This window comes from Cupressus sempervirens, chromosome 10 (assembly GCF_028749045.1).
Source record: "Cupressus sempervirens isolate cs-2001-9-10 chromosome 10, ASM2874904v1, whole genome shotgun sequence".
Taxonomy (NCBI): Eukaryota; Viridiplantae; Streptophyta; class Pinopsida; order Cupressales; family Cupressaceae; genus Cupressus; species Cupressus sempervirens.
In genome coordinates, this window is record NC_143127.1 from 458,501,483 (window position 1) to 458,573,571 (window position 72,089).

General features: G+C 34.6%; 1 protein-coding gene across 17 annotated transcripts; it reads right to left on the bottom strand.

The window, feature by feature from the left end:
• Positions 1–13,959: 13,959 nt before the first annotated feature.
• LOC149534678 (serine/arginine-rich-splicing factor SR34-like) lies at positions 13,960–52,388 on the bottom strand. Of its 17 annotated transcripts, none has more exons than XM_089806679.1 (16): positions 52,286–52,388; positions 50,497–50,593; positions 50,290–50,355; positions 42,383–42,457; positions 42,148–42,283; positions 41,993–42,039; positions 41,834–41,891; positions 39,209–39,258; positions 38,972–39,028; positions 38,797–38,858; positions 38,713–38,760; positions 38,545–38,625; positions 38,235–38,315; positions 37,564–37,644; positions 14,443–14,476; positions 13,960–14,323 (listed from the first exon to the last, which is right to left on the bottom strand). In XM_089806679.1, exons 2-16 carry the CDS (start codon positions 50,581–50,583, stop codon positions 14,261–14,263), a joined length of 1,026 nt encoding a protein of 341 aa, XP_089662805.1. In that variant the 5' UTR covers positions 50,584–50,593; positions 52,286–52,388; the 3' UTR covers positions 13,960–14,260. The 17 variants fall into 17 exon arrangements, with proteins under 17 accessions (XP_089662805.1, XP_089662802.1, XP_089662798.1 ...); XM_089806676.1 differs by having other exon boundaries at positions 13,960–14,138; positions 14,242–14,323; positions 38,713–38,858; XM_089806672.1 differs by having other exon boundaries at positions 13,960–14,138; positions 14,224–14,323; positions 38,713–38,858.
• Positions 52,389–72,089: the final 19,701 nt, after the last annotated feature.

Here is a 72,089-nt window from a genome sequence, read left to right on the forward strand (position 1 = left end):
GGCGTGGAATTCTCAATTCCTCAAGAAGAGTAGTTATAAACTTTGGCACCAAAGGTCACTCCTTGACTTCTCTATTCCACCACCTTTTGTTGTAGGTTCCCTCTCAGACAATTTCTTGGTGCGTGAGCATCATTACATGGAAAGCAACTTGCCTTTAGATCTTCATCAAAATTATTTTGTGTACCAAATCATGGTTGGGATTGTGGGGGAATGAATTGCATTAGGGAAGGAATGGGGACTAATTTCTTAGAAGACTACCCTTGCCCATTGTTGCCTTACGTTGTTATTTCCCTGGCCATTATTTCTCTTCCACCCTTTGTATTGATTGGATTGTTCTAACAACATCCCATTTTGGTGGTTCTAATAGTTATAAAATATATTTTGTCGAGGCATGGCATGTTGTCTCTTGATATTGGTTATCTTGTTTTAAAATGTCCTTAGCAAGTTCCTCATATTATTCATCTATGCTAGCAAGGAAGGGGTAGCAATATAGGGTGCTTGTGCATTTGGATAAGTATACATGGCCCTCTAAAGGTGTGGAGGAACTCATGGAGGCTTCGCTTTGGATTTTCTCGAGAGTTTGCAGAGAAACCTCGAGAAATACAACCATCAATGGTCTAGGCGATGATTTCCCAATATCTATCAAATTATTTTTTGCTCTTATGGCGAACTTAGAGGAATTTAGGACGACAATTCCCCCCAGGGTTTGTGTAGTGAGGGCTATATCAAATTTGAACACTTTTAAGATAAAATCAATGAGGCCTAGAGGATGGGCATCTATAAGAACCCTAAGCTAGGGTGTATGAATTTTTTTGTTAAAATCAATAATAGCCTCTTGAGGGGCCCTTTTAGTAGTGATTAATTGTTAAAGCATGGATTAACAATTACCCCTTTCACAAAAAAATGTCTTTAGAACAAGTTATTATAGTTGTACAAATACCTATAGTGTTTGGTGGCAAATATTTATACCATTACAAGGCTTTCCCTTAAAAGACATCACTAGAAGCCTCATGACTATATTTTGCTATGCAATATGGTGCACAATGCAAGTGCTTACCACATCTAGCATATGCTCAATAGAGTAAGGTTAGCAATCTGGGGTACTTAAGATTTTAGATATATATCCATTAATTGCAAAGGTGTAGGATAACTTGTTGAGGTTTCGCTTTGGATTTTCTCTAGAGTTTGTAGGGAAACCTCAAGAAATACTTACATTTGTAGTCTTGGCAATAATTGCTTAGCATTGATCAAATTACATCCTAAATATTTATCATCCTGATGATGGATCACAGAGTGTGATCTGAAATGTTAATGCTAAAAAAAAAATACACAATCAAATCCAAAAACAAAATTATAATAGAAATGGATTGTGGAAATTTGATATTGTTAATTGATCAAATTATCTTCTACCCTAATGGCAACTCATTGGCAATCGATGTAATAGTTCCTACTAGGGTTTGTCTAGTGAGTGTTATATCAATTAAATGCTTTTAAGTAAAAGATAAAATCCGTAGGGGCTAGAGGATGAACATTTGTGCGAATCATAAGCTAGGCTTTGTGAATATTGTTATTAAAATCAATGATAGATTCTTGATGGGTCTTTTAATAGTGATCAATTGCTGAAGCAAGGATGAGCGCTCACCCTTGTCAAAAAAAATAGATACAAAATAAGTTGTTGAGGTTGTCCTGAGAGCCTATAGTGTTTGTGTTTGGTGGTAGAGATCTATACCATTATGAATCTTTACCCTTAAAAAGACACAGCTAGAAGCATCAAGGATACATTTTTCTCTATAATATGGTGCACAATCAAAGTGTTTTCCACATTTGATGCCATATGCTTAGTAGGGGTTTTCTCATCTTTACCAGTAAATTTGGGAAGGCCTTTTTAGAGAATTAGTAGGGATTACATCCTAATTCACACTAGCAATTGATGGAATAAGAGGGCTTCCACCATCCCAGTGTTGTAATACTAGGTTTGGTTGCTTTCAAATCCTTACCTTTTAAGGATTCACTGAGGCTTAATACTAGTCTAGTAGGGTTCCTTGATACCCTAATCCCTAGAGGACCTTTACCATATCCTCCAATCACACTCCAACCTAGTTACACCAATACTTAGGGTTATTTCACTACACAAATGCTCCAATAGTAGGGGTTTTCTCATCTTCTCCAGTAAATTTGGGAAGGCTTTTAGAGCATTAGTACGGATTACATCCTGATTCACACTAGCAATTGATGGAATAAGAGGGCTTCCACCATCCCAGTGATGTAATACTAGGTCTAATTTCTTTTAAATCCTTACCTTTTAAGGATTCACTCAGGCTTAATACTAACCTATTAGGGTTCCTTGATACCCAAATCCCTAGAGGACCTTTATCTTATCCTCCAATCACACTCCAACCTAGTTACACCAATAGTTAGGGTTATTTCACTACACAAATGCTTCTTCACACCTCATTGTTGACCTAGTTCCTATGGTTTCTTGACCAAAACCTCCATCCATGTAGTGTGATGAGTTCCATTAATGGTCTTAGACTCCCCTTGATCTTTTGGACACCAATCTTGCAAGTTGAAACCAAGTTCCTTACCTATAAGTCAAAATTGCTCAAAATAGGGCTACTAGGATTAGCCCTCCAAACTGAGTTTTTGGACTTCATCTCCAAATTGTTCCACAGGAGATGGCAAAAAACCTGGATATTTAAATACCCTTTTGGGAAAAATTAAAGATTTTGAGAGTCTCAAAACCCTGAAGTGTCTGTACACCCAAAAGCAACTTTTTAGCCTACTTTTAAGGGTTTCAAAACAATGTTGACTAGCCTGAATAGGCTATGTTATTTCACCCTCCAAAACTCATCCTAGAAAATTTTCCCTCTATAGGATTTTACCTTACGCATTCCTCCACCTACACCAATTGGTTTGAAGTATCCAAGCACTTTCAAACCCCAAAACTTCTCTTCTTGATCTGTGATCTCCTAACCAAGTGCACAAACTTGCCTAGGGCATCACCTTAAAATTGATTGCCATGCTTCTCAGGGCTCAAAACTAATTTACATTATGTACATAAGCTCTACTATCATGTCCCTTGAAACCATGAAGAAGTCACGACAAGAATTCATGGGAGATCCATTTTTGCTCAAAAATCCAAAACTAGAACAACACTCTGTCTAATAAGAAAATATTTTCAAAACTCCAGTAGATGAAAACTTGCAATCTAACAACTTAGAGAGAAAATTATTGTACATTCATAAACAACACAAATCCAACACCAGATTGACCTGTTCAATCCATTTTTTTGTACAAGTAATGCAAATGCAGAAAAACTATCTAGAAAAACATGCATTCAATTACTGAATTTGGCTTATTACAATTCCCAACCCTTGGGATTTGTTTGAATGATGGATATATAGACTCCCAAATAGGTTGCAAGTGGCTAGCATAACCACCAAGCTCATTCTTGTGCTTTGCAAACTTTTGCCCAAAAAGTTGTCAAGCAACTTTTTAAAAAGCTACACAAACTTGACAACTTTTGGGTTTCATGAGCAACTTTTCTCCCCATCATGTTGGGACCTCTTGACCTGTCTAGATTGAGTCAAAAATTATGTCAAAACATAGATTTTTTCCCTAAGGCACCAATATGCATGATTTTAAGCCATTGCACCTACTTGACAACTTTCACAAATGTTGCACAACTTGACATCTTTTACATATTTTCACTTCCTAACTCCCCCATGACATCCTATGAGTCCTTATCCATACAATAGCTTGAAATCACACCAAGGATGACCAAGTGGTTTCAAGACACACCTCTCCCACACTTTACAAAGTCCTAGACCTATGCCCTTTTGACACAAATACAAATGAAACACACCACAAACGACTACCTAACAACTCCTAACTTATTCACCTTCTTGACTATAGAGTCAGTACAAGCCCATCCCAAACCAAAAAGAAAAACTTAGAATAAGCCTTGGACTAGGTGCTCCTGCACCACCCAGGTAATGAAATTATGACATGTCACAGGTGTTATGGGGGGCTAGTGGGAGTGTACTTGATGTAGAGGCTTTGCTTTTGAATTTGGTTACAGTCACTAGAGGGGCTATCAATAATCTCAAGTAGTAAGCAATTTGAGATCTCATGGCATGTGGCTCATGCACATATTTACTTTAAACTCAATGGTTGGTCAAGTTGTGCGTTCCAAAATAGAACGTTGATCCTTAACTTTGCAACTCATAAAGGTTACAAATCTTACAGGGAATTCAAATGATATGGAACCAAATTAGTACCACCAAACAACCTCTAAGATTGAGAAATCAAATCTTCATGAGTAAGGGGATTTAGAAAAGGGGAAGAATGTTGAATTCAAACTATACTAAGGCAATGAACCAGAAGAATTTACAATTGAATTAATAATTTCTTTGTAATAACCTAGACTTAATTGCATTGATCATAACATAAAAAATAAAAATGAACTCATGTAGGCATAATGCGCCACAATTCCTTCATTGTCTAAATGTGACTGGAATAGTCAGATCTCAAACGCATATTATAATATTAGTTTCATTTCATAAGTGCATCAATAGAAGGCACTAAGACAATACATTCATTCACTAACAATCGTGTTCATCTATCCATCTTCAAACCACCACAAGCATGGTGAAATCCTAAACATTTAACTAGCTTCAACTAGAACAGTATGCAACTTCATCCAATTTTAATAATGTTCCAAAAATAGAACTATAAGAGTCTGACAAAGATAACTATCACTCAATTGGCATAGAATTCTATTACATTGATTAGCAACTCAAAAACTAAAAGGCTTAACCAAGCATAGTCGAACTTTCAAGATGGCATAAACTACCATGAAAATAAATCATGAACATTGTAAAGTAATACTAAAACCAATACTCTTCCTTCTTAGAAATGAGTATATCTCCATTGAATCAGACCCATAAACTAGAACTATTTCCCCCTTAAGTAGAAATTTCTCTATTAGAAAAAAATTCCACATTTTTTTGCATGCTTATGAATCACACCCAAGGAGTCAAGATTACAATTAAAATTATAGAAATTATCTTTTTCAAGAACATAAATACAACAAAAACATATCTAACAAATAGCATATAAAAGAATCATTCTTTGTGTCCATTTCTTCACATGGGAAAACCATTTTCCTTTGATGATCAAACCTTGGCACAAGGACTTCAATCTAGCTAGTGAATATTTATGCAAAATGCCTATTTGGGTATGCCTCCCTAATCTCCCCCTTCATCTCTGACATAATTATGTTATTGAGGAAATTGGTGATATTTTAGGTGATGTCTTAATGGTGGATTCGGATTCCTTCGATATTTTCATTTCACCTATGCTTAGATTTTTATTGATATTCATGCCTCTAAAGGTCTTCCAACGAAGATCAAATTACAATCTTCTATTGGTTCTTGGATCCAGTCTTTAGATTATGAAGGTCTTCTATTTAGATGCAGAAAATGCTTCAATATCAGGCTTAGATGTAGAAAATGCTTCAATATCAGGCATGTTGCAACAAAGTGTGAGGCAGACAAATCCAAATCCAAGAAACCCTCCTCATGATGGAAGGTTACTTTGCAACAACATTATATGGTGGTCAAGAAGACTGTATCTAAAGGGGTAATTCCCTCATATTCTACTATTGCTTCTCTATGACAGACTGGCAATTATGTCCCTTCTCTTAATCATTTGTTGGATGTTGGTCTCAGTCAGGAAGATGTTGCTATGGTCCCTCCTGTGGTTAGCTTTGTTCATGGAGTCTTTGTTGGTTCTTTAGTTGGTGCTAGTGACTAGAATAATGATGTTGACTCTGTCCAACATGGTGCTTCTAAGCATATAGTGGCAAGTAATGATGATGTTGTGGTTTCAGTGGATATGCCTATTGTTACTGAATGATGGTTTTGGTGTTGTTGGCCATGTCTTTAATGGTGTTAGTTCAGCATTTTTAGACCTTTTTGTTGGTTTGTTGGCTTGGCAATCTGTGGCAGCCAAGATTGAGAAGGGATACATTTTGATTAAAGGCAAGCTTTCAAAGAGGTTCCCCTCTTAATATTCTCCTAAAGCCCACAAGGTTGGGGCTAAGAGGAAGCCTTAATTCTGCAATCCTTTTATTTTGTAGGGTGATCAGGCTATTAAGGGATTAATGTTTCCTTGACCACCAATTCGTGTAGGTGGGGGCTACAAGGTGTTTGGCACCCCCCATTTTGTGATTGTTCTATTGTGTCTCTGTCACAATCTCTTTGTTGAGTTTATTGTAAATCTTTCATTTTGGTTTGCATGTTGGCATCGGCTTTATATTTAGGTTTCAAGGCCCCTTCAAAAGTTGTTTTCTTAATCAAAAACACATCTAACAAACACATGTATGAAGTTTGACTAACTACTTTTGTTTCATGACATCCCTTGGCTACACTTGACATGTGTTACAACAATGAGCCTCATTACGAACTCAATAAAGAAACAAAACCCATGACAATTTAAATAAGACATAAAATTGGATAGCTTGTTTAAGAATATAAGAATATACAAGTGTTATAATTGAATGTTAAATGGGGATGAGGTCCCCTATGTATGACCTCATTAATTCATAACTCCAGATCAAAAGTGTTTACCCCTTTTTGAAATATATTTTTTCATAAGATAAAATAACTATATACAACAAAATACCTCTCCCACCAAACATGCAAAAGATCTAATATTAGAATACAAAAAGAGTACATATTTTACATATGAGGCCCGATAATTCATTTACATAAAAACAAGTTCTAAGTTAAAAAATGATAGAGGTGAATAAGTGACAAACTAGAATTTTCAAAATTACCTAATAAGAATGTTTAGAAGAGAGTTAATGGTTACCAAAATTAAGCTACAAAAAGCTATTGCAATAAGAAAATTCTATGAAATAGCCTCATGCCCTTGCCAAATATCAAATACAATCCATTGTGGTTGACTTATTTGTACTCGAGCAAATAATTTTCAAATTTTATCATAAAGCCTTACGAGAGGTTATAACTTATAACCCTTTGGAGTACACCACATGGCACCACAAATGGCCATGAAGAAAAAATAAAAGAATGGAAAATGGGTGAAGCCCATCACTAGCATATTAAAAAAATTATCATCAAAGATGGCGCAAGAAGATTATGTGAAACAATGGAAAGGTTAAACATTTAAAGCTCTTCCTGGAGTTTATGTCACCCCATATATCTAATTAGGCTAATATGGCATATGATCAAACAATATATGCTACATAAAATAATCATCTATTTAGTATTCCCCTTTTCCAAAAAGGGCAAAGTTTGGACGAAAACACAATTTACCCCAATTGCAAGCTATCAAAGTTAACAAAATAAAGGAAGAATCTATATAGAAATTATGTATAAAAGTTGTTATGAACATTTGTAAGGAAATATTTCCATTGCAACATGCAATTAGTACTGCTTATGTGACAAACCCTCGTAATATTGTTTCTAATCCAAAACTATCATTGTAGTATGCAGAAGATGTTAAAAGAGTTTCAAAAACAACAACAAAAATTGTTGACTTTGTGTAGAAAAACCTTGTGGGACCAAAAGCTTTGCAAAGGACTATTGGGTTCATAATGTATCTAAGACTAGAAGTTCATCATCGAATAAATAAAGAGCTTCAAAAATTTCAACAGGAACACTTCAAGATGCCACTACACCTATAAGGTTGAACTTACACAACTCTACAATTATGAATTATATTAATACAATATGGAGTGTCAAGTAAACAATCAACTCTTCTACTTCCAATTCTGTTTTCAGATCCCTCAATCCTAAATTGTACTTATGGACAAAGTCACTATTGTCAGAGAGTAATTCCCACCAAAAAATAAGTTGCAAACTACTTCAAGATTTTACTATTCCCATGATTATTAATATTTTGTTGAATTTCTTTTGTTTTCATTCATCATTTCAAGACTTTGTTTCTTCATGAACAATTGTTTAATTCTGACTAATTAGCAATTGTTGTTTGGATTTCTAAAAGGAATATACTTGATTCCTTAGCTTCTAACTTATTTTGGCATGTAAACTATAGACCAAGATATGCTCAAATTCTATGGCCCTTACAAGATTAAGTCAACATTTCATTTAGCATTCCTATTCAATAAGCCAGCTTGAAGACATCCTTCAACCTATCATGCGTGCCTAGGGACATCTTGCAATGTTTTCCCCATCAATACCAGAGAAGATGTGCATATGAAAACATGTTGCTCATGTTCCTGTGTCTGCGAGATTGTGAAAATTTTCTTCTTGAGTCAAAACAAGTTCAATTTTGCCAAACTTCAAGTTTTAAAAGACCCTACAATTTATCGACTTTAAAATGTTTTTGATCTAAATATTTCTTCGACTCATTCCCAACTCCCCCGATTACTTTGAATTTTTGGAAATCGACTCCTTAGTCAAAAGTTGTGGTAAATTAATGAAAGCCGCTAAAACATGTGTTTTCAATGGTAACATTAACCTTTAAATTTAAGAGGTTAAGGTTAAAGGTTCAAAATGAGTGTTTACATTCATAATCTTAACCTCTCGTCCCAAAAAGGAGGTAAGAATAACATCCCAAACACGCATTCCAAACCCCAAACCTTAACCTCCAAAAACCAAAAAATGTTTAGATTGAAGCATAAAATATGTGTTTTCGAGACAGATATCAACTTCTTTGTTCAGTTGATAAACGTTAAGGATTAAGGATTGAAAGGTGAATCATCTCCAAGGCATGTGTATGATGAAAAATCGCATTTCAGGCAAGAAAGGTTGGAATTGATGATGGAATTGATGATTTAACGATGAAAACTCATGACAAATCCAATGTTATTCTAACGAGAGAAAAATGTAGTTTCGAAGTTTTTAAAAAGTGACTCATCAATCTCCAGCTCACAGGAAAAGAAAATCCGTGCATCACCTTCGTCTTATGCAATATCAAGACACAATATTGAAAATACAAATCAGTGGCATATTGAATGTTTGATTGGTGAATGAAACCCAAACTCCATATTGTGGGGACAACACTATTCACCTGCGATGACTCGTGTTGGCAGATTAGTACTGTTCTTTATGACAGTTGAAGTCTTCAAAGCATTCGCAAGAGGAAGTCTGAAACTTTGGGGAATACATACAAGCATCCCATGCATACACCGAGGCTACGGCTAGAAGTGTGATATGAAGGAGTATCTATGATGAAGTACCCCAACTCTCAGTCGGCGGCATGCCATTCATACAAGACTTAGAGTCCATGCACAAAAGGAGACTGTTTTGATAATAATAAGAAAGAATGTGCATGATTTGTCCTATTCACACCATCTAGCCTGCGGTATACCATTTCCTTGAAGTCACTAAGTGGGAAATTAAGTTTATTTGCTCATCTGATGAGAACAATGGTGCATGCCCATATTTGAGCAGTTTCAAAGCATTTGCGGTTTGTTTCTTTCGATGTCTGTCCAAACATCAGATATTGCCAAAGCATTCAGTGTAGGAGGTTTGGAATCTCGGGGGATATAAAGAATCATCCAAACTTCATTCTAGTCTCCAGTATTACATGGCGTAGACAATTGGTAATCCACATTTGTCATGAGTTTGGTATATTTGAAGGTCATTCTAAAGAGCTCACCAAGCAGGAGTGAATAACGAAGCATGCGATATGTATGATGAAATGGCGTCTTATCGAGTAGCAAGTACTTGACATATTGTAAATGCACAATGTGGAAGCATGCGCAAGCACCTGAACCGTTTGACAAAATACATTAACAGGGGAGCACTGAGTTTGAAAAACACATGAACATACCGTATCCATTGACTGGGAGCAAATTCATTGTGGCATTCTCAACGCTCCACTCTCTATTTACAAGCTTATTGGTTTGATTGATACAGCGGTGGAGGCTCGTTATTTCCCTTTGATACTGTGATCTCTATGGGTGAAATGTGTGCAAAATATGAGAAGCATCTTGAGTTCAATCAAAATCGAGCAAGTATGACCCCGCCAACAATAGGAAGAGGTAGACATAAAATTGAGAGGATACTGTTGAGCCCCGCAAATGGTCACTCCTAGATCAGTGAATTATCAGATCGTTTTTTACGCCCAGTTCAAAGAACAGACGAATGCATTTGAAAGGTTTGGTAAATGTCAATGAAAGTGGCGAACATCCAATACTCAGCCTGTGAAGCAATCGTATAATATCAAAGATCACATTAAATAAATGATATGCAAGTTTTGAAACCTTGAGGTTGAATTGAAAAATGACAGTTTATGAGTATAAAAGCATATTTCAAATAAGGAAAGTGTGAATCTAGTGTGTGGAAGGCTTCCAGAAGCGTGGAATGGTTCGAGATCTATTTGCCTTGAGAAGTCACAAGGCCTTATCAAGACCAGAGTCACAATGCAGGCAACTTGTTTGACAAAATGTCCACGTGGTGTTGGATAGGAAAGCATGTTTGTTGTTTGGTACGAGGTGACACCCACGGAAATAAGAGTCTTGGAACCAATTATATATACATCTATCAAACGTAATGATGAATTCGTGTCAGATTGAATAGTAAGAATTGCCCAATGATATACATTGTGAAATGTGGAATTAAACTTGATGTCTTTGAAAGGTTTAACAGAGCGCCTCACAGAATCACTAGGATGCCGCAGGTAGACACAAAATATTGTATCATCTTGCATTATGTAATTCAACATGATGTTGTCTAAGAGATACGATTACACCAGAAAATGCTATATAAAGACGCCATCTGCATCATCACAGACGAAGCGTGTGAAATATTCCACTGAATGCCAAAAGGAACAATTTCCAAAGAAAATGCTTATAATAAATACAGGAAAATTATGGGCTTAGACACCAAGCATGTGGGTTTTGACTGTTTCACAGTATGCAAGAGGTTGACTGTTTGACAGTATGCAAGAGCAAATATTTCATCAAAATGAGCACAAAATGAAGTGCACAAAGAGATATGATTCAATATTTCAAAAACTTGATTTAAGATGGATCGAATCACAAGTGGATGAAAGAAATCTAGCGGATGTCAGAAAGAGAAAAATGCAAATATTTTTACTAACCATGTTTTTTTTTTTAATTTTTACAGATTTGAAGACATAATTCCAATTGAATTGAAAAGTTTGAAAAGTTTGTGATCTCACGCAGTGGGGATTCATTTCACTAAAGAACGAGTGTTTCTCTTTACAGACCATTTTAATAAGGCTGGAACCTTATCCTTCATGTGATGAAATGGTTTTAATTTTCTATCTCTGTAAAATAGTGACTTTTGTCATTTTCAGGTTAATTTTGTAGAGGTTAACTAATCTCCCAAAACACAAAATTCGAGGGTAGTTATTAACCACAGAATGGGTGGTTTTCGACCTCAAGCATAAACAAGGGACCTTTTTGCTTTGTAAAAAGGACTTTTCAAGTTTGGAATTAGGGAACACTTATGCTAGAATTTTGATGATAAGAAAATTTTTGGAAAGTGTGCACAGATTTTGTCTTTGTAATCAAAAATTTCTCTTATGTTCCTAAAATCTGAATAGTTGAAGTGGGAAAGGGTTGATTCTCTTTGGGGTAAATGTTTTCATAGTATTGTGCAAATGTTCACGAATCTTGAATAAACATTGTGCTAATGATCATCTTCACACACAGTTCTTGCTTGCCTTTACTAGCAATTTACGTTAATTTAAGAAAGCTTTGAAGCCATTTCGTGCATTCGTCGTCAGTAGCTCTCTCTCTATCCTTCAAGTTCGAACACGTCTTTATATTGAAAAATCAGAACTTATATCATACGAGGGAGCTGCCCCTCTCAAATGCAGAGGAAGATTGTAATCTGATAGTGATCAGCTGCAATTTCTCCAACTGTTGGCACGGTTGTCACTGTTCATAGGGCGAACAATGTCAGTTTCAGAGATGACTTCACAGTGACGAATTAGTTTACCAACAAAACCCCAACACTAAATAGTGATCTCAGGCTGATTGGAGTCCACATTTAATATTCAACTTCCCTTATCTATGATGAGGGACTTCACGAGCTGTTTCTCTATGAAATCTCTACAGCAAGATAATAACTAAATTGATAAATAAAGATAATCTTAGCTGCCATCCCCAAACAAATGGTGCAAGGATTTGGGAAGATTTATTTGCAAAGTTGTACACTCCGTAACTGAATCAACCAATGTGGTAACATTTTGTGAATGCAACATCTAATAGCCTCCAAAAGGATGATTTCTTGACAAGCATATCTTCAATAAAGCAGGGGAAAAAAATCATTCTTCAAGAAAGTGCCTGTTCATTCTAAGTGCTTCTGTATTCAATGAGACCTGAAGACATCCTTCAATCTATCATGCATGCCTAGGGACATCTAGTACTGTTTTCCCCTATCATTACCAGAGAAGATGGGCATATGAGAACCCCAACACTAAATTGTGATCTCAGGCTGACTGGAGTCCATTTTAATATTCAACTTCAGTGTAAAGCACCACAAACCCCCAATTATTTTCCACTTTAATCCTTCAAGAAATTTGAATTTTTATCTGTGATGAGGAACTTCACGAGCCGTTTCTCTATGAAATCTCTACAGCTAAATTATAACTAAATTGATAAATAAAGATAATCTTAGCTTCCTCCCCAAACAAATGATGCAAGGATTTGTGAAGATTTTCTCCCAAAGTTGTTCACTCCGGAACTGAATCAACCAATGTGGCAACATTTTGTGAATATAACATCTAATAACCTCCAAAAGGATGAAATTTTGACAACCATATCTTCAATAAGGCAGGCAAAAATAGCATTCTTCAGCAAAGCATCTGTTCATTCTAAGTGCTTCTGTATTATGTATCATCAATAAAACAGGAGAAAAAATGGATCTTCATTCTTCCACAACTGGTAATACTAAGCACTTTCGCATTTTATTGAATGAAACAGAAAAAAAAAAATCATTCATCCACTTCTGTAATTTCTGAGCATCTGCATTAGACAAAATACTTGAACGCATAACAAAACTTGCACACTGGCCCATATAGATCTAGCAAGGTGAGGACATTGCACGTAAGCTGCCTTTTAAAAACTGAAAAATGAGTACTGATTAAATTTGGCTTTGAGAAATGGTGAAATCATCACTATATCAAAGCTAAGAAAACTAAGAACATCTTCAAGATATAATTTCTGCAAAAGTACTCTTCTTGAAAAATAAACAAGATACAAATGGGCATGTTCCTTGCACATTCATTTCTATCACCTAGTTTACTTGAGCATTGACAAACATAAGGAATCTTGCCTACTCAAGAAAACATTAAAAAGGATTTGAGCAATGATACAGGTCCAGAAAATCTTCCTGACTGATTTCTACAAGCACATCTACAAATAATACCCCGTTTATATGCTTCTCCTTGGACAAATATTGCCCCGTTGTTATGCTTCTCCTTGATGTATTGTATATTGTAATAAGGGATTGACAAAACTACATGCCGAAGCATACCAGATTTTGATGATTCACAGTTCCCATAGACATATAACGAATAAGAATTCACCTATACTTGCAAGAGGTCAGAAACTAAATCTCAAGTATTTTTCAATTCTCAAAATTTTAGTTAGGTAAACAACATTTCTTCAATTGCAAATGACAAAAGGACATTTTTAACCAATAGGAATTTTCATTTAAGTAACAAAGCATTGGATGTAAATGAACAGGTTCGATAATTTGGTAATTTCCTGTGCTAACATTTCCAATCAATCTACAGGATAAGTCAAGTTTACAGTTTTCCAGAATACCAATCCAAGAGTGATGTTGTCTACAACTACAAGAAATAGCAAACCTGTGCAGCATCATACATTATAAAAAGGGGCACCTTACAAATCAAATACACCAAAATCCTTTTGAAAATGTGCCTATAAAACACAATAAGAAAAAATAGTACCAGTTCTCCACAGTATAGTTTTGCATGAAAAAATTAGTTTTCCTAGTTCAAGATTTACAAATGTTTATTACCTCCAGAATTTAAAATGAATCACCACAGTAGATTAGTTTTCCTAATTCAAGATTTACATGTGTTATTCCCTCCAGAATTTAGAATGCATCACCTCAGTAAACACAAAATGTTTTACAGCAGATTTCCTGATCAAGGCAAGGAGAATCCAATAAGAACTCATGGGTAATTTCCCAAAAAATCAGAATTAAATTCACAGAGAGATTATCACACCACAGATTCTCAACACACATGCTGAGGGTGCAGACAACTATGAACGAGATGGGCTGTGACTTTTGCTAATACTTCTACTTGGACGTTTAGGAGCAGAAGGCTGCAGAAACAAGTCAAAATAAATAAAAAATCTAATTATATAATATGTCCTTTCTTAAAATGATTTGTTGTGCCTATAAAGTAACTCTTCCTCCAAATACAAATCAAACAAGTACTTACAAGACGGCGTGGGCTCAGTGACCTTGACTTAGATCTGCAAGTTACAAAAAAGCACTTAGCAATCAATTATAAAATTAAAAGTCCAATTCTTTTATTCATTTTTATTGAATGGTCACGCACAATTTCAGAGCACACAACAATCTGTATCTCATATACACACATCTATTCCTTGTTAATTTTGGTGTTGTTTAGAGCTTAAACGTATCAAATCAGAGGAATAAAATTTAAATTGTTTGAGCCTCATACAAATATCATTGACATCATACAGTCTTTAACACTCGCTAACTTATTTAGCAGAAACAAGGCATCGCTGTAACAATCAAATTCCAGAAAGAATATCAATTGACCATATTACAATAATGCTCATGTTCAGAAAAAATTAATGAAAAGGTCAAAATCCAGATAATGTCCTTCCTGCTTGAAGTTTCAAGCAGGTAGACCTCGATGAGATGATGACCCATGAATCATGTAATATATACTTAAAAGTTACAAACTAGCAAATTGCAGTAGAAATCAAAATCATATAATATATAACATAAGTTACAACAGATACAATTGCATCCGATGTTCACAGAATCCTGCTTATGAAATTCAAGAATAATATATGCTGTCAAAACTCCCTGCATTCTCTTTGAAATTTTAAAGCTGAAATCTAAAGGTTTCAGCTTTTCACAGTTTCGTACCCAAAATCCATAACTTATGTAATCACATGTGCTTTACAATCTAATTCAAAATGCTAGTTTTCAATAAATACTTTATAAAATCAGCAGTTATGCACCAAAGTACAATAGAGTTTTACGACCAGGTGCCCAAAACCACCCTTGTGACTAAATGTAGTAGAGAGGCCTCAGAATTGCAAGCAGATTCTTCCTGCAGACTCCAGAGCGGCTGGATGGAGCAGGAAGTGAAAACTGAAAATTGACATGGGAAGTTCAGAGAGAAGAATAGCCTCTGGGCACATTACTTGGTTTTCTAAAGACCTCTAAATCTTAGGTTTGGTTCTAGGCACAGTACATCCAAAGCAGGTTTTGTAGACTTCTATCTATTTAGTGGATGCTATTTCAAATTTCTCTAGAGTGTTCCAGCTATTTAACTCCAGGTTCTACAGATAATGCTTAAATTCAGGTTATGTCTTACCATAAATAAGATGCATGTAAACCTATCAAAGGCATTAAGTTTTGGTCTCATTTCAAAACTACAATCTGACCAGCAAGAAAACAAATTTAGCAGAGGTTTCTTCAACGAGTTCCTTAAGGCCTTGACTTCCTGTGGGTGTCTACTTGACTTCTGTGATTGAAAGATATTTTGCATAGAAAGGCCCTTCCTCAAAATATTCAAAAAGGCATTTAATATTTCTAACAGCCACCTTCCAACCACCTTTATTTCTCTCTGAACTTGAATTAATACACCGGTCTTGCTCCTTAAAGGTGTTAAATTGTGCATGGTATATCGTCATTTTCTCCCTTCTGAAGGAAAATGATCTAATTTTTTCTAGAGAATCGAAGACATCCACAAGAGCTACTCAGAGAACCAGTTGGCCATTGTCAGAGAGGAATATTTTTGCAGCAAATTATAATTTGCTCCTTGCAATTGGCACAATATATTGTTGTTAACAAAGTATCATCAGCCAATGGCTGATGAAATTTAATGAATCTATAAAATGGTAGCCTTGGAATGAGTAATAGAAACCTCTTCCTTCAGATGCGTGGCTCACACAGCTTGATCCAGTTCACATTGACAACATTGTGGACATCAAGCATAATCAGAAGATCTACATGAAGGCATGAAGATCAATTGCTTAAAGAAAATGTCTAATAATTGTCTCTGATGGGATTCATCTCGTGATATTTGTCATCAACTTTTGACATGTCTACCAAAACCAAACATTATAAACAAGTTGAAAAGAATATGGTAATCAACACTAATCACCCAATCCCTTGAAATTGATTCCGTCCAAACTTTTGGTGTAAAGCTTACTCAAATTCTGCACAAAGGAAAAAGCTTTGGATTATTCATTTTGTTAGTAAGGTTATCTAGAGAAGAAGGGCAACTAGAACCTCATAATAATTCAAATTTGTTCTAACAAGCATTCATACAATTGGTTGAGGATATGCTGTGAGTATTTTACATATACAAATTAAAACAGGAAAGTGGAGGATTTGTTTACTGATGGTGTAATTAGTTGAGTACAAATTAGGGTTTTACTATTGTGGCTAATTAGTCGAATACAAATACATCCATTGGATGATTTTGTTACAAGATTCAGGAAGAGTTGGCAGATTAACGAATTTCCAGATGATTGATTGATTAACAGAGGAACAAATGTGTTCCTTATAAAGAATTACAAGGACGTTGTTTCTAAAAGAAACAACGTAGACTGAAGACGGAATTAGAAACAAAACTAGAAACAGGATAGGAAACATTCCTATCTGGACTAAAGAAAAAAGAGACGGGATAAGAAACATTCCTATCTAGACTGAAAGACGGACTACAGACAAGTAGTTGACTATTATAGAAAGTATAAGATATTATCTTAATACCCTCCCTTAATGGTCAACGTACGGATGTTGGAACATTCTATGATAATTGAGACCCTCCCTGGATCTACAGAATGCTGAAACCAAGAAGCTTTGTCAGAAGAGTGCTATGACTCAAAATAGGTTGCATTTATAAAACTTCGTTTTTGTGGAAAAAACGATAAAACCCAGAATCTCACACAACCTTGCGTATTACAGACAACTTGAAATGATTTTTGAAGAGAAAATCAACAAACCCAGAATCTCACACAACCTTGCGTATTACAAACAACTTGAAATGATTTTTGAGGAGAAAATCAACAAACCCAGAATCTCACGCAACCTTGTGTATTACAGACAACTTGAAATGATTTTTGAAGAGAAAATCAACAAACCCAAAATCTCACACAACCTTGCGTATTACAGACAACTTGAAATGATTTTTGAGGAGAAAATCAACAAACCCAGAATCTCACGCAACCTTGTGTATTACAGACAACTTGAAATGATTTTTGAAGAGAAAATCAACAAACCCAGAATCTCACACAACCTTGCGTATTACAGACAACTTGAAATGATTTTTGAGGAAAAAATCAACAAACCCAGAATCTCACACAACCTTGCGTATTACAGACAACTTGAAATGATTTTTGAGGAGAAAATCAACAGACCCAGAATCTCACACAACCTTGCGTATTACAGACAACTTGAAATGATTTTTGAGGAGAAAATCAACAAACCCAGAATCTCACACAACCTTGTGTATTACAAACAACTTGAAATGATTTTTGAGGAGAAAATCAACAAACCCAGAAAAAACAGAAACAAATTCAAAAGGCTCTGCTCTTGTCGGAAGTCTCATGAAGACCTTTTAGATGTGTCCAGATTTCGGCAGTTGTCTTGCTGGATGGAATCTGAGAAAGCTGGTCATTAGCTACGGATAGTTTGAGAAGCATTACTGCCTCTCGATTGTTCAGATCCCATGTATCTTGATCAGGACTGGATGCTGCGTAACACCCAGAACAAGTTGATCGGTGTTTCGATATTCGAAGATTGCGATGATGCGCTGCTTCCAAGTTCCATAATTGCGACCATTGAATTTGGAATTATGTTCGAGCAAAATATTTGTCAGAGATGCCATGGCACGTTTTTCAATGAAAAATTGTGAAAATCTGTGAAGGCACATTCTTCGAGGCAAAAATATGGAAGACCCAGAAGAATCAGAGAATGACCCAGAAGAGAGCTCGAAAAACACAAGAGGAATCTGCTGTCGTTTTCTAGATCCGCTGGCTCAAAAATCGAGGCACAAAAATCGAGGCACCCAAAAAAAACGGACGACAACCCAGTTGAGCTCTCGAAAAACCCACCAAGAATCTCCAAACAAAATATTTTTTCGACCCCAAAAATTAGGGTGAAAAAAAAACGGCCCTAGCTGAAAAAGGCTTGAAAAAACTTCAGATTTCTTGAAAAAAAAATAGCAGATTTTTCTTCAAGGATCGATGTGCATGGACAAATGGGGCTAGAGTGTGCTGAACAAACACAGGCAGACCCGAGTTCGGGAATTTCTCTAGGCCGAAAAACCTAAGCGGGTTTTAGATAAATTCAATAGAAAAAATTTTGAAAAAATTTAAACAAATAATTTCACAAAGAAATTATAAATTTTTTCGAAAAAATTTAAATAATAGCTCTGATACCATGTTACAAGATTCAAGAAGAGTTGGCAGATTAACGAATTTCCGGATGATTGATTGATTAACAGAGGAACAAATGTGTTCCTTATAAAGAATTACAAGGACGTGTAGACTGAAGACAGAATTAGAAACAAAACTAGAGACAGGATAGGAAACATTCTTATCTGGACTGAAGAAAAAAGAGACGGGATAGGAAACATTCCTATCAAGACTGAAAAATGGGCTACAGACAAGTAGTTGACTATTATAGAAAGTATAAGATATTATCTTAATAGATTTACCAAGGAGATTGGAGCTAATTAACAATATGAACTATAATCCAATCTAGAAGCATATTTGCGCCAGATTCACCAGCAACAAATGTATTAGTGTGTGTCCTTCCAAGGATCTCCAAGTTCAGTATTGTTGGTTTCTTTGCTATTTTAGCCGTCAAGAATATAGCATCCATCACTTGGTATCTTCACAATGTAAGTTTGATTATTGGTCTTCATTGTCTCAAAGTTCTAAATGGGGCTGATCTCATTCTACTCAGATACAATATCGGTCAAAACATTAAAGTTCAAGAATACTTCGTGACAAATCAATGACTTTAAATGGTGTAATAGTTTGAAGTACTTTCCTTGTAATATTCGTTCCAATTTGTTATTGATTTGTTACTGTACTTGCATTTGTATTTGAATGACATCACTTGTTAGCCATTGCTTTCTCACCTTCAACTCTTACTTCACAAAGTCTTTTTTCTTTGGCCATAGCATTCTCCACTTCAGCTCTTGCTTCACAGAGTCTTTTTCCTTTGGCATGCGGTCCATTTTGCTCATGTTGATAATGGCCTTTTGCTTTGGACATATTGTGTCTTTGTGGTTTACAAGCTCACAAGACTTGTAATCTTATTGTTGCTCTAGTTTCAATAGTAGTATCTTACAAAGTGTTTTGAATCATTACATTATGGATGTTGCACATTGGAACAACATTTAGAGACATAGCAACTCTGACCTCCCCCTCTTTAATTTTAATTGTGTTTTGAGTGGCTTCAATTGTGTTTTGAGTGGAGTGAACTACTCTCCTTGTCTGAGAAGCACTTGTGTACTCATACTCAAATTGTATGAGCAAGCTTTTGATCAAATGACTCATAGCTTAGCCAAATATCACAAAACATTTTTCTACAAAAAAAAGTGCAACCTAAATTTTACTTTTGTGCACTAAATCTCTTTGCTTTCTTTACCAGTTTATTTTTCTAGCTTTAGCTCCTTCATCTTCTCCATCATATCACTATGCACTAAGGATCTTTGCTTTCTTTATTGGTTTGTTTTTTATTAAAAGACGAATTTTGAAGGGGTCCTGTAACCCGAATACAAAAAGGTGTAAAACAAAACACCAGCTGACCCAACCCGAAAGATGAGCAATATGCACAACTAAGAGAAACTGGACAAAAACACAACGGAACAAAGAAAGAAATGGATTGAACAAGAAACCCCACAACACAACCTGGTAGTTCAAGAAAGGATAGGCACTTAGAAATCAGACCACCCAACAATACAATAGAAATTAAGATTTCCCCTTAGTCCTCAACTTTTGGGTATTAGAAGAAAAATGAGAGGGAGCTTTTTTTGAATTTTTTCCTTTTACCATGATTCATCCCTCCTCGATCTTAGCAGATACAGAATGACAGGCCAATGACTCAGAAGAGCTATTAGCACAAGCCACAAATCTGACAGGATCAGCGAAAGCAACTCCAACAACATAGGACCCACCCAAAACTAAACCACCAGGGTCAACAGCCACTCCTACCTGTTGGAGTGATCCAGTTGAATTCTCCAAAATCTGATCATCAGGAGTAGAAACATTAGAATCTACAGTTACAGAACCAGCCATAAAGTCATCGTTATGGCCAACCTCACAACTTGTACAGCATCAGCTTCCTGACATTGAGCAGCAGCAGCAACTTGGGGTTCAACCACATCAGATTTGACCACTGTATAATGTTTCCGCAGAACCCCTTGCCACTAAGTGGGCTTCTTGGGATTGATCTTTCCAATCCCGCAATATGTTGTAGCATGCCCAGTATTAAAGCATTTCCTGCATCTAAACGGGAGACCCTCATAATCTAACAACAGAGTCCAGGAGCCAATAGGGCTACAAAGATTAACCTTCAATGGAAGGCCTTTAGAAGCATCAATATCAACAAGTATCCAAGCATAGGTAGAGTGCATGATATCAGAGGAATCTAAGTCCACCATTAAGAAATCGCCTAAAGCCCACCAATTTCCTCAAGCACCAAATCATACCAGAGATGAAGAGAGAGGTTAGGAAGATGGACCCAGACGGGCATTTTGCAAAAAGATTCAGAAGCAATATTAATGTCCTTGTGCCAAGGTTTAACCATCAGAGGGAAACGATTATCCCAAGTGAAAAAATGATCACATAAAATAGCTCTCCTATCATTCGCATTATCAAATCTGGCAATAAAAAAACCCCTTACCAAAGGAAAGATCTGGACAGAGTCAGTAAGGTATCGATCCCAGTTTGGAGCTCCTTGAGAGAGGGCCAATATCCCTTGAATCGATAAATGAGCGCATCCACCTCAAGTGCCTCAGTGTGATCCTCCCTCAGTCTGATCCTCAATCTCTGTAATAGTTTCTTTATTCATATTGACAAATATAGGACTGCAAGGAGGAAATGGTGAAGGGACCTTAAACTAAGAGACAACCCCAAAACCACCTCTATTTCGAAGAGAATGGTCATAAGAGGTTCTAGACAGGTCCCCCAACACCACCTTCCAAGCCCCAGCCTCCTGCAGAATAGCCACATCCGCGACAGAAAGAACAACCCCCTCCTGAGAAAATGCCGTCCAAGACACCTGCTGAGGCACACCTTCACCAGTCTGCACACTCATAGATACCACGGAAGAATCATTCACAGCATGCACATAAGCATCACCGGTTGCAGGACCACCAAGCAACAAATGTCGAAATCCATGGACACAAGAAGGAACCATAGCCGACAAAGACATTTTATTAGCTTATTTTTCTGCCTTTGTTTCTTCGATTTCTACATCATGTCTCTTCTCAAGGCTTCCATTGTTCTAGATCCACTCTCACTATTGTCATCCAAACTTTCATTATCTTTTTTTTCTACCTTTAGTTCCTACATCTTCTATATCATATCTCTTCTCAAGGCTTACATTGTTCAAGATTCATTAATGTTGTTGTCATCCGAACTTTCCTATTCATTTGTTTTCCTTTTGCCACGAGAAATTTTTTGCCTCATCCTTTATTGCCCGACTATAGGCATTTGCAGAGGAAGGGGTGATATTATCTTCATCAATTTCCATAGTGAAGGAATGAGACCTTCAATGAAGCATCTCTAATTAAGGTCCTCAACTGATTCCATTTCTAACTTCACTACACATTTCTTGAGCATATGATTACAAGCTTTGGCATTCTCATGTTTGCCTTGCTTCATAATGTACATTTCCACTACAATATAAATATCATCCCGTAATAGCTTCATCTCCTCTACAAAAGCAATCTTTAATCTTTGCCAAGAAGTTTAAAGCCAATTCGATCCTTGTGTACCAATCAGTTGCTATACCCCTTAAGGTAGTTGGGAAGGACCAAAGTGAATACACTTATCATCTTGGCCATTCATTGTCGATATTGTTTCATTGGGCTTGCAATGTTTCACTAGAGCTTCCAACTCATTACTAATGAATTTGGGATTTTTGAACTCAAAATTAGGGGACTTACGGAGGAATCACCATTTTTCTATTCTAAAGCAACCTCAATGCCCAAAAGTTGCTCACCAAGGAATTTTGATTTAGACTCCAATGCTTTTCTCGCACTCTCGACCACATTAGAGTTCTCAACTCATCTTGCTTGAATGTTCTACACCCTTGAATTACCACCAAGCTCTTTCTTGTACGCCTTTTACCCAAAGCGTTTTTGGCTTGATTCCTTTAGTCACCAATTATTCTTCAGGTTTCAAGGCTACTCTCATAGGCTTCCACCAAAGAATCTTTACATTTTATTTCCCACTCTTCCTTATTTGAAGGTGGTTGTACTAAGTTTTCCATTTGATCAAAAAGATCAATGTAGTGGTAAATGTTTATCTCCTCCGATTCTCCCTTCAAACACTTTATTGTAGTGTAAGTCTTTTTGCTTTCTCGAACTCGCACTCAAAATTTGCTTCAATCTCAAGATATGCTTCATCTTAGGATTTACATAACTAGGCTTTTCTAATTTTTTCCCATAGTAGTCTCCTCCTTTCTGTTTATTCAAAGATTAAGGACCATCTAAAATTCGTCTTGATTACATTATGGTCTCTTCCTATCTATATTAGGATCCAAGGTCATGAAGAACATAAATCAGACCAAACTACTTTCAAGGCAATGGTGCCAAATGCTTTCTCATCTATCTAATAAAAGTAATAGTTTAATTAACAACAGAAATAACACAACATATCAAGTAAGGGTGAAAATTATAATGTTACTTGCACATTAAGTTCTCATTAATACAAACCAAAATGTCCAATCATTGACCAAATTACTTTTCGTAACTCTATAAGCACTATTTAAAAGACAACAATTGTGACACAAACATAACCACCTATCTAAAATTTGTCCTAATCACATTAAGGTCTCATCTCGCCTTTATTAGGATCCAAGGTCATAAAGATCTTAACTTGGACCAAACTACTTGCAAGGCAACAATGTCAAATGTTTTCTCATCTATCTAATAAAATTAATAGTTGAAATAATAACAGAAATAACATAGCATATCAAATAAAAGAGTAAAATTATAACTTTATTCGCACATTAAGTTCTTATTAAAATAGATCAAAAATGTCCATTCATTGACCAAACTATTTTTTGCAATTGTACAAGCACAATTGAAAAGACAACAATTGCAACAAATGACTCCTATAACTAACTAAAAGCCAACAAATAATTAATACATAGTCAAATACAACCATATTAACATAACATAATGAAGGTATTGTCAGTTGACCAGATAGGCTTCTAGTTATGTACCATTGTTGAGTTTTAATGTCTAAGTTTGAACATGCATATAACTGTACTTTTTTCGAATATTGATGTACTTTTCAACTACGATCATTGCATTGCCATTAGATGCCTTTAACTCTAGCCGCATGCTTCAAATTCCACTATTGTATATCTTTCAAATGATAGAATTTAAAAGACTAGTAAACACAATTTCTTGATGGAAAATGAGTAGCTACACTTGGCAGTTACTCATGTCAATGTTATACGCAACTTCGCACATACCTTCCACAATGCTTTTCTTTTATGAAACTTCGTCTCATTCTCTTTAGAAAACAAGTTCCCTTTGAAAAATGAATCAGCGTTAGATACCAACTATTTAATTCCATCTCCACTTTCAATATCGTGCATGCTTACCATACCTCAACAAAGTTTGTATCAATATCATTAAATTCTTCATTTATCAAAATGAGCTTGAATTCTCACTTCAATCACCATTTTATGTCTTCTACTAAATGCCCCACAAAACACTTTATTTTATTTTCCACTATTGTGTTTCAACATAAATAAATAACTTTGAAAACAATTAGTGTATTTGATATGCCTCGATCAATTTAAGTAGGCCTTTCAAATACTGCAATGCTTAAGGATCAAAATACAAAATAAATTCTCTTGATAGGATATAACTTCAATGCTTGTATTGTATAAGAATATATTATACGTAAACAAAACATTTTCTTTTTGCATAATTTAGATTCTCACTAAGATAAGCCATGCTTCAAAACAACTCCAAATGCAATTCCACTTATATCACAATCCACTTGAAATAACTTAACAAAATTGAGCAAAGCTAAAACAATTTATCTAGATGCTTTGTACTTTGACAATGTAAATAAATATCAGCTACAAGTCCACTTCAACTATTTCTTGTCACCTCTCATTCTTTTGACAATTGCCACATATCCCATTGAAATTTCTAATAAACTTATGTAGAAATTAAGTAGCCAATGTAGGCCATTCAATAATAACTTTGATTTTCTCTACATCCATCTTCAATATATTAGTGGAGATAACAAAACCAAGAACCAACTCTTCCTTTATTAGTCTACAATTCTTTAGTAATTTTTTTTCTCTCACCTTTTGCAATGAGAATCTAAGATGTTGTAGGTGTTCCTCCTTACTTTTATTCACAAATAAGATGTCATCCAAATAGACAACATCAAAATTATCAAGATATAGTCTCAATACCTCATTATTTAGCCTCATAAAGAACAAGATGCATTAATCAATCCAAATGGCACAACATACCACTTATACAAATTTCCTTTTGCCTTTGATGCAGCCTCTCTCTCATCTCCTCCTCTGATTCTCCTATAATAATTCATTCTTCGAATTTGTCTTGCTAAAGTAGTTTGCAAAACTTAAAAAGCCCATAAGATTATCCATCCTTGGTTAAAGTAAGTTGTACTTGATATCAACTCTACCAATTGCTTTGATCTATATACAATCTCCTTTCTTTGATGCTAACATTATTGGTACACCACATGGACTCTTTCTTTTATCAATCAATTTCTTAACAAATCTTCAACTTGCTTATTTAACTCTTCACTTTTATTTAGTACCATTCTATGAGTTGTCTTATCCAATAGATTATCTTTAGCTTCATGGACATTTAAATAATTATTTCTTCTCCTTCTTCTCCTTCTAGTCGTAATCAAATCATATAACTTATGATTCACTAATGGTAACCTGTCGTGACATGATGAAAAATGACATCAATGTATTAGAAATTTATAAAATGCATGGATAAAACATCACATTCCCATTATCTACCTTTGTGATGCTATCTACCAAAAGAAACTTGGGTAAAAAGAAAAGTGAATCTTATCTTAAAATCTTTCAAAAATTGCTCACCATTAACAAATAATGTTGTCTCCAAGCTACTTGATTTCTCACCTTCTTTCTATGGCAACAATACGTATTATTCCAACGTTCATTGGATGTTTTCTCTACCACCATATATAGTTTTTCTATCAAACTACAATGATCTACCAAACAAAACACGTGAACATCCATAGGCATGAAAAAACACGAGACGTCCATAGGCATGATATCACACAAAAATCAGCTTCACCAAATCCAATTTTGAATCTCACAAGACATTATTCACTCACAAAAAATTTATGATTACTTTTGTAACTAGGATATTCTACAAGGATTAGGCATCTATGTATTCTTCAATTCAACTTTTCAGTTGTTTCATTTTAAAAAGCGTTGTCACCACCACCACTGCCAATAATTATCTTGCAACATTTACCTCAAGATTTGCAAAAAGTCTAACACAATTTTGTTCTTTGTATCAATTCGTTCAAAGATCTTGCAAGCTTTAACAAATTTCCTTTAACAATAATCATTCACTTAATAGACACCTGGTGTTTCTTCACTCTTTTCTAGTGGTTGAGTCCACATTTAGAAATAAATCAATTAAACATTCTTCTACTATCTCTTCCATGTTTCCTTTATCTCTTCATCATTATAAGTTCCTCTACCAACTCCTTCGATTTCACCTCTTGAAACTTTATTTCATCTCACTTGCTTTACCTACTAAGATAATTTGTGATTCAATTTATCTTTAGCTTTCAAGGCAAATTGATACGCTTCATTAATAAATTGAATGGCTTAAATACTTAACTCGTCATAAGAATATCCTCTTAATCCATTGACGTACTGACCACCTTATAATGATTTTCCTTGTTATTACCAGATCGCTTGCTCTTATATTCCTTTCTCTACTATCTCTTCCATGTTTCCTTTATCTCTTCATCATTATAAGTTCCTCTACCAATCCTTTGGTTTTGCCTCTTGAAACTTTATTTCATCTCTCACTTGCTTTACCTACTTAGATAATTTGTGATTCAATTTATCTTTAGCTTTCAAGGCATATTGATACGCTTCATTAATAAACTAAATGGCTTAAATACTTAACTCGTCATGAGAATATCCTCTTAATCCATAGACGTACTAGCCACCTTATAATGATTTTCCTTGTTATTACCAGATCACTTGCTATTATATTCCTTTGTATAACCTTTCACACTTAAATATTTATGTCTATGTCATGCTCCCACCATGAGATCATTGTTTTTCTAAAAGAGATTGCAACCTTAATCAAATGAACACAATGCAATAATAATAAAGCTACTCCATGTGAGGCCAACCAAGCCAAAGGAAATTAAGAACAGGTGGCAATGATTTCTTGAAATAATAGATATTCAACTAAAATATGATAAAGATTGAAGCCAACAGTTAAGAGGAAGAAATGTAACTCTTAAAAAGGTCATATATAATTAAGAAATGTGGCTTCTCCCTCATATTAGACGATACAGAATTAGAATTCATTTGAGAAGGGATATAAATGAGATGAATTTAGGAAAACAATCTATTATTCTCCAAAGGATTCTCAAAAGGCGGCAATGAAGGATGGTGACCCAATTCTTGTGAAGGTGGTGACACTTTCACCAAAAAAATATAAAGGAGAGACACTTCTAAGAATTCAATCATCACTCTATCAAATCAGCATTCATTTAATTGCCATTCACCAATATATCAAACCATCAGTCATTACATCATCAATCATCTAATCAACAATCACCTAATCATCACCACCAATAACTCAAATCATCCAATCAAAGGAGTTCATGCAATGAATCAATCAATCGTTCAAAAGTAATCCTCAATCAATCAATTATACAAGTCTTAATCATTCAAATATCAATTCATTCTAACCACAATTAAGCATCAATTTATCAATCTTTCAACAAATGACACTAAAGAGAAATCAAGCAAACAACAAAAATCCAGCACATTCCTTGAGAAATCAATTTTGAATGTGTGGATGTGTCTTGCAACTATAAAGAAAAAAAACCCTTCCAAGTTCACCAAAGATGAAAGGACCGTCCCTCTTTTATGCTCTTGTCAACTTGAACAAAAGTTGTAAGGATGGCCAGCCTTCTATGCTCTTCTTAGGCTTGATCAAGGAGGACGACAAGCCTCTCCATGGACTAAGAGTTGAAAGGGCACCCCACCTTCCATACTCTCACCAAGTACAAGGATGACCAGCCTTAATAACTATCATTTGCAAGCATTTCCAAGGAATTCACAATATGATTGTCTGCAAAGAATATGCTATAATTTATTGATCTGAGCATTATTGATCTTCAACAAGAGAATCTAATGGAGAATTATTGCAGAAAATCAAAATAAGTTCTACCTTTGGAATTATTCATAGAATCATAGGCTTGATGTAATGCAAGGTAAATTGCTTGCTTAGTCCTTATTTGCTCAAGGACTTGCCAAGGCTTTCTTTTAGCCTATTAGGGTTCCTTTTAATACCCTAATCTCTAGAGGATCTCTATCCTATCTTCTAACTACTCACTACCTAGTTACACCAATGATTGTTGCTTCTTCCTTCACCAATTGCCTTTACAAGCTAACTTGCCAACTTCATTTCTTAATCCTTCCTAATCATTTTCTCAATTACACGAAGTGAGGGGTTCTTGCATGATGCATTTAGACCTTACTAAGGCTCCTGGATAAAAATCCCACAAATTTTCCTCAAGTTCTTTGCATCTACTCCAAAACTACCAAAAAAAGGCCTAATAGAATTAGCCCTCCTACTTGGGTTTTTGGACCTTAACTCTAAATTTCTCTAAACAAGGTGACAAACAAATCATGGATTCGAATACCCTTTTGGAAAACCTAAAGGATTTTGTGGGCCTCAGGTCTAAAAGCCATCCATACACTTGAAAGCAACTTTTGTGCTGATTTTTAAGGGTTTCTCAGTTGAACTGTCAACATCGGCTAAGGTCTACTCAAAGGCTTGTCAAAACTTGGTATGAAACCTTCTCCTTTGGCATATAGTAACCTCACTCACCTCTCCTCCTTCTGCAAATGTTGGTTTAAAGTATCTATCACATTCAAACCTCCCAAACCTTCTTGCAAACGTTGTGATTGCCTAACCAAGTAACTGTGACTTGCCTAGGGCATCACATTAAAAATAGCTACACATCCTTTCAGAGCCCAAGCACTTATATACAATATGTACACCGGCTCCATTCCCATTTCGCTCAAGGCCGTGATGAATCCACAGTAGGAACTCATGAGGGAGCCATTTTTGCAAAATTTGTCAAGAATGGAACAGCACAGAGTCTGATTGCAAAAGATTTTCAAAAGCTAGCAAAATGAACTACTACAACCTAGTAATTTGAAACAAAAAGCACTGTACAAACATGAACTACACTAATCCAAAGCAAAAATTCCAACTTCAATCCATTAATGTGATCATGCAATCCAAAACATGTAAGAGTTGTCAAAACTGGGACAGAATTCGTGGTCTTCAATAACAAAATTTCCTTCTTACAATCTCCAACCCTTGGAATGGGTCATTTTGTGGTTTTTATAAGTTTACCAAGAGGTTTAAGAGAGTTATTGCAACTATTAACCTCAAAACTACGAAATGTGCAATTCTTGCTCAAATGTTGTCAAGCAACTTTTCAAAGTTGCTGACAACTTTTGCATTTTTGCAATTTTTGAACATCTATCACTTGGAGCCTTCCAAGTTGGTCTAACATGGTCTATTAATGATGTCTAGGCATGATCTAGCCTTTAGAGCATCAATCCATAGGTTTTTGACCACTCTGCCCTATTTGACAACTTTGTCAATATTTGACATCTTTCTCCTTTCTTGCTCCAAATGATATGTAAGATTTCCAATCCATGAAATGGAATATAAAAACATCATGGAGGACAAGATATGTTAAAAACCATATCTTCCTCATGCTTTTATGGTCCTAGACCCATAACCCCTAACACAAGCAACACTAAACAAACAACCAAAACCTCCTAGAATAGATTGAACCTAGTCAGCTCCACCTGGGAATTTACTCAACATGACCTGGAGAGGTCCAAACTCACTCCTGACTTGGCTAGAGTCATTACATGCCAAAATCAAACTAAAATCAAAACAAGCGGCTTTGACTAGGTGCTCTTGCACCAAAGCTGCATATTATAATATAATTTCATCGATCATTCCCTTCACAATACCAATATCTAGGCAATGTAAGGGGCAATACTTTGGTAAAGTTGAAGTAGTTTAGCAGATTGATCAATTTACTCATTAATTAGGTGAATAAATATATTACAAATCTCATATTAAGTTGGAATTGCAATTTTAGGGCAAAAATATGGAATGAGTCATGACCCAAAGAGGGTCATTACATTCTGAAGCTTTTGCAACTTTTTCAACAAATCCAATGGATGACATGAATGAATAGATCTAGACTTCAACTTATTTACTACCCTATCACACTTCTCAACATTCTTCCTACCTTTTCCATTAATTTTCAGCTGAATTTCCTTCAAACTTCTATCTTTCAAATTAGTGATTCTCACTCAAATATTTATATCTTAAGGTTCAAGATTACTTGAAAGGGGGGTGTGAATCAGCAATCTATCAGATTCAAAAATTTCAACCACTAATCAAATAAAGTTCATCCAAAACAGATCTTGACCATTAAAGCATTCATCACATGCATGCAAACTTATGAAACTATCCTTAGGCAGCATGAGAAGCATCCACACAACACAATAACACTAAGATTTTTCACGTGGAAACACTTGGTCAGAGGGAAAAACTACGCTGAGAATTAGTACCCACAATTATTTTGTACTCTTCTGAGATGCGCCCAGTTAAAAGCTTAGTCCTGTTAGGAGTCAACTAATTAAGGGATTTGATTCTAGCCCTGTTAGGAGACACCCAGTTAAGGGATTTGCCTCTAGCCTTGTTAGGAGCTCTACACTGTTAGGAGTAACCACGTTGGAGGATTTCTTACTCAAGTTAAAAAGTAACCCGATTAAGGGGATTACACTGCAGACCTGTCTTCAATCAACCATAACTTTCTCCATACCTGTGTGCAGTACCTGAAATTACACATACAACATCTAGAGACAACTCTGAGTCTCCCATATCAACCACACACTCTAACTCAACACACAAATCAACCGCGCACTTGATTTGTATCCTGCAAAGTATAGAACAATACTCCCCGGTAAACAGTTAATAGCCAACCTTCAAGTTGGCATCAATGACAACACAATAACTGATCTAATGACCATCAAACATGTAGTATAACATCTCTACAATACAATTTGCATCAGTTATGTCAACAAAATATTATTCAAACAATAATCTAATCAATCAACTTTTCAAGATTCAAAGTACCAAATTAATTACGCAAATCAACTCTAATCAACTATAGTTTTCATACCAATATTGGAAATAATCTTCAAACATTCTTTCATCTTTGTCTTGTTCATACATCACGGTACCTCTAACAAGCCCATTATATGGTTCAACATCATTTTCATCAATAATAGGATTAAGAATACCCTTTCTATCTCCTCCTACAATATCCACTCAGATATGAATATTCATCGTCATGTTGAATAGTTCCTCAATTATTTTCTGCAACATGGCGTTGACCTTGGCCTCCATCCATCCTTTCAAAAGCCATTTTATAAGCTGTGGCAAATTGCCTCTATTTTGTCAATTTTCTTACAATCAACTCAACAGGAGCCTTATTTTCAACACTCACTACTTGAAATTTGGCCTTCATTGACCACCTTTCAGCACTACTTTGATACCAATGCTATGAAGGTGGTTGGGGGTCCAATTAAGGACTATCAAAGCTTCCTCAAAAATGAGACAACTTGACACAATGAAATAAACCAAGATACACAGAGAATAAGTTTTTATTGATTAAACAATGAACTAGTTGCTGACTAGATGACTGTCTCGGCTACTGTCCTCAAATGATATAAGACTTATCTTTATATACGAGGAGAAGAAATGATCTGTGTTGAGCAGAAAATACTAAACCAGCATAACAAAATGTGATAAAGATCACTGACCCCAAAGTCAATAGATTTGATCACTGATTAACATTGTAATTTGGCACATCACCTTCTGTAGCCTGTAGGTTCATAGGCAATGCGCACAACCACCACTTTCTATGCACCTTGAGCTAGAAGTTTCGAAATATGATGTGGTTCCATAGATGACCCCTATTGAGAACCATAATGAAGTAGGTATCATAATGACAAGTTTCAAATATGTAACACCTAGTCCAAAAAGTTATCATCGTACATACAATGAACAATCTGATATCAATCCAATTTAGCTACTCAAGATGAGAAACATACAACGATCAGAATCTATGAAAATTGGATGGAACATTCTGGATGCTTGATACAGCTCATGTTTCAAACTGAAATCCACAATCTTCAGAATTAGTTCCCATGTAGCACATTTAAGGTTTGCCATGTCTGCTATTAGCTTATTACAGACATGAAGCTTTGAACCAAGCATAGATGTGGTAACTTGCAATGCGCCAAACTCGACGGATGTGCCTGCAAAGCATCTAGGAATAGTAGAAACTATCTACAGAACAAATATCAAAAGAAAACATTTTTTGTTGTTGCAAGATCATTCTTATACTCCAAATTCTCCTGCATCAAAACTGGGCCGTGGATTATCATAAAAGCATGATCCCATTTTGTCAGATTCTCAATTGTGCACACTTATCCAACTCTAAACAGATTAGATACCTAAGTGGTCATACATTTGCATCTATAAGGTTTAAGACACCACTAAATCTGCAGAACTACTTTAAGACATGGATTCGCCTCTATGCTATAGGTTGACAGGCTCCATCAACTTTGTTTTCAAATGCCTGTGCTCTTACATCCTCCATGCTTTTATTCACATTTCTTGTTTCAATACTCTTCAACAGTTCAAAACTTGGTGTCTTCGTATCTCTAAACCTGCAGTGAAAACAAAACCATATAAGAATCTTTGGAGTTGCTCTTCTAGTTCCAAGCTGGTTTTTTTCATGTGGTTAAGGTAATCATTCATATGTCTTCTGCTTCTTTTGAAAATAACTTTGAAAAAAATATCCATTAATTCTCCTTATTGATTTGTAAACTTCTTTTGATCTTCAATTGTGAAACTTGTTCTGACAAATAGGAAGTATGTTAACAACTTTAACACTTAAGATGCTTGTAAGTTTTTACCTCCCTTGAACAACGGGTATAGTTTCCTCTGACAGCTAAGATGAATGTGCCTGCCAGATTCTGACATGACTTTGTAACTTCCATTATTTATTGTAATTTCATAGAATTTACATGGAATTCCAACTTGACTGATGTCATCATGACAATGTTTTCACCATAAATACAGCCTACTATCCTGACAATTACATTTCATTTTTTCACACAAACTTTTTTAACACTATTCACCAAGAAACAACATATTAATATATTATCGTTACATAACTTTCCAATAACATACAGGCTCTAATGTTTAAAAAGCACCAATGAATCCATGTGATTCATATACGACCTTTATTTTAGCCATATCAAGTGTCTGGGTCTTTAAGTGAATAAAAAATTATAAGATTTTACTAAAAAAGGTATTTTATTGCATGTTGTTGAGGAATGAAACCTACTCAAGACATAGTATTCGTGATCAAGCACAATCAATGTGTGCTCTGAATAGATTTCACATTCTGATTAGACTCTAGAATGAATAGATCTCAAACAAACAAATCCCAATAGATTCAAGGAATCATAAACAAGAGACAAGCCTGCTCTTCTTAACCCAGCATGGTGATATTAGTAATTACTGGCTTGAACATTATCAGTAAGAATTCTAACAACAGGTGCCAAACAATTGTTATTTTCATCTGAATGGAGATGTTAACAAGCAAAAGATGGTAGCCATTTTGGGTGCTGCACCTTGATATGTATGCAACATTTGTTAACACGTATCAAATTGAATGCTCCAAAAATACATATATGGTAAGCATCTACTAGAAGAAGGCAGAATAACACACATGATAAAGCCGGCCACAAGAAGCTAAAGCACTGGTCCATCTGTGCCTACTGTAAGATGGGCGGTGATTATCATAAGGACTTGGTGTGAGGTTTTCACAACTCTCAAAATCTAGATTCTTTATTATAACTCCTATGAAACTAAAAACTATCACAAACATCCTGACAGTATTTCTATAAATTAAGGTATAAAAAAGGAATTTATACTTAAATGGTATATTTATATGAATCCTCCGCCCTCCAAGTTGAGAAATTTCTAAGTATAGAAAGCAAGTTGTTGAGAGGAAAATTCCTCTGAGCATGTCAGATTCCACTTGCTCCAAAGAAAAATTCTTCTGACCCCCGAAATTCCGCCCATTGCAACAGAAAATTCCAGGTGCATTTGGTGAGATAAAAGTAAAGAAATTACAAAAATATTGATTTTTGAGGTTGAGTTGCCCAAGAGGAAAATTTCTCGAGGCATGGGGGAATCAGCCAGCCTTTGAAGAATTTGTATTCCTGTCATGACTCTAAATTCTGCCCTTGTATGGAATGGAGAAGCAAGATAGAGACCCTTGAGCGGAACACAATTGTACAACAATATGACCTTAGGAATGAAAAGGTAAGGCAGTTGAGTTGTTATGAAATGGAACATGAGGATGGAGGAGGAAAAACCATTCAAGGTCAGCGGATTCTGCCATGCCTTGAGGAAAATTCCTCTCACCATCAAGATTCCGCCCAAGCCTAGATTGAGTGAACTTAAACAAAACCAACCCAGCTGACATTGTAGTGAGAAAAAAATGGTCGATGGAGGGAGCTCTGGGGGGGAATTTTGAGATGAAATATTGAAATCAGATGTAAGAGGAAAATTCCTCCAAGACAGGTGGATTCCGCCTTGCCTTGAGGCATACTTATCCCTCTAAAAACTAAGAACCCCATGTTTACATGGAATTAGAAAAGACAAGGTCAAGGCCCGATATGCAATCCAACAGTGATCTGATTTAGGGAAGGAAGACAAAGGACTGAATTGGACTAAGTTTTAGGAAAATGAAGATTGAGGAGAGATGAGAAATTCAAAGTCCTCCAAGCATGCTAATTTCTGTTTTTAGAGGCCTAAAACCCAAGCCACTTCCCTTTCAAATCACATGGTGATGAATGAAATGAAGTTATTAATAAAGGTAGATGAGGATTTTCCTTTCAGAGTGGCGTATTCACCACCCTTAAAGGAATCTCGATTCCTCCAGCATGTTAGAATTCCACATTTGGCATGGCAGATTGTAACATATTCATGACTTTCCCACAAATGATAGTTGAAATCTGAACTTGCGAGAGCGAATCAGTAGGATTTAAAGGGTTTTTTGAAGGTGAAAAAGTGGGAATAAGAAAATTTTGAAAATGAATTTTTTCCTCTTGGAGTAGAAGATTCTAGTCCTAAATTCCTCTCCCATGCACTAATTCCGCCCCTCTATAAAAGGCTTGGCCAAAAGCTATCCATAGCAATTTCATTGGAAGGGGCTCCAACATTTAAAATTCATCATTTTCCTTCTGATACTGGGCAGCCTTGTGTTTAAAAAAATGAATTGAACAAAATGTTTTTATTGGTTTGGAAAGGCAAAGTCAGCCTGCATGGGTGATGTGCCTTTTTCAAGTGCAAATCACCTATATAAAGGGGAGGAGGAGTTCATTTTAACATCAAACCAAGTGCAGTTTTATGATTATCTCTACTCAAGGCTGCAATTGTCTCACTAAGGTAGCAGATTATTCCCCGAATTGGCAGCAAATTCTTGAAGAAACAACAAAGTGTCTTGTGAGCATCTGTTTTGGGGCATTTATGGGGCAGAATTCTTTCAAAGGGTGGTAAGAGTAAAATCAGAGTGTGACATCCATTATAAGATTACTTAATATCCCATATTTTGAGTTAATTCATGTTAAGTTGTCGGATCAAGATTATTTTGGATTGCAAAAGGATACAGAAACTTGATCTTGAACTTGGGAGAATTTAATGTTTAATGTTAATATGATTTTAATTCATGAAATTCTAAGATTTCTTTCTTTCATTACTTCATGAACTTAATGCATTTTCCTCCTTTGTTTGCAAGGTGAATTTTGAAGAAGGGTTACCTAGGAACGCGAAGAGATGATGCAAGGTCAAGCTCAACACTTCAAGCAAGTGGATAGGGCAAACTTCCAGCCCAAAGATTTCAGATGAGAAGGACTCGAATCAAGTTACCCAAGGCAATTTGGAAGACAAAGCTCAAGTTCCAAGTTGCAAGTACAACCAAGTTCAAGTCATAGCAATAAGAAAATTTCTAGAAGATGAAGAAGATTCGAGAAGATGAAGCTAATTGGGAATATGCCATCAAAGTTATAGGCTTGATAATGTTGAGTATCATATTATCAAGAGATATTTTCTCTACATCAAAGGATTGATCAAGTCTACATGATTAGGATAATGAGGCACCTAGTTGTCTTCTACCAATCAGAATTTTCCAGTTACACATGTTTCAACCAAGTGTGACAAGTGTACGATTTTCTCATTGGTTTTCAAAAGCAATGTAACTTTCATATTGGTCCCTAGATGCTACCTTCATGTAATTGGTTGACAGTATGGCAACCCTAATTAGGGTTTGTAAGGTGAATCTTGGCCCTCGATCTTGGATCAATCTTGGCCCTTCATTGTAATTGAACATCTATAAATGGCCAAGGCCTTCTCATTTGTAAAAATTAGAAGAGTGAGTTAGTAGCTAGAGAGCTAGTAGTAGAGTTAGATTAGGCAAGCTAAGGAAGAGACTTGATCAAATTATTGCTTTTATGCTATCACAGTGATTGATAATTCATTCTTGGTTCTTTGTAATGAATTACTTAATGTAGCTTTGAAGTGTTGCATAGTTTTCTCAATCTTTCACTCGGAGTAGTTTTTTTTCATTTGAAGTAGTTTAGTTGAATGAAAGTAATTGTGGATGTTTAATTGCTTGACTCGAAAAAAAAACGGACCACTAGCCTCTTGTTGATTGTAAGTGTGCCTTGTGTGGTTAGCTGATGATTTAAAGCACTTAAATATAATTTCATTGCACATTGTGAAGCTGAGTCTTTAGAAGTGCAAGCAATGGATTGAACAATGTAAGTCCCCTTAGTGATTATCAACAAATCACATCATTTCACTGAGCAAGTATCCACCATTGAAGGAACCTTGAAGTCATTCCATGATCTTACTTCGCATGCTTACCATTAGAAGTGACCTTATTTAAGAGAAGGTTTAGTATTTGATGTTTCACTTCAACACATTGAGTGATTAATTTTGTAAGTTGTAGTGTTACAAAACTCCCATCAACAGGACTCTAGCACTCCCTCTTCTTCTATACATAGCAGTTGTATTGTAAAACTTAAATTTTACTACATTTACCCACTTCAAAAAAGAATATCCCATAAGCATCTACTAGAAGGCAGAATAATACATGATAAAGCTGGCCACAGGAAGCTAAAACACTGGTCCAACTGCAAGTATTGTGAGATGGACACAGATTATTATTAAGACTCTAGCACTCCCTCTACTTCTATACGTATCAGTTGTATTGTAAAACTTTAATTTTTTGACAATGTCCTACTCCAAAAATGAATAACCTCTAAGCATCTACTAGAATGCAGAATAACCCATTATAAAGCTAGCCACAAATAGCTCAACCATTGGTCCAATTACAAGGACTGTAAGATGGACAGTGATTATCATAAGAACCCTAGCACTCCCTCTACTTCTATACATAGCAGTTGTAGAACTTTTAAAATTTTCCTACTCTGGGATGAAAAGACAATCTAAATAAGGGTCAAGCATGTGCTAAAAGAATGTATGTGAAGATTTGCATGTCAAACTCCTGCTATGTGTTTCATTTGCAAATTGTCCATTGTTTTAGAAAGGACGGTAATGCTATATAATTACAAAGAGAAGTACAGTATATGCTCTGTTCCCTAAACAGAAATAAAAGACTATTACCCAGATATGGAAGGTGAATGCAGTCTTGCTCGTGATGGAGATCTTGATCTTGACTGAGATGATGACCGTCTTGCAACTTTCCTGCAAAAACATATTCAATTTTTAAAATAAAAACTAAAGCAGTACTAATTGTTCCAAAAGAATTTATGTCTGGAACTAATGAACAGCCTAAGGTTCTGAGAGAATATCAAAAATGTGATAACTGCCCTAAAAAATTGCAATTAATTTAATAATATCAATAAACAAGGTTTTAAGCAATCTAATAACAACTAAAAGTAAAACCCAATAAAATTGTAACCCAAAATTAGATGTCCTTGGTTGTTTAATTTCACTGAGAACTTTTTTCAGTCTTGCCCCAAACCCTAACCAATTTTTTAACCATTTTTTTCCAATTTAATCCTGAAAATTTCTAAAACCCTATCTTTTGATTTGTCATATTACTCCCAGAAGAGTTTTGCTACTATAATCTGATTCAAGAAGACAAGATTGATCCACACTCAATCATCCAAAAGAAGTTATGAGCAGCAGTAACATGACTGAAATGTATATGCAGCCTTATGTCTCACAATTTTTTTCCACTCTTATTTCAAAAAGAAGGCCCAACACACAAGACATAAAAAAGAAAGACAACTACAGCCTCTGTATTCTAAATAGGACAAAGAAAGTAACACCTAGATATGGAAGGTGAGCGTGGCCTTGATCGTGATGGAGATCTTGATATTGACCGAGATGGTGACCGCCTTGCAACTTTCCTGCAACAAAACTTCTGAACTTGAAATAGCGAGATGGAACAATAATAAGTGTTCCAGTGATAACGCACAACCTAGAAGGATACAGGAATGTATACAGTAATGCATGGCCTAGAGAGATAAAAGAAAGTATCCATGTCTCACTTTGTTCATTCCTGTCATGAGTACAAGGTGACAACTATTTTCAAAAGACAACAAATACACAAGTTAGTCAAGGTATTATGAACATTACCTTGAAATGGATGGGGAACGTGTCCTTGATCGTGCTGGTGATCTTGATCTTGAACGAGATGGCGACCGCCTTGCAGCTTTCCTGAGAAATAATTTCCAAACTTTTTATAGCCAAGGGATGAAACAAACATTTGAATGCATCCCATGTGTATATTAACAACACACATACCTGTTACTCCTGCCAATGCTGCGGCTATGACTTAGGCTGCGGCTATTACTGCGGCTGCGGCTGCGGCTGCGGCTGCGGCTGCGGCTGCGGCTGCGGCTGCGGCTGCGACTCCTAGATATGCTCTTTTTACTTCCATATTCTCTTACCTGTCCAAAATTTAGTTCCAGCATAACTTGTCTTTTAAGCTATTTAAATAGTCCAAAGACACAAAGATTAAAGAGCTCCCTGTACATATACATAGAAAAATAAATGTACATGCCTGGATATAAGACCGAGAAAATGCATTCTTGAATTCAGAATCGTCAAGTTTTCTGACCTGCATTCAATAAAAATTTAAAAAATAAAACATTAACTTTGAATATTAGATAACGCATGTCTCCCCGCCCATATCTCAGTAAAACGTGTAATTATTACATGTGCGAGGTCTGGAGAATTGAAAAAGTTAGGCAATCGGATCCAAGGAAACAAACAAAATGCTAGAATAAAATCAGCTTACAGCATATTTCATGTCATCTAGGTTGGTGTAGTCCACAGTTCCACATGTACCTATACAGTTAAAGCCAATGTCAAGACTACAACCAAATAACCACCATCCCTAATCAGGAATTGAACAAAACATTAAATAAAAATGTCTCAGAAATAGCCTAAACTCAATTTATCATCTATGACAATAACAAATAAAATATAGATGAAAATTGTAGTGGCGTGTAAATCTAAATTCTAGAAGACAACAACAGTAGCCATGATTTGCCTAGAATTCTGAATCAGCAGAATAAATAAGATAAAATTATTAAATGTTCAATGAAACTTCCAGGTTTTGTAAATGGGCAACTCATGTCGAAGCCAGAAATTAGTGGAGTCAATATTTACTCCTCAACTAACACACTTATCTGTCAAAAATGTTCCTTTAAATTGACTCATCAGACATAAGGTATTTGGATCAACCCTAGTTATTAGGACACAAAGACAGAAGCACCACTACAGGGATGGGGAAGCCAATCCAATTAGGGTACAAGTAAATTAATAAGGAAACAGCTATTCTATATGTAAATGTAATCACTAGAAATTGTGGGTACGGGCACTGGTACGTCGTCTAATTTCCTATAGTGGGGTTTCCTGGCAACTGTCGAACAGCCTAAAGGATAAGAATTAAAGAACTTAAATATTATTGAAATCATCATTTGTGTGTAGCATAAATCAGAACTTAATTAAGTACATATCTTCTACCAAATAACCAACGAGTTGAAGCCCCTAAAATAGTAATGCACTTGAGGAAGTTGTTTTGACATGTGATTTATGTTTCCAGTTGTCTTGCTTCCACAATTGCTTGAATTGCAAATAACAAGAAAGAATTAAAACATGTGTAAGATTTCCTGCTTTTTCCTCCAGAGAACTTACTATTTTCTCTCTTCTTTCTTGTTAAGATCCCCATTCTGCAAACTTCATAAAGATTGTTATCTAACAGCAAGTTAGAGCAGCGCAGTTGCACAAATAATAATGTCCAAATTCTAGAGATTCCACCAGGTCATAATATAGTGACAAGTTCAAGCAATCACTATCAATAAACAAAGTTGCACCCAAAAAGCTTTCAATGATCATTGTCGTGGATTGTGGAAACTTAACATCTTTAATTGTGGCACAGACAACCAATGTTTAAATCCCAGCAGAGAATGCTCTGGTATGAATCCTCCCTACAAGACGGGGTGGAAATCTCAGTAACTATGGTGTAGCCCACGGTATGCCTGGTAGAAGGAAGAGAATCCTGTTCAATACAGCGGTAAATTGGTGAGCTTGTTTTGCAAAGAACCAAATTTAAAACCAAGCATGGGTATGGTCTTGGTATAAAGGCTACCTACACAAGACTGTGTGCAAGTCCCAGCAACAATTAATCATATGACTCACAGAAAGCACAGTAAGTAGAGAGAGTCCTGCTCAAGAAAAATGGGGCCCACGCGTCAAATATGAAAAAAACACATTCCTGTGTTGCACAAGGCTGGGTATCAAAAAGTGAATAATGCTAAGCTTACATTTTTAGATGAACAAATCTCTTTAAAATTTAAAAGTTCAGCGTACTCTCTTATTCTCATTCACTATCAGTATTCCGATACCCTGGTTCTTTCTCAATGCCCCTCTCATATTTTCCACCTTCCTGACTTAACTTTAAGATCATGAAAATCAGCCCCAGATAATTACAATGTTTATAGCTTATAGGGAGATAGGCAGGAAACTTCTCTACCCCTTCTTGGGCATGCATATGCCCATTTTTGTATGTGTATCTGTATTGGATACTGAAACAATATGTCATGGATACACGTTGAATTCCCTACCACAAAGAGTGCCCAAAAATCCTTAATTTTTTGACTGTGTCAAATACTATGTGATATGATTTTAAAAATTTTGACATAAATCTTTCTTAATGTAAAACAAACTTCAATGATTCAACTTTTCTTGGCATAAACAAAAACCTACACCGAATGGGGAAGACAAATGAAATCTTTTTCCCTTCCAGCTAGCCATTTTTGGGGGTTATCTTCCAGAGCAACTCTAAAATATTATAAAAATTGTAAATATTTTTTTGAACTTATAATAATGTATGTAGCAATTGTATGTCTATATTGTTTTTGAAGTAATAAAAAAATATATATCCTCTAATAACTTAGAAATTGTGTTAAATATATGTGTATTTGTTTTTTTATGAATGTTGTATCCAACCATAGCCATACTAGGGGTTTTGTGGGGGTCTAAAAAAAGGATGTATCCATTTCCAATACCATAACCCTATTTGTATCCATATCCATATCCATGCAACTTTTCCTATAAGAAGTCAAATACAGAAATAAAGGTCTATACAGAATTGAAAGTGGAAATCAATCCAAGAGAAGAAAAAATGCATGAAACAGAAATGATTGTAGCAAATAAATTTTTTCAAGAATATATACAACTCTGGAAGAGAAGATAGCTCATATACTGCTTAAAGCTACCAAAGTATAGCCTATTCACCGCAACAATGAAAACTATAAGAAACTACTCCTTCAAATCTCAAAATCTGTGCAGGTGCTCAAATATAATTCCAAAATACTACAATCCTTTGAGAATTTCTTAGAGGGAAAAAAAAAATTACCATTGCTGTCACGGAATACTTCGGCATAGCAAACATCACCAGCTTGTCGCATGTGGTCCTGAAAAAAATTTACATGATATGATAAACCTTGGTAAACTACATATAGCCATTTATTAGCCTATAATACTTTCATAATAAAAAAACTAGAACATATCTCACCTTGAGGTCCTGCCAAGATGCTGATGAAGGTAACCCAGAGACAAGAACTGGAGAAACAATACAGAAAAATAAGATAGTATATCTCATCAAAACAAACTCCAAATTCCTACAGCATGAAAGAATACACCCAGAAAAGTTCTCTCTTAAATGTAAACCTCGGTAATCGGTACGTCTGGAAACTCCACCTCCTCGTCCACCACGTCCACCACCACCACCACCACCACCACCATTACTGTAGCTACTGGATCGTACAGAGGAAGCCACCCGTCGACCTCCATGGGCAAGTTCAACCTGTCATGCAACAAAAGAAAAATGGCATAATATACCAGAGATTTCTAAAGGAAACAAAATATTGATATCAAGGTTCACATTAAAAACAAAATTTCTTACCCTTATGCGATGACCATCAAAATTATAACCATCACGACCGCGAATAGCATCTTCTGCATCCCTTGCATCTTCAAACTGCATTTAAAAAATAATCATAATATACATCAGCATCCTTACACCAAGCTTTACAGAAGTATTGAAGTTTGGGATCATTAAAATTTTAAATTGAGCTCAGATATACATCTGTGCAAGGCAGGATAAGAAATTTAGAAAATTTATTCATTAGCATCCAACTAGCAAGAAAAGAGACTGCTGATATAGATTAAGAACTAGTAAAAATGCTTACAACATTTCTGCCCACCTATATAATTTTGATCCGAAAACATAATAAATTAAATAGGTTTTTTGCATGACCTGTGCAGGGATCAGTGGTGAGAAATTCGTTAAACATTTTGTATAAGTAACAGTAAACCATCACAAAAACAGTTTCTGTTAGATTCTGACAGCCCCACAGGAGGAGGATAATTTTAACGAACAGTCAAGGATACTTGAAGGCCTAATTTGCATTAACCTAGATAAATACAAATAATAATGAGAATTGGGCACTCTCCTCAAAGGACCAAAAATTGGGATCCATGTCAGAATAAGAAACTGACTGTATAAGTTGACAATCTTTAAGCAGCCATCATCCATCAACTCTCAGTTCAATTGGATGTCTATTTCTGTCTAAGAAGGGAATACTGCTGTATTAATGGGTCATAAAGGAACAATTTTATTTATAATGGTAGAATTGTAGAATTTTGTATACCTTCTGATGAAAGGGAATCACAGCTCAAGAGTCATACTCATTCATAACTAAGAGTTGTTCTTAACATGTTTTAATGGTGGCCAATGATAATATCCCGTCATCTTAATCGGAACTTTAAATATTTATTTTTATTTCATCATCTCAACTTAATCGTCATTGAGGCTGTAATCTTGTTGGTAAAGGTAGCGGTCTCATGTCAAAGGCATGACATGTAAGTAGAGATGTGATATTTATTGAGTATGGAACCACTGGCACCAGAGATGAATACTGTATGTGATAGATTAGACTGAATATACCATCAGATGAAGAGGTAGTGTAAGAAAAGAAACAAAACATTTCTCCAATTGTGGTTGCAGGGTATATTTCATCTCCATCTATTCATTCCTCTCGCTTATAAGTCACGAGGAGAGAATACAATTTCTTCTTTAGGGGATGATCACTTAAAATATCCTCCAAGCCCATAAATCCATTCAGCACCTGCAGAAGATAATGCACATTCTTTGAATTTTGAAATCAACTTGCAGCACCTTCTTCATAAGTATTTTTGTGTGCTAAATTTCAATCAAATGGATTTATTATCTATATCATAAGTGGCCTAGAAGTACCCTTGCAAACTCAAAACCTAATGAAATAGTAAAATCTGTCCGGTGTATTAAGCCATTGTTGAACACCTTTTGGAGAACCCGACTCTTTTTGCAAAAGCATTCATGGAATGTCTAGAAACACACCAAACAATAGGAGTACAATGCAATCTTGAAAAATGATATTTAGGTTCTTGCAGATTGTCCCCTTGGAGTAAAGAACACTAATTAAGTATGAAATTCATAGATATCTTTATAAATACAATGCATCTTTTTGCAAATTAAATTGCACAGAAAGAAGGGAATGACTACAAGAAAAGTTCTTTTCCGTACTGCCAATAGCGTACAATTAGACCACTTCTTGATTTTGATCCTTGAAATGGTTGGAAGCTCCTTCTTCTGGTTGTTAGAAAGTACATTCTTGAATGAGAACTCCTTGTAGTATTTATACATGACTCAACCTCAAGGCTTGGAAATTTGAGCTTGTTAATACAAGTCCAAGGTATGTAACATAGTAAAAGCCTGTGCAGCAAGCATGTACCTAGAGCTTGGTATCCAATGATCAATAGTTACATTATAAAATTGGACTACAACACAAATGATTCAAACAATGCTTTCTATATACAAGTTCAAGGCATTCTTATTGGTACCCTAGTTTCCTATGTGAATGCTCATCTCACTGTTGATAGTCATGACAAAGTGAATTGTTCTGTGAAGAAGGAATTACAGAAAGAGCTTCAAATCACCAATCTTGACAATCTTATGTGCTATTCAGGAATTGAAAGTGGCTCAATGTGCTCACACTATCTCCATTCCCTAGTCTAATTATATCTGTCATAACAAACAAGTTTAGCATACAGATGTTAAATAAGCCCCATGAAAAGCAACTTGAAGTTGTCAAAAGATGATGTTGGCATTTCTGTTAATGGCACCATTTATAGACAGTTATTTGGTAGTTGAATATACTTGTTGACTAATCAGCCTGACATTTGCTTTGTATCTTATGTCAGAGCCTCGAAAAAAGTCCCTGGCATTCAGCCAAGCACATACTTTGTTACCTTCAACCAACAAAAAAATATGGCCTTCAATGTTGTCAGAACTAACATCACCAACTTGATAAATATTCGGATAAAAATTTTGATCATTATATTGATTACAAAGAATACATTTCAAGTTACAAAGTTTTTTAGGGTGGGGGCCCTAGCTCGGTTGGCTAAATCTTCCTTGTTGCAAGGGGTTGGTCACAGGTTCTAGTCTCCCCTATCCCCGTGGTACCGGTGGGCGTGTCGCGCCAGCGCTACCGGTCACGTTAAAAAGTTTACTCGGCGCATTCAAAGAGTAACAAATAAAAAAAATAAAAAATAAAAAAAAGTTACAAAGTTTCAAGTTACAAAGTGCACATGGACTCAGCTATTACTTCCTACCCTGTTAAAAATGGGATGGCAAACTCTTCTGCAGAGTTAGAAGATTTTGCAGCATCGGATGCTTCTTGTGAGATAGTTGATGTAAGGCATATAGTTGATGATCTTCAATGTTCATAAATTGCTTCTACTTTCTTCATCGCTAGTCAAAGTGCCACTAAGAGGACTGAGAATCCAATTTTTCATGCTTACACTAAGCATGTTAATGTCACACATCACTACTTGCAAATGCTAATCTCCAGTAAAACTATATATGCTACTATTTTCCTAATGCTGATCAAAATAGTTGATATTAAAGAAGCTTCTTGGTATTTCTTCCAAGTGCTCTATTTAATCACACAGGTCTTGTATCGGATTAGTCTTCAGCCAATCAGATGTTGCCTTTCGATCAAAAGAGAGTATTTGTTGTGACTATGATCAAAAGTATAGTTTATTTGCTTGCAAAGCACTGATTAGTAATCTAATAATTTTGGGGATAAAAAGTAGTTTGAGGCATGAGCACTATCATTTTAGTTGCAGAGGCATTGCCATACAGGCGCCTCTGTACATAATCAGCTTTTTTAGAATTATCCAATACTTTTCTACCAGTCAGGTGATAAATCTTTCCTTTATTTTAACATGGAAAACAAATTAAAAAATTAAAGGAAAAAACAATACCTCAGTATTGGATGCCTAAAAAATTCAAATCCTCTTCACATCTTATGCCTGCATTTCTCCATCATGCCCACATAGTACCAGCTTGGAAATTCCTTGAAATCTAACACAACCTCTGGAATATGACATGTTCATCTCTTTTCATGTACAAGGCCTCATACATATCAAGGCAATAATACAAAGTCCGAAAAAAATTCTTCTGCTGGAAGAATCATTTGAACCATAGAAGCATATAAATCGTTTTGGGAAAAAAACAGCAAACCAGAGGAGTAGGAAAAAAATTTTAAATCTGATTTACAACAAAAAAAAAGTAAAAACTAGAAGAAAAACGGTAAAGAGTTATTGGTTTTTTAAATTAAGATGCCATTTCCACATCATAGGCACACTGAGAGCAAATAAAATATAGAGTTCAACTAGTAAGTTGTAGAGAATAGATTTTCATCATTTCTATAAATATCGATGATTACATAGATAATAAAAAGGAGGTGATCAAAAGTGCGCCTATTAGCTTATACCCTCCAACATCTACAACTGTGCCTTCAAACTTCCTATTGGATATGATGATCTTTTCATTTACCTAGCCAGCTAATGTGAGAAGAAATTGATCCTCCAAGTCTGTTTCCACTGAGTTATTAATAATGCGGTTGAGTAAGCGAACCAGAATGTGCTTGTAAGATGCCATGCTATTAAGTTTTCATTGAAGCACATAATCCATGTGACCAATTTATACAAGGGTACCACTGTAAAAACTATTTGAGAAGCTCAACATTATAAGTTTTCAGACACAAAAAACAAACACTAAAATTAAAATAAACTAAAACATATAGTGAAAGGCATTTTAATAGTTAAAACTTAATAACACAGTTTCTGTACAGTGCTGGATGATAGAGAGAGAGCTACTGTTCCTCGACCAAAAAACTACATAAACATGTCCTGCCATTCCCCACTACGCAGCATATTTTTAAGTTGTATATTTATACATGGGAACAGATAGAAAGGAAGCAACATGGCATGGATCTCAGCTAGCTGCCAGCCACTCAAGGTGGTTTTTGGGAATAATTTGATATACAGAAGTAGCTCATTGGCAAATGGCTGATGCAATACAACAACAATTTGAAAGTCTCTTGATTATCAGACTAATACAGCTAGAGGAAAACCTGCTCACAGCACCTACTCCTGGAAAACACTGAAGGCAAACAAACTAACATGGCTTCCACGCTGAAGGCAAACACTGAGGCGACTGCAAACGACAACTGCAACCACAGACTTGGAATTCAAAGGTTCTGTGGTACCAATAAATAGCAAAAATGGACCTTTTAAGGCACAATTTGGGCAGAGTAGACAGTAACACCATTTCTGTAACCCGATTATTTGCAATTATAATGCGATTTCATGCAAATTAAATGTGATTTTTCCCCAAATAAATCAGACTTTGTTTACCAATTTTCTCTGAATTTTTGGGTAAAAAATCGGCCAAGTCACCGATTTCCAATTAATCACAATTTATTCCCTATTTTTGCTACTATGAATTTTGAACAATTCAAAAATGCTTCATGTACTTTATAGTATCTTCTGACTTACTCTTAAAAATATCAGTCTCCCTGAGATGGAAATTTTAAAGAGCATTTTTTACCCATTTCAGGATTCTGTATAATCTACCAGAAATTTTCTGGTAATGGCAAATTTTGGTGCATTTTGTATTCATTTTGATATTCTACACCATTTATTGGAATTTTCTAGCAATGACATTTTTTAAAGCATTTTGCATCTATTTCAGCATTTCAAAATTTAGATTATTTGCTAAAACTTTATAATGTCCCTTTTTGGGATATTCTTTGATTTTTGCCCTAAAAATGAATTTCCAGCTTAACATGAGAATCAAAATATAATTATAAATTATAATTATAATTATCAGAAAATGACGAAATTTTATTAAAAGTATTCAACTTATAATTTTATGAATAATTCGGAAGTTACTCAGCTATAAAAGAATTTTATTAAAATATTCAACTTATAATTTTATGAATAATTCAGAAGGTACTCAGCTTGAATTTCTGCAAGAATTCTCTTGCAAACTGTCTTGTAGACGATCAATAAATTACAGCACAATACTCAATTGATAAACTTGAAAATTCCTCAGAAATGCTTGCAAATAGCAGTATCAAGGTTGTTTGACCTCGATTTGCCAGAGCATTAAAGGTGGACTGCCTTTCCACCTCGCAGTCTACGTTGGAGGCTTGCCATCCCCCTTGATCAAGGCCAAGAGCATGGAGGGCTGGTCGTCCATTCCAACTCTTGTTCCACCTGATAAGAGCATGAGTGGTGGGCCATGCTCTCATCTCTTATGAACTTGAAAGACTGGCCATCCTTTCTATTTGGAAAACAATTCCACAAAGTGAAACCAGTATCTTGATGCATTTGCTAGAATATTGCCGATTGTTTGGTTTCTCTTTATTGACATTTCTTGAAGGATTGATGAGTGGTGCTTGAATGATTGTTATTTGAATTACTATGACTCGTACCAATTAATTGATTGATTGCCAACCTGTTTGATTGATTCAATTTTTATTTTTTGGTGAGTGATTGAATGACTTCCTCTGATGGATTTGTGAGCGATGATTTAGTGATTGATGACTTGATGTACTGGTGAGACATGATAGAATGAATGCTGATTTGATGTATTACTGTGAGATGATATTTTATATTAATTCTTCAATATATTTCTGGTTATAAATATAGCTGAATATGATGATCTGAATTGATTGTGAATTGTTTGAATCCTTAAAATGGTCTCTCCTTTATGATTTATTATTGGGAGAGGGCCACACCTCTTCATAAAACTTACTGCCCTTGCAAGAGTGCAACATTTCCTAATTAATCACTGCCTGATTAATTTAATGGAATTCTTGTCTTCGGACATGTAGTATGGTGGGTTATGTTGGTTAAGTGGCCATCAAGGTTCAAACTCTTGCTGGGCCACCGTGCTTGTGGGACTTGTGCATTCACTGGGCTGTTGAGCTTGTAGGTTTGAACAAGTGAAGTATGGGGATGAGGTCCCCAAATTATGGCCTAACCAGTTCATAGCTCCAGGTCAAAAGTGTTCACATGGAGCCATAGGGTGTGTCATGCCAAAGTTGCCAATCATGTTAAAAAGTTTACCATGCGCTAATTTTTAAAAAAGAAAAATATTAAATTCTTGCTAGTACATACAAAGGAGCCACGTAATATTTTTTTTTCCTAATGTATTTTCCTTCTAAATTTGCCTTTGTTATAAACCGTGTCTTGCTCAGGCTAAAAAACTCTTCATTGAACTTTTGACCATGCATAACTTGAATTTAGTTGGCGTTTACTTCTCTCAGGCACTTCTCTAAATTACTCGATCTCTTTTCATTCTTTTGTCTTCTAGTGTCTTTCGTCTTTCTTATGGCTAACGGAGTGTGTCTTATTTGGCACCACATTTTATTTCCTTTGTTCATCTACATGACATGTATGAGGGATGCTAGTTCCTCTTGTTCAAGTTTTGGCAACATTATCTGATAAAATATTAAAAATATTACCTCTCAGATAAATTGAGCCCAATATGTTTTTGGGTTATTTCCAAGACATCATGCAGGTAAAGAACTTCTTCAGATATATCGCAATATAATATATTTGTTTAAATTTGTTTAAACCTCTCGGATGTGAATGTGAATGCGATCTGGTGCAGAAGCGGAGGCAGCTGCTCCATTCGTGCACACAGGAAATGCATCAGCATCCTGTGGATGCGCATCAGTGCACCCACAGACCATCTACAGAGTGCGGATACACTTCCTATGAGTACCAAAAGAGCATCCGGATGCATCCAAGGCCCAAGAGACCAAAAAAATGCCCAGAAGAAACTTTTTTCATTTTTTACCTAAAAATTTAAACAGATGTTTGCCCTTTACAATTGATAACAATTTAGATTTTTGCTGCCCATGCCAGAATTTGAATCAAACTATTGACATTAACTATCTGATCATGAGAATCAAGGATCAGGAGAGTCTTTTAAAGCTGAATGACTTGCTTTAAGTTCCCTGAGCTTGGTCAGCCCTATATTTTAACAGTACTTAGGTATTTTATTCAGCAAATCCCTTGCATCATAATCACCTTCTCTACTCTTTACAAATACTTTATTTATTACAAGGAAAGTTGATTTACTGTCAGTTATCATTTGCCATGCAGAGTGTTTACTTGACCCAGATTTAATTTTGTATATTTCTTGCATTTCTTTCATATATATTAGAACTATATAGATGACAAAAGTTTTTGAAATATAAAATGATCTGATTGGACATCTGAAATGAAAAATTGAAATCAATCAGATGCTATAGTTACCTACAGAAACTAAAAATATTACTAGCTATGACATGAATGAAGATTCCCAATAACAAACACCCTAACAACAAAGTAAGAACAAAAAAATAAAACATTGAAATCAATATTGGAATAATAATGCACAATATATGTCATAAAGAGATGTACCTCAATGAAACAATAGCCAGGAGGTCTAGGAGGAACCTTCAGATCAATGTCCACAAGTGGGCCATACTGCTCAACAAGCATGAGTTAGGCCAGTGTAAAATTCATGAAACATGAACAATAAATTTAGAAAAACAACAAGACCATGCCAATAAATGTTGTTGATGCTTCTTAATCTGAAAAAAAAATGGATGAGATTCTGATGCAAACCTTACAAAATAAATCTTCAACTTCCCATTCTTTTATATCTCCTGGCAAATTGCCAACATATAGAGTTCGGCTTGAACGGCTACTCATAGTGACTAATCTGAAAATATCTTACAATGGATTATTATTCTGTTGCACATCAAATAATGGGTCAATTCAGAATTTAAAGTAGATTCACAAGATTTCAAAGTTTTTTAAAACAGCTCTCCCAAAGAATAAAACCTAAAGCAGACCCTCCAAACTCGGTAAATAGCCCTGCCAAAAGCTTTCATACTATGACAAGGCAAACCAAAGTAACTATTGTTATGGCCAAGTAATGATTTCCAAATCCCTCCATCGCTCCTTGTGTTGCTCCAAAAGATTCCAATTCCAGTTTAAATGCAAATGAATAATTCTAACGCCAGCAAATTTGAAAATGATTTTAACAAACAGTTTGTCCCTCTCTTCCATTTCCTTTCCCAAGCATTTGAGCTCCCTCCCAAGACTTTGCATATTCGACATTTCGTATTTTCCCTCCCTCTTATTCTCTCTAACTTAAATGTGCAAAGCTCCTTGATTTGTCCAAAGCGCCTTGCATCTATACCAGACACAGACGGTAGTGTCATACAGTGCAAAAGTCAAACATACTAAAAATATCAATTAATCACCTAAAAACTACTTCAAAGATCCAACTCAAGGAGGATACCGGTCTTGAGAATTTGCAATGAATGAGCAACATTAATGTTTTTAACCCTGAAATCCATTATCACTCATTAAGAAGGGAGTGAAAATTCTGACCGTCATAAGATTGAATGAACAGTCTAAAGAATAAGCAAATGAGAAAGCAATCAAAAAATATGGTGTTGATAATCTTAAAACACAGACTTCTTATGCACAAAAACAATTAGGATATATCTTAAAAACTATTTCCACAGGTATATATTTTGATTTGTTTCAACAGATACTTACTTTCTCAACATATATCTTGAAACAGCTTTGTTGAATCAACATGACCATTTAAAACTTATATCACGTACAGTACAGCAGATTGAAAACGGCTGTCTCCAAATACATGTTTTGAAAACATTATAAAACATGTAGCTTTATTGCACTATATCAAGTCAAGCAAAGTGGAATGAACGCAGTTAGTTTTTAAATATACATTTTATACACAATAATGGAATGGTTGCTTCCATACTCCAGAGTTCTTTCGAAATTTATATGTGAGGGATGATCCGTACGTGGGAATATTTACTAAACCAGTACTCTCCCTAAGTGAAAACCCCACAAGAGTATGGTTCTAAAACGGTCAAAAACTACATAGAAACCTCCTTAAAAATACAACAGCATCGTTTTATAAATTGAAATGCCCATAAAAACTTACCAATTAAAAAACCGAAAATCACAAGATCAATAGTATTTCCTGGAAGAAATATCTTAAATTTATCAGCCTTTACAGACAATCCTTATAGAGTCCCAAAATCTGATGAAAGTAATAAATTTTTTATTCTGAAGATGAAGCCGAGGATTTCGATTCTAGCAACATTCACTTCGAGCTAGGTTTAGAAATCTAGGTTTTCTACTTGCAAGACGCTATACTGATACTTTCAGGCATATATTTAATATTGAAGTAAACATTAACAAGAAAACAATGTTTCAAGGCATATACTTGGAAGAGCGAATGAAGTGAGGATTCGAAATAAAACACCTCGCTGAAATCTCTTGCCTTGTAGGTGACCTGCTCAAATCTGTCCTTCGAAACTCACAAAGAAAAAACGTAACTTGTTCATGGTCTCTGAAAGAAAATATTTACCAGGCAGAAAAGACGATGCTACAGGCAATATAAATTGCAGTACAGTTTTCCCTTTGTATCAGCCTCTGAGGGTTTTTCAGTTTCAAATCCTCAGGATAAGGATTTCCAGCTTACGCTATTATTCGGCTCATATATCTGAAGTTTGGGTTGCAATAATAATTATTTTATTGGAAAATTGTATTTTTGTGCAACTAAATGAAGATTTCTTGATATAAATAAATAAATAAACTAGTCTCCTCAACCTAACCCTGTTTTATTGGGTGTGGTCAGGTCAGAAATGTAGTCACAAGAGTTAAACAAGGCCTCATAGAGCTGAAGTCCTGTCTAATGGACAAAGATGAGGAATGAACAATGATACAAATTTCAGATCGTATAACTTATTGTTCAATTTCTCATGTTTTAGGTGAGCTGTTATCATTTGAATTGGTAAGGATGTAAGGAACCCTATTAAATACTTACTCAAATACCGACTAAGATCATTGGTTGGATTCACGACTTAAGATACCAAATCAAGTAATTTGATTATGCATGCTACTTTGCAGTGTTTGCAAATTTGACAATTGAATTTATTTCAACGCCCCTATGCATGGATATTATAAGATTAATATGTTACAAAACTCTCAAAAAAATATTAAAATTATCAAACCATCGCCATAAATATTAAGGTGCACATTTTGTTAGAGCGAATTGCAAAGATATAAGCAAATAAGGAGGGTTGCCGACCATTATTTACATATTATGTATACTTTACCAAAAAAATAAAACAATGTAATAAATTTGCACTGGATGAAATTTGTTGTCCTTGATCAATAAAGTGATCCTGAATTATATTGGCATGCCAGAGTTATATGGGGGGAATGTGATATTAATACACTGGCAGTTGAGCATAAATGTGTGAGGCAGTAAACGAGGAATTAAGGAAGATGGTAACAAATAATATCTTTCGACGGTTGCCATCATTTGGGAATGATAGTAGAGTGGAAAAGGACTACTCGTAGAAAAAGAAACCATATATATATATATATATATATATATATATATATATATATATATATATATATATATATATATATATATATATATAGGACAACTCCTAGAAAAAGAAACTAGAGAAATACAAACAATGGTGTAGAGATAAAATAATTACAATTTTTTTTTTTTAAATGTACAATCAGACAACATAAATCATCTTCACCTTTAATTCACTTAAGCATGTCCAAAAGAAGACAGAGAAGTTTAAATTTGATCAATTAAGTTTATACTTTGATCAGTAGCTCTCATCTAATAATCCCAATTGAAATGCCACACAATATGAATGAGTAAAGGGTAAACACTAGAGGATTCGGGTTTGCGTTGATTGATTTTTTGTTTTTGTTTTTATTGTAAGGCAAGATCGTATGCAAAAATGGGTAACAATGTACATGGGTCCTAAGATCTCACCCCTTTTTGTTAGGCTTCCAAAATTGGGCATTCCTTTAGCAGGATATTGTATAAAAAGGACAATATAACAGTGATGAATGGTGCATCATTTTTACTCTGCTTGCATGATGAGTTGTGCAGTTTGTATGCGACCTAAAAAATCCACAAGTTGGTTTTTGGGAACACAAAAAAAATTTGGCCTCTGCATTCAGCAAGGTTGTTTCTTTGCCTCCACTTTCCAATGGCTTACCTCTACAATTTGGGTGATGTCTATTGAATTGCAAATGTCCTCTGCAATTCTTGTGGCATTCATTGAAGTGCCCAGAGGCATTTTTTGGTGAAACATGTTGCATATAGCCCGCTTTGGTCCTTCCATCCATGGATAAAAGGACATCTTGGAAAGCCTATTTGATGATAAAAGGTTACAACCTTGAACAACAAAAGATAAAATGTCAGATTCAAAAAACCATGAATCTTGCATTATGAATTAGGATTTTGGGCATTTGATTTGGGTTATTTAGACTACCTTAGCCATGAAGACACATTTCTTTTGTATCCAATTGAAAGAACCAAAATTTCAAACTCCTCTTTGCCATCTATGAATTTGATTCCTCCTAGTGTGAAACAATTGATTGTAGACAATACCTGTCAGGAAATAGATTAATAAAAAAATTACATTTTATTCCACAATTCAATATAAAAAAACCTAGATAATCATAAAAATGGATATCATTAACCTTGATCTTCCCTTTGTTTATCTTGGCCAGAGTTCGAACATCCATCACAAGAATTTTCCCATACCTATTCTTGAGTTGTAGAAGCCCCATTTTAGGCCTAATGAGACCATAACTACTAGTGTCCCCCAACATCACCAACAACACCAAAAGCAACAAAAAATCCACCACCCAAAGAAACAACCATTTGAGCAGACACATTGGCAACACAAAGGTCGATTTCCCAAGCATTTCTATGGGAAAGATAACCACATCCACCTGAACAATTTAAAACCAAAATAATTAGCACACAAGATTATTCAGAAAATTATCAATATCCCAAAAAACCCAAAGTACACAACCTAACAAACTCGTCGAATTGTAGACAATGATGGAATGATTGGCATTGTGGTTGCACAAATCAATGGACATGTCCATCCCTGAATTATCACACCTAATAACAAAAAAAATTATATTCCTCAAAAAAGGAACACAAAATTAATCATTGAAAGACATCTATTAACAATATAGTAGCTAAATCAGAAGACTTAACAAATATTTTATAGAAAAAAGAAGATGAGATACCTACATTGAGATTCAAGATCTGAGTATAATTTTTGTAAGAAGAAACTGTCATCAATCAAAACTTGCTTTGTGCCTCTGCACAACTTCTAGCTATGCAACCAAATAATTCAAAAAATATAGATAAATAAGATGAACTGATTTGCATGCATGCATGCAAAATGTGGAAGCACGCGTGGTCATGTGAATTGTTTTAAGGTTTCCACATGTACATAATTCCTAGACAGGTGGACTGTTAATGTTTTTCTAATTTTGTTAAACTAAAATAGAAAAGACTACTAGCAAAATTAGCTACAACCAATCATAAAATAGAATTAAATACATAGAAATATGTTTTAATAAAATTATTTCATAAGATTATAGGTTAAATAATTTGAGCACAATTTTCAAAGTGCAAACTAATTGTAAAGAAGCATCTGAACGCTTTAGTCTCCGCCTATTGAATAGGTGGGACTAATAATTATCACGTGAGCAGAAGTTTATGTTTGTTTAAATTTTAGTGTTAATCTACTTTTTTAATAATAACTATTCTTAGATTTATTTTTGTTATTTAAATATTAGTCCTTCGTAGTACTAATGTTCCTCGTTGTGGTCTACAATTAAAGTTTATAAGCAAAGTCGCTATATTGCTAAAGTTTTAAAATGGTTTATTTTTAAATTAATTTTTAAACACTAATTTCTTATTTTTGATTGGTTGATTCCAATTTTTTTCAAAGAGTAAAATTGATTTATTGATACTAAAAATTATTTAAAACTATATTCTAGAAACTTCCTATAAATCTCTAAAATGTTGAGTTGCTTGTAGAACCTGCAAACTTGCCTCTGCTTTATTTCCCCTCTAACAATGGCGGCTATGCATTGTGTGTCTCAGCTTTGAAGCCCAATGGCCTATGATTTTTGCCATTGTTTCTGAAAATTTTGGGCTTCTTTCCATGAACCACATCTGGAAGTTTCTAGCCAATTGCTCTCTCTTCATGGCCAGTGTTCTATGTTTGTGTCCATGACGGATCTGCATAGGAAATTGAAGGCCATATGCTTAAAACCCTCATCGAATGTTGCCTACCCCTTCTTCTTAGGGAGGGTTATGTGGTTCGTGTATGTACTCCTCACAAAAATTGTGGTATTGTAAATTGGGTAAACATTTGCCTTCCTTTTCGAATTAAAACAAAAATCACGAAGGGAAAAATTAGTCGTTTATTTGAAAGTTTGGATTTAATGGAAATAAAAATCCAGGAATGAGCTAGTCGATTCTGAAATTGGTTCCTTGCTTGAAAAAATTGGGGTTGTTGTCTACCATAAAATTGTATGAGCAAAGCCACTATATTGTTGAAGTTTTAAAATGATTAATTTTTTAACATTTTTTTTTTTTGGATAAGTAAACGGTCGAAACCTAGGTTATTTATTATTATTATTAAGATTAATTATTATTATGTGTTAATCACGAGTAGATTCAAACCCAAAACCTCCCCGATGAGAGGGTCGCAATTTACCGATGCGTTGTAGGCTGTTGCCTTTTTTAACATTAATTTATTATTTTTGATTGGTTGATCCCTATTCTTCCAAGGGGTAAAATTGATTTATTGATACTAAAAATTAGTAAAAATTAAATACTAGAACCTTCCTACAAATCTCTCAAATGTTGTTCAAAATGAGTTGCTTGTAGAATCTGCATTATCTTCCCTCTGGCAATGGCGGTAGTGTATTGTGTGTCTCAACTTTGAAGCCTAGTGGGTTGTGATTTTTGCCATTATTTTTGAAATTTTTGGGCTTGTTTCCTCAAACTACATCTAGAAGTCTCTAGCCAATTGCTCTCTCTTCATGACCAGTGTTCTATGTTTGCGTCTGTGACGAATCTTCAAAGGAAATTGAAGGCCATGTACTCAAAACCCTCATTGAACATCACTTGCCCCTTCCTCTTAGAGAGAGTTATGTGGTTCATAGTTGTGCTCACCACAAAAAAATGTGGTATTGTAAATTGGGTAAACATTTGCCTCCCTTTCCGAATTAAAATGAAAATCATGACGGGAAAAATTAGTCATTTATTTGAAATTTTGGATTAAGTGGAAATGAAAATCCAAGAATGAGCTAGTCGATTCTCAAATTGGTTTCTATTTGAAAAAATTGGATTTAGTGGAATTGAAAATGCAGTCCTGAATGAGCATGTTTATTTTCAAAATTAGTCCCCTATTTGAAAAATTTGATTAAAAATGCAAGTGCAAAGCAATTTATAAATGCAATTTGTTCGAAAGTGGAAAGGCAATCATGTCAGTGGATTTAGAGTTCAATAAATACGTCTTGCCCTTCAAAATCATGGCACCCACAAGAAAACTTATGGGAACGTATGGTTTGCCTAAAATCCACGAAGGGCTTCAAAATAAGAGCTATGGAACCACTGTTGATTTTTCTAGGCTTGAGGATCTTTGCTCTAATTAAATGGACAATATACAAAACATTTTCCTCACCAAATTAAGTAAATGGGAAGATCAAAGAGATGTCCCTCCGACAACACAAAATAGTATTTTTTTTCTTTAGGCTTGAGGATCTTTGCTCTAATTAAATGGACAATATACAAAACATTTTCCTTGCCAAATTAAGTAAATGGGAAGATCAAAGAGATGCCCCTCCTACAACACGAAATTGTATATTTTTTCTTAGATCATTGCATCAATTGTTGGTGTAGCTATACTTGTATTACACCTATGTTGCCCCAAGCTATTATATTGGTGACGAGACAAGGTTAACCAGTTATACCCGGTCAGACTATGATATCAAATGAATCATGAAACTCACCAACAAAGAGCAACAAATTAGGATTACATTTGTGGTGCTTATCTCAATGCCAACTTCATGAATCAATGGTTAGTGTGGACGAGCAATGATTTGCAAAGTTGTTTTTCTCTTAACCAAATTTAAAGCTTATATATGTTCACCAAATTTAGAGCTTATTTATACATGTTCATTGATAACACTAGTATTTTTTAATTTTATTTTTCTCAATTGTAATTTTTCTTATATGAATAATTTAATACAAGTTGCTCATTTTGTAGATTTAAAACATATAATTGATGTTGCTCTACATATAATTAGTGTTATTCAAAAAATAGAGATAATATTACAAAGTAATTGTTGTAATAAATATTTAAATAAATTAGTTTGATATATTATAAAAATATGAAATTAAATTTTAAAAAATTATTAGATTTAGATTTCATATTTTTCAGAAAAAAATCATAACATATACATGTATTGATGAGCAAAAAGTTCATTTTCTCATAAATAAATTTAAATAGTATAGGTGTGTTTATCATCATAAATCAAATAGATGTTATTATTAAATTAATAAGTATTATATTGTGATTTAAATAAATTTAAACAATATAATAACAATTATGAAAAATAAAATAAAATATAAAAAAATGGAAAAATACAAAAAAAAAATTACTATAGTTTGCATAAAATTATTAAAATTACTTTACATTACATATATAAACTGTTAGAGTAATAAAATATTTTCTTATTAATTAAATCATATTGTTTTAATTATCAAGTCACTTATTATCTCTAGTTTACTTAAGCTAAACTTTAGGCATATAATAATTAATTCTTTTATTATTTATTATCATACAACCTAGGTTAGATTCTTGTTAGGGTTTTGTTCTATTTTCTAAAACTCATGACGTATCACCAAAAAAATTAATAAAGTATAATAAAAATATATATACTTTGAAATCTATGAATTTTAGAAAGTCAATCCCATGATATAAATATATATCAATTATAATAATAGTTTACAATAAAAATATGTTGGGAGTCACATGCTTTTTGTACAATAAAAATATAGATATAGCATTAAATAATGCAAACATAGATCTTTTTTCAAATAAAAATAAAGAAATACAAATGTTGAAGATTAAAATATGGATATAAAATCTAGAATATTTCAAGAAATATGAATATTGCTAAAGTAAAGTGTTCAATAAATTTAAGATTTCACAAGTATTGCTAGTTTATACTCATCTTTTATTCACATTTCATAGTAACAAAAATTTGATTTTACTTCTAAAATAAAATTTATTAAATACTATACAAGGATTAGACTTTAATATAATTTACTATTAAATTAACCTACTTATGAAAACCTTATTAATTTTGCTTCATTCCTTATTTTTACTTTCACTTGAATTTAAAAGGTTTACTTTAGGTGAGAATTAAATTTAGGTTTATTGTTAGAGTTACTATTTAGTTTTATTTAATGTTCCATTAAGATTTAATTTTATTTGTTAAAATCAAAATCTATTACTGTGTAAATCTCTTTTTCAATGATTAATATTATGATCAAATTGTGTTATCATTTAAAATAATATTTACTATAACTTATGACAAAAATCTAGGTTTTAAAAAAAAAATAATGCTAATTTTGACTTTTAAATGCAAATAAGTTATTATTTTAAAAATTTAGAATTATAGAAACTTTTCATTCTATTTTATTTATTTTTGTATAACAATTATTAAATTTTTTAAGTATTAAAGTTTGATTTAATTACTCAAATTTAGAGTTAGCTAACTTTAATGAGGTAGCTCTAAATTTACACTAGCATTTTATATTTAAAATTGTATGATCACAACAAACAAAGAGTTTATGGGTGAAATATTTCTCCATTTTAATTCATAATTTTAAAATACAACAAATTATTTTGTTGATTTATTAAAACAAAACAAAGAACAAAACTTTAATTTGTAGAAAGAAAAGAAAAAAGTAATATATACATAATATAAAAAATATTCATTAAAATATACAAATTATTCATAAATCGTGAGAGTTAGAATGACTCATGGTTTATATTATATAATCTTAGATCAAGAAAATAGCTTCAACAATATTAGTCTATTGTTGATAGGGAAGAAAATCTTAAAAAGATATGATAAAATAGAGTGATAATATCCATACAAACAATGAGAATCAAATGTGATATTTTAAAGATAAATACCATATGAGATAAATGTGATAAAATAGATGCTAGAAAATGCAAGCAAAGTAAGAAGGTACAACAACACAAGGAGATGATGAAGCATACAAAGGGGAATAAACTAAATTACATTCAAATACATCCATTTGTTTTAAGACTAGAACATCAACTCTTATCAACAATTGAAATGATGAGGGGCTTCAAAAGAACTCTACTAACCAAGAGAAATTTGTATCTTTCCTTCTTCCAAAAACCATGCAATGGCTCATTTGTAGAAGGCAATGCAAGTTTCCAAACACATGCAGAATAAAAAGAAGGAAAGTTTTTTTAAGTATTTTTAGAAACAACTAAGTTCATTTTTTTCTTTTCTTATATTAATATCTTATCCACTACTTACAGTTTTTAAAAACTATAAGGAGAATATTAGATATTATTCAAAAACCACAACGAGGATTAATCTAAATTCCACAATTCAAGTAGAAGTGTGGAAAGAGTAATCTTCAGCAGGAAAGATAATTACTCAGGAAAAGTCTTATAACTTTTTTGACAAAAAATGCATTTTCACGAGCAAAGCTTCCACATAAATCCTATCAGCTTAATAAATTTTTTTCATAAATTTTTTTAAAAATATTTAAAAACATAAAATATATCTTTATTCTAGTAATTGAGAAATTAATAATGTACTTCATATTTAGAATGAACAAATTCATAACAAATGCAAACTTAAAAAGTTCCCCACTCATTTGTAATGGATGGTAAAAACATAAAAATAGAACAATGTGGAAGTACATGAAGTTTATTGTTGAATGACATATATAAGAGGAAACACACAGTTTAAGGCCTTCTCAAATCAAATTTACATATTTAGATTTAGATAGGTAAAATGTTATTTTTACCATCGTTAATCTATGTACCTAATAATTTATTTACTTTCGGCATGTTAATAGGCTTTTAAGGGCTAATCCTCAACAAAGAAGGGAAAAGTTGTGTTGACTACCACTAGAGGAAGGATGGGTAAAAATCAAATTTGATGAGGCAACTTGGGGAAATCTGGGGGTCTATGGTTGTGGTTGTATAGCAAGAGATCATCAGGGCAATACCCTTGCTTTTGTGGCCAAATGATTGAGGGATGGAATGAATAATGTGGTTGAATGTGAGGCAGCTAAAGAGGCTTTAGTCTTAGGTGCTAAATTGGGTTTTTGTAGAGTGCATCTTGAAGGGGATTTAGAGATTATAACAAAATCAATAAAGGGAAATTGGAAGCATGGCATCTTGACCAACACATAAAGCATATTAGATGCATGTTAATGGAGTTCAAGGACTTTAAGGTTTCCCATGTTTAAAAAGAAGGAAATAAGGTGGTGGACAAGCTGGCCAACATGGTAGCGAATGCAGCTTTGGGGATTCATAATGAAAATTTTGAAGACCTTAGGCCTCTCGACTTGCAATAAAAATTGGAAATCACAATGAAGAGGCCAAAAAGAGTTTTTGCTAGCTAAAGAGGGGAGTACAATTGAAATCATGAATCAATACTCCCTGCAGCATTTATGAAATATCAATCCCTTGCACGTGTTAGAGATTGTAATTATTTATTGGCACCTCGCATAGAGAAAGCTTCCAGATTGTTCAAAGTGTGTGATTCTAAGGAGGAAAGGAAGGGCATTTCATAGGGTTTTCAGTAGAGAAATGGAAATGGAGGCTAATTTTGCACTTGAATCAAATAATCAGACGCAATCGTATGAAGGGAAGATCATGGTTAGGCGTCTTAAGAACATTTTCATGTTTGATGATCAGGTGTTCTTAGAGGGCATCCAGTAGATGTTTGGAATGGAGTATCTAGAATCCTACTAGAGGAGATGTTCGAACTTGGATGTGGTTTCGCTCTTTATGGCATTGGTGTTGATAGTTGGTGAGACTAAGAAGGAAGTTCATAAGGTCGTGTCAGCATGTGTTGACACACAATGGCTGCAGGAGTTGGAGGAGATAGTGGATAGAGCTATTTTGGGTGTCGAGTTGGAGATGGGATAGGAGCCATGGAGGTTGATTGGGGGAGGGGATTTTTGGTTCAACCTCTGATCATCTGGTCATCGACAAATCTACAAGGAGTGCACATTCCACAAGCAGAGAAAGGATGGATGAGGATTGTGGAATTCGTGTAGGAGAAGATATGGGTGTTGAGTGAGGAGAGGTGAGGGTTTATGAAAGTGACACTACAAAAGAGTGTAACAGCTCTAGGGCAACCCTTGTGACACCAGCTTGAAAGGAAAGCCCAAAAATATGTTGGAGATTCTACGGTGCATGGAATGTGGCTAGATATCTCATTAACTAAAGAGGTGGGCACAAGTGAGGGCAGTAAGCATCACTATGGAACCTGTCCTCTCGGCATGCCAAGGTCAGTTTAGGACAACCAAACCATTCCAAATTTCACGAGTGAGGAGGCGACACAGTGGTTTAAGGACTAAGCACAGGTGGTTGGTGGAGGTGGGTGGTGTTTTTGCCTTGGGCATATAAATCATCTCCTTTTGTGGTTATGTGGGTGGAGATATTGTTATCTTTTGTATGGGGTTTTAATGCCTTTTTTTAGTTTATCTTCTATATATGTTTGTGGGGCAGGGAAGATATATGTTTGTAATTCTTTTAGCCAACTTATGCATATGGAAAATCTAATGTAATTCCTCTTTTTAATATCAATGAAAAATCAAAATGTTACTAATCAAAAAAAAAAATCTTTCAAAATCTGCTTTACACTCTTCAAGAGGCAGGGACTCGAGCTTGAACAAAGCTCTTGTTTATATATGTTTATTATTTTATATTATTATTGTATACTATTTGATTTCCATGTAGTATCATACAACTGGCAGTGTAGTTTCATAGATTTTGTTAGGTTTTGAGAACATACAATTTCGATTTAACAGTAGGGTTCAAGTTACAATTACGTTATAGATTTTCGACTTGATAAAGTTTACAATTTCCCCATATAACTGAACCCATTTTCCTTTTTAAATTCGAACACACAATTAACATTAACTCACAAAATAATAACACCTCTATTAAATATTATAAAATAATTTAAATAATAATTATCAAATTAATAATAAAATGATACAAGATTAATAATAACCATAATCATTAAATAATAATATAATAAAAAATTATTTAAGTTTATTAAATAACATTTAATATTAATTTAATAATTAACAATAACTAAAAATATGTATTAATTAAATTTATTATCATTAATCTAGAACTAAATTTAAATATTTAAATTTAATATATTAAAAATAAATTAAAAAAATTAACAAAAAATAATAATTTTAAAAGCAATTTTAAAGGCCCGCCCACCTGCCTTAAAAGGTTGATGCAGCTGCAATTGAGTATTGTTGTATCATCAACAATACCTAGTGCTGCCGCAATAGTTCTACTACGTGCATAACAACAAACTGTCGGCATGGAGGAGACGAGGAGAGGTGGGGTGTGGTGGCTTGCCTCCCACTCATAATTTAATATATATATTTTTTAATAAAATAAAACAATTCTGCCCTCTCATTCAATTTTAATTTTTTTTAAAGAATATGTGACAAAGAAATCAAAGAATGGAAACTACTGCGCAAAACCCACAAGATCCTACCTGGATCAGATGCTACAACCACGAATGCACGAAGCTTGAAAGCAATTTCCCCTTCTTCTAAAAACCTTCTTCTCAAAATTGCTCCTCCAAATCCTAATGTGGAGAAATGAACTCTAATTTCCTAATAAAGAGCTTTCCCCCAGATTAGGGCTTCGATTGTGCAATCATGCGAAACCCCTTTTCTTAATTACTTTATTAAATTTTAATTTCATGCACTAACTTTTGCACTTTAATTAAAATAAACTTTATTAAATCAATTTCTTTTTCTCTAGTATTAAATTTCAAGACACTTTTGATAAAAATATTTATTAACTTAAATAATAATATTTAGAGTTTATTATAAAAAATGAAACTCTCATTATATATTATTATTAAATTAAATAACTATGATTACGCCAAAATTAAACTTTAAATTTAATTTTTTTTATTTAATTAATTAAACATGTCAAAATTTTCCTTATAAAATTTTCATTAAATTATCTTTTAATATGATTTAATTATAACTGAAAATCACAACAGACCCACAAGACCAAATCCAAGAACTCAACTGAAGACAAAAAAAAATCAAACTCAAGGGTCAAAATCACAAATTCACGTCACGTAACGAATTCAAATGGGAAAACAACACAGATACTTCTCCTACTTTCTAGGACAATTGGCTTAGGTTAGGGTTTGGACTCAAGAATTATCGCCCCACTTATACCATTGAGATAACTATGATAGGGTACACTCATCCTAGCAATTCAGGGAGTCGATGCTCGGTACTTACAATCTGCATAAAATCCACACATGTACATACACATATAATCTAAAATAAACAGGCAATAGTGGGGAGTGGTGCATCGTGTAGATCTTAACTAGTAGGTGACTATGACTCCCTCCCTCAACCACATCAGGAACACCAATCACAAAGTAAAACATACATGTACACCATACACATGCAAGTATGGGGTAAGTATCAATATAAATCGCATATAAATAATCATCTAACTAATCATCATGAGATAATTGAAATCACTAAATGAACATATGACATATATCATCATCAAAATAATCGTGAACACATGGAATACTAAGTAACTCATCACATAAATCAATTAAGTATGAAATAAAATTTAATCAAATCCGGTAACCAAGCACCAATAATCATAAAACAGGCCTAAAAGAATTTGACAGAACAACTAAAAAGTAAAAATTAGGGGTAGGCATTACATCCACTCCCCCTAGACTTAGGCTTACTCCTGGAAGCCTACAAGAAATATAAAACTAAAGCACTCACTGTATGGGTCCCATTGGACCCTTTCCCCCTATAGGAGGATAAGACTCCACTGAACACACCATTGTGATCTACCCATATCTCCAACCATGGGTTCTGAAGCTATAGATCTCTTATCTAAGAACTGTGATTTCCATTGAGGACAATGGGACAAATTGTGTTCATGTTGTCCACATGAAAAGCATTCTCCATCAAAACTCCTTTACACTCTAGGTGCACTAGGCTGCTGAAAATTACCCCCACTAGCAAAAATTTGAGTACTCTGAGATGGCTAGTCATACTGGTTGCACTTATTATGCTGAGAGTACTAAGAATCCCTAGAGTGTGAACCACCACCAACACTCTATGGTAAAGGATAAGATCCTCCCTGCTGCAGTTGTTGATTGCCTCCTAAAGAAGTAGGCTTTCTATTGCTACCTGATCCCTAATTACCTTTGGCCTGATGCTGCAGGTGCTCCCACAAAATCACCATGTCCTAAGGTAGTCCTCTGCTCTATTAGGATAGCCTGATGTACCGCATCCTTGAGGGTTTTGGGTTGGAAAACTTTTACACCCCTAATAAGATGGTTGTCCAAATCTCGAATGAAGTGTTGAACCATCAATGATGAACTCTCATTGGTCCCTACATAGGGCATGAGCTCATAGAATTTCCATTCATACTCTACCACAGACATAGTATATTGTCTCAGATCATGAAACTCATTGGCCCTTTGCTGGTGTCATTCCTCTGGTAGGAAATGTTCATGGAAGTTCTCAAGAAATAACTCCAATGTAATGGTGTTCATGTTCACACCTAGTTTCTTCTCTTCAATGTTGCATCGTGTAGCTCCAAAGAGTTCCATGTAGGTGATGAAAAATCTCGCTTTTATGTTAGAGTCAAAGTCTTGTATAGCAAAACATTTTCTAGAGAAATTAGCCACTGCTCGACCACATATCTTGATCCCAACCCATTGAAAGGTTTGATCTTGGACCTCTAAAGATCCTTCATTTGAGAAGCCCGAGCTGACCTCTTCTTGTCACCATGAAAGTCTCCTTGAGGGCTCCTGGGCCTATGCCTCTCCTCATTCCTTGCATGATGTGATCCTTCCTGGTCAACACCCCTATGAGGAGGTAAACACTCCATAATAGTCCTCATCATATGTCTCAAGTTAGTGCTATCTGAGTCAACATGATATTCTTTATGGCTCTCTTCCCTATTTTCCTCCTGAATAGGACTCTCTACATGAGTTGGAGGGGGACTATCATGTCCACCTCTACCATGACCTCTACCTCTACCTGAACTACAACCTCTAATTGTCGATCTAGTCTCAAATACTATCTTCCTACAACACCCAAGCAAGAATAAAAACAATGCTCACAAGGTCAACAAAGGTATACCCCTATAAAGCACAATCATAAGAAAATAGTTTGAAAACCAACTCAAAAGTTATTCCTTTTTCTATGTTTCAAGTATTCAAGTTTGAAGTTTTCTATTGTTCAAGTTGTAATACATACATAATATTGTACAAGTTTCATTTCAGTTCAACTAGTTCAAGTGTTCAAGTTTGTAATTGATACATATAACAGTTCAAGTTTTGTTTTCAGTTAACTAGTTGACAACTCATGGCGTTCCAATATACCTAGAGCTCCCAACATAGAAACTTGAGCTCTGATACCATATGTAATGCCCCGCCAGGAAAACTAATAACCTAAAGTTTTTCTAAATTTGCCAAACATTTTTTTTTGAAAGATAATAACTTAACAAAAATAGATATAATATAACAGAAGCAATAACATACACACATACATAAGCAACACATAAACAAATTACATCTCGTAAGGGTCCCATGACGTTGAATCACATTTAAGTTTAATTAATACTAAATCCAATATATAACAAATCCACATCAAAGAATAACTACAAGTATGAATCTGTTTAAATAATATACAATTACAGGATTCCACTTAGCAATAATCAGAACGCACAATCATCCACTGTACAAGTCATAGGGTATGAAAGGCTGAAAGAATATACATCATAAAATAGATTACATCATCTCGTAAGATCTATGAAATCAAATACAATACAATAGAGTTTAACCATCCATACAAAATGAAAGATAATATAGAACAGGGAACTCTAGCAATGACATCGAACTATCAGATCTCAATGGTAAAATAAAATGCACTACCAACCAACCTCGTGGAACCTAAATGGTCCACTCCCACCATGCTAAGGAGATAGTCTCAGGTCTCATACAAATATCAACAACACAAGTCATAACTAACATCTAAGTTAGGGAAACACCTAAAAGCAAACTATCTCAAAGGTCCCAAGACACAAGTAACATCTAAACCCGGACTCAACAGAGACACGTAGGACATCTACTATGTAAGTGGGCAAGTTTCATCGCATGAGCCAACTTTAAGGTTACCCTGGCAACCTCTTTGGACTCTGGCCCCCTAGTGTTTCTATGTGGCACCAGTATCCTTTCGTACAGATAAGGCATACTAACAAAGCAAGGTCATATCCAAGCATCCTCTCTACTCCCATCCTAGCCTATACTAGCACTCGAGGCATGGGCGAGGAAAAAAATGACTCTTATTAATTCATTTTACTCTCATTTAATAAAATGTTATCACTTATTAAAACAACTTACAATGGGTTACCCAAGCAGTCACTTAGGGCTCTGGCCTTCATTGCAAGCCATTTCCCAATGTACACATAGATTACCTACCCTAGGCTCATAAAAAGTACAACTCATAAAATCATAGTTTTCACCTCAACCCTTTAAGCAATTGGAAAGCACCTATAGATAAAACATATAATCACCTCATTCCTTTACAAACAACTAGAAAGCACCTAAAAACTTATCTCAATATCACCTCAGTCCTATACAAGCAATTGGAAATCACCAAAAGATAAAACACAATAATCACCTCAGTCCTATACAAGCAACTAGAAAGCATCAAAAGATAACTTATCAAAGACTCAAAGGTTACACCAGAAAAGTCATACCATTCACCTCAGTTGTATACAAGAAACAGGAAAGCGTTAACAACCAAAATATCAAATCTCAACATAAAAAACACGTGACACAACACCTTGGTTAGGTTTAGAAGATCGTATACAAAACATCATCATGACATCACATGACAACAGTAAAATAGTAACTCTTGGCCTCTGGTAGACATCCAGAACTGATCAACACTCTAAGTCAACCCCAAACCCAACACAAAAAAAATCATTCAACTGACAATGTAGTTTCATAGATTTTGTTTGGTTTTGAAAACATACAATTTTGATTTAACAGTAGGGTTCAAGTTACAATTATGTTATAGATTTTTGACTTGATGAATTTTACATTTTTCCCATATAACTAAACCCATTTTCCTTTTTAAATCCAAACACACAATTAACATTAACTCACAAAATAATAATACCTCTCTTAAATATTATAAAATAATTTAAATAATAATTATCAAATTACTAATAAAATGATACAAGATTTTTTTTTTTTATCGGTAAACAACCGAAGCCTTTGATTATATTAAAAAATAAAAATAAAATAGAGTATCTCCATTTAAACGGGCACTGGTAGGAAAGAACAGAGAAGAAAACCTCCAATCTTGCCCAGGACCGTAGTCCTTTTTATTACATTATAAAAGGGGCATACCCCAGTTGTCATACTTCAAAATTTTACTACTATAACAAGGCAGCAAAATAGAAGCCTATTCTGAAATTTGAAAATTTTGATGGTGCTTATACCAATAAGATATAATCTTGTTTCCAAGGAAACCATTCTAGCTAGAACTTCCTACTTCAGTAGGTACCCCTACTTTGCTGATTTGCCTTACTATTATGCTGATCATAAATGCAACTTAGAAAAAGCCATAAGAGTTGTTAGTTAAGAAAGTTAAAAATTTGATTTCCTTATAGGATAATAATTGGGGTAAAACCAAAAAAGCTAATCAATTTCAAATTTGATCAAAATATGCACTTAGTCCTAACATTCTTTAATCAAACCAAAGACCATATAACTCATTTAGAGTCCTACTAAAAACTGGGTTTTAATATGTCAGTCTAAATCTCACATAACTATTGGTGATTAATTATTTTATATTTAAAGAGATTTCACTTTAACTTACACCAATAATACCATTAATAACATCATTTAAATAATTGTTCTTTATTTGTGGAATTCCCTTCCAAGGTACTTTGAATCATTTAAAACTACTTAATTTTATTATCGTCATCAATCCAATTTTAATCAAACCTTTCTTCTATCTTAGCTGTAAACCAAGCCCGGAGTTATTAACATTTGATATGTAATTCATCCTATGCAAATTCAAACTAGCTACATTGCACTATTCAGAGGAGGTGAAGGCATAAAATCCACCACTGATAGATAAAAGTATTCATATATCTAATTTTGGTTTTGAACTCATTTAGGGACTTTGTGAATTACTTTAATCATTGTTTTGATCAATCGAGCCAGAGTGTATTGGGGACTGCACATACAAAAAGTTTGATACCATTTTTAATTTAAGAATCAAATACACTTAAATTACTCCTCTGTAATGGTTTAAACTAGAGAGAATAGGGCAAGGCGAAAAAAGGCAGATACAAAGGAGAAATAAAACCATTCCAAGCAAACAACACCATTTGATAATCACAATAAAGTGATTTGTATATAATTCATATATATTTATGATAAAGAGATTTACATATGATGTCTATGGATGTAATAGGTTAAATTAATATCTACATCCAACCTTCTAGATCATTTATATATTAGCCTGTAACCTGCAAAATTTTCCTAGCTTAATAGTAGGATAAACTATCTGTAGTATGAGCCGAATTGAGAAGTGGATACAGAATGAGAGCAAGCTAAAGACCTAAATGATCAGAAGAGAAAGCAAAACCTTACAAGGCTAAGATGAGCCAATTGGTAGTGTGGGCCAAAAGCAAGGGAGGGAAGCCAAAACAAAGGGAACCCCTAGCCAAAACTGAATACAATCCAAAAGTAATCAGGCAACACCAGAAGGGGAGAGCCCTCCAAAACTAGCACCTATTTCCAAAATACCATAATGATCTATGTGATGTCCTTGGGGTTCTCCATCCAGAAATTTGGTGGGAATTCAAAAGAACTCTTTTCTCGGCTCGATTACTCCATGTTTGGAGTGCAGAATTCCAGTTCCTCTAGATTCTCAAGTTCCACACCCAGGTGGATGTATGACTTAAAGATGTTGAGGTAATTTTTAATCCAGTTCTTGCTACTATCTTCGTAAATCCCTCTCCACTGAAGGAGAAACTGGATGCTAGCCTCCATTTTAGGCCATTCCTTATAAAAGGCCACATTCTCTCAAATGACTAGGGTGGGATGCTTGATAACCACTTCCAAATCGAAGCTACCAGTTAGGTGCACCACGTACATTTTAGGAAGTGGAATCTTGAGCTTGTCATCAATGCTTTTCATAACTTTTTCCAGACCCACATGCCAAACTGGGTCAAAAATGTTGCAGCAAAGTCTAAGCATAGCCCATTGCTCTACCTTGGCTCTGGCCAAACACCCAATGAAAGCCCCTATAATGTCATTGTTGGTACGCCAGGTAAAATTGTAGTTGAAGGAACCCTCTCCAATGGCATGACTCACTACAATCTCAGTCATATCATCTACTAGTTTCAGTACTTGGCTCCATTTCTCAAGTTTCACATTTCCCCAGAATGCCATAGTCCTCACCTCCAAAGCATGAAAGAGACAAATGTTTGTATCCATCTTGGGGTTAAAAAGTTCAAACTAACAACGATTGAAAATCTAGGTTACAAAGGGGAGAAATAGCTAACTGATGAAGGATCTAGAGAAAACTAGATGGTGATATTGACATCCAATGACGCCAGCTCGTGATATAGCTAAAAGGAACCTAGTGCCATCTTATGCTGAAAGACAAGGAAGCAAATTAAGGTGGGCAAAAAAGAATTGGCTAATAAAAGACATTACCAAGAAATGATTGGTCTCACTTAAGTCACAACTAGAAGCCAATTAAGTGTTTATAAAATAAATCATGAGCCCTACCATCTATGTGAAAACAATATGATATAATAAAATAAAAAGGGAAACCTACTAAATTTGAAAATTACATATGTTTTTGAAGTTATTTATTTTAAGCACCATATTGTTGATACTCTGTCTCTCCCTATGATACTGACTAAACGGAAAATACATGTTTATTAAGATGTGATAAATTTGAATCCTAGTAACCAGAGATGTTCTACTGGACTTAAATAAGTAGACCTATCCAGTTATATCTAGAGTTGAATATGTTTCCTGAATGAGTTGCTTGAGATAAGAAGAGGACTATCTTAATATACCCAAGGTTTCTCTTAGGGCTATAGATTATTAAAAATTTAAAAATCTTTGCCATCAACACCCTTGTTAGCCAACTGGTTTTCCTTCTTGTTACCTTCCTAGTAGATATGGAGTATTTTGAACATTTGTGAAATAATCCAAAATATTTAGAACTTCTTATAGCTTAGAATTAAGGACCCAATTTGGCATAGAGCATTTCCTAATGGCATTAAGGAAAATTTGAGATTCACCTTCGATAATGATCTTTGATAAACCTAAATCTAGACATATTTGTAGTCCTTCTTATAGGGCTTTTAGTTCCGTGAGGTTGTTAGTTGCAGGTTTTATGGATTTAGCTCTTCTAGCAATCCACATGCTAGATGCATTGTTGACGAAGCATCTAATACCAACAGTGTTAGGGTTGCCTCTTGAGGCCTTGTCAAAATTTAACTTGGTCCACCCCAATGATGGGGGGGTCCATCTGCAATTTTCCCTTGCTTCTTTGTTCTTCTTCTTATAAATAAATGGGGGGTTGATTAAGTTTTTCCAGTTCTTTTTAATTGAATCGTCCCAACTCAAAAATGATCCCTCCTCTATCTGAGATTTTCTAAGATAAGAATTTAAGTTCTTGACTATACATGCTTTGATTTTTTTAAGTATTTAGTCTGGTAGCATGTCCTAATTGCAAAAAATTCTTATGTTCCTTTCTTTCCATATCTCCCATATAAGGATAGATGGACTAATATTCCAAATTTTACTATAAACCTTTACAACTATCTGTAGGCCATCCCTTAAGGAATTCAATAGGGATTTTAGCATGGGGGCTATCCATCCTAACCTCTATCTAAGCCATTCATAGCAAAGTTGTGAATATGAGCATTTATATAGGA

Excerpts from the sequence above, each read along its gene's own strand:
- LOC149534678 (XM_089806676.1), bottom strand. The coding sequence starts at position 50,583 with ATGAGTAGCCGTTCAAGCCGAACTCTATATGTTGGCAATTTGCCAGGA. Across the intron at positions 41,892-41,992 it reads CATCTTGGCAGGACCTCAAG|GACCACATGCGACAAGCTGG; the intron begins GTGAGATATGTT and ends AATTTTTTTCAG. Across the intron at positions 14,324-14,442 it reads CACTGAGCCCACGCCGTCTT|CCTTCTGCTCCTAAACGTCC; the intron begins GTAAGTACTTGT and ends TTGTTTCTGCAG.